Source organism: Mus musculus, chromosome 7 (assembly GCF_000001635.26).
Source record: "Mus musculus strain C57BL/6J chromosome 7, GRCm38.p6 C57BL/6J".
Classification (NCBI taxonomy): Eukaryota; Metazoa; Chordata; class Mammalia; order Rodentia; family Muridae; genus Mus; species Mus musculus.
Window position 1 is genome coordinate 8,200,590 of NC_000073.6, and position 61,812 is coordinate 8,262,401.

Below are 61,812 nucleotides of genomic sequence, written 5' to 3' on the forward strand. Positions count from 1 at the left end.
ATTATTCACAGTAAGACATCCAGTAATATCAAAACTGGAGCTACTGAGGACACACAGGACATTTTATTACACAGTCCAAGTCATACAGAGGCAGACTCATGTTTACAGTCAGTTAGATCCATAGACCATGTACAGTGTGTACTATGTTAAAGAAGTGATGGAAATATCTAAACAAGACCTGTGCTTCCATTATCTTGAGAATTTATAAACAGATCAAATCCCAAGTATAGGTAATTGAGCTCTATCTAAAATCATACATTTCTTCACATATCCACAGTTAATTTACATGGTAAAGATTGAGTTTTAAAGGCTCAACAAGACCCAGAAAATAAGCCATGCTTTGTTCTTTATTTCCAATAAAATAAAAAGTCACCCCATTTTCCAAAAATTAATTAGTAATGAAAAAAATCACGTTAATATTTGAGTTCCAAACCATTATCTTCCTCCCACGTGCTCAATTTTTTTCAACTTAATATCCTAGGCTGATGCATCTATTCTACATTATATATTTTTCCTACATTGTTTTTGGTCATTTTACATTGAGGTAGTGGCTGTTAAAGAATCTTATTTACAAATACCTCTTTAATATCTTAGAAACAAAAAGTGACTGTGAAATAGCACTGTGTTTCAATGTGTAAACTTTTCCTATACATTCTCTCTACCCATGTACATTTGATTGCAGTCTAGAGTCAACAGTAACAATCTGAGAGATTACTGAATATTGTACACTCATGAACCTGTTTCATTGGGTTTGGACTGGAAACAAGCAGAGGATATACAGGCAGTTCATCAGTTTGGGCGATGATATGCTCCATTTTATGTTTGAGAGACACAAACAAGTTTAGTGTTTTGCATTGTATATTTCTGCATTATGTAAAAGTCACTGTTTTTCGTGTGTATGTCTGCTGAATCTCTGATAAATTCAGAGTACAGAGACTTTTTATCTAGAGGAATGATAATGGAGCAGTCTTTCATAAGAATACAGAGGAAATTTGTTTTTCATGTGTGCAAATGAAATTTTCAGTAGTTCAATTTTGTTAATTCCTTTCTGTTTAATAATTATTATTTCCTGTTCATTACCATACATTATGGAGGGTTTAATTGTGGCACATTGACACAAATGTAGCATGTACTTTGCTGGTATCTGCACCTCCATGACCCATGTCTGTCACCCATCTTGCCGCTGACTCATTCCTCAGTTCAATCCAGCTTCTTCTCCCTTTAGACATTCTGTGTCATGCTCAAATTGCATTTCAAGAATAATATTTTTCTTTCAATTTTGTGACATAAGCTTCATATTTCCTTTATTACTTTATGCTTTCCCAATTCCTTTATGCCTTTTTAGGCAAATAATTTCTCACTTTCTTCAGTTTTTTACTTTTAGATATATTCATTTATTTTATTTCTATGTATATGCATGTTTTATTAATGATTATTGCTTATTGTATATCTTTGCATTTCAAATGCTATCCTCATTCCAAGTTTCCCCTTCAAATCCCCACAGCACAATCCCCTCCCTCCTGATTTTATGAGGGTGTATGCCCACCCATGCACCCACTCCCACCTTACTGCTCTAACTTTTTCTTAAGGAATGGCATCAAGATTTCACAGAACTTAGTTCCTCCCCTCAAATTGATGCCAGATAAGCCCCCCCCCCTGTTAAATATGCAGCTGGCGCCATGGTTCTCTCCATGTGTATTCTTTGGTTTGTGTTTTAGTTCCTGGGAGTTCTGGGGTGTCTAGTTGATTGATATCATTCCTCTTCCTAAAGGGTTGCAAACCCCTTCATCTACTTTGGTATTTCTTCAACTCCCCCACTGGGGTTCATGTACTCATCCAATGGTTGCCTGCAAACATTTGCAATTGTATCTGTCAGGTTCTCATTGTGTCTTTCAGGAGACATCCATAACTGTTTCCTGTGAGCAAGCAATTCTTGACATCAGCAATAGTGACTGGGATTGTTGACTGCATATGGAATGGATCCCCAGGTCGGACAGTTTCTGGATGGCCTTTCCTTCAGTTTCTGCTCTACTCTTATCCCTGCATTTCCTTTAGACAGAAGAATTTCTGGGCTAAATTTTGAGAAGGGGTGGGGGTCGATCCAACCCTCAACTGCTGGCCATTCCTAACCTCTGGATATGGTCTCTACTGCTCTCTCCCTTTGGTTGGGCATTTCAGCTAATGTCATCCCAGTTGTGTCCTGAGAGCCGGTTGCTTTCCTGGCATCAGGGACTTTCTGTTGGCTACCCCCAGTTTCCGACCTCCCATTGCTACACACCTGTCTTTAATTTATTGACCCTTTGTATATCTCCCCCATCTCCCCTCACACTTGATCCTGCCCCTTTTTCTTCTCCTCTTCTCTCTTTCTCCCAAATCCTTTTCACCCTGTACCTCTTGTGATTATTTTGCTCCACTACTAAATAGGTGTAAAGAAACCACACTTGGTCTTCCTATTTCTTCAGCTTTGCGTGGTCTGTAAGTTGTATCATGGGTATTTCAATCGTTTTACCTAATACCTAGTTATCAGTGAGTATATGCCATATGTGTTCTTTTGTGACTGTGTTACCTCATTCGGGATGACATTTTCTTTTCGTTTTTCTTTCTTTCTTTCTTTTTTTTTTTTTTAGTCCCTCTTTATGAAGCCTTCTTATTTTTATTTTTTAATATTTTTATCACGCATTTTTCTCAATTACATTTCCAATGCTATCCCAAAAGTCCCCCGTACCCTCTCCCCACAATTCTCTACCCACCCATTCCCATATTTTTGACCCTGGCGTTCCCCTGTAATGGGGCATATAAAGTTTGCGTGTCCAATGGGCCTCTCTTTCCAGTGATGGCCGACTAGGCCATCTTTTGATACATATGCAGCTAGAGTCAAGAGCTCCAGGGTACTGGATAGTTCATAATGTTGTTACACCTATAGGGTTGCAGATCCCTTTAGCTCCTTGGGTACTTTCTCTAGCTCCTCCATTGGGAGCCCTGTGATCCATCCAATATCTGACTGTGAGCATCCACTTCTGTGTTTGTTAGTCCCCGGCATATTCACACAAGAGACAGCTATATCTCGGTCCTTTCAGGAAATTCTTTCTTGTGTATGCAATGGTGTCAGCATTTGGAAGCTGATTATGGGATGGATCCCTGGATATGGCGGTCTCTAGATGATCCATCCATTTGTCACAGCTCTAAACTTTGTCTCTGTAACTCCTTCAATGGGTGTTTTGTTCCCAATTCTAAGAAGGGGCACAGTGTCCACCCTTTGGTCTTCATTCTTCTTGAGTTTCATGCATTTAGCAAATTGTATCTTATATCTTGGGTATCCTAAGTTTTGGGCTAATATCCACTTATCAGTGAGTACATATTGTGTGAGTTCCTTTGTGATTGTGTTACCTCACTCAGGATGATGCCCTCCAGATCCATCCATTTGCCTAGGAATTTCATAAATTCATTCTTTTTAATGGCTGTGTAGTACAGCATTGGATAAATGTACCACATTTCCTGTATCCATTCCTCTGTTGAGGGGCATCTGTGTTCTTTCCAGCTTCTGGTTATTATAAATAAGGCTGCTATGAACATAGTGGAGCATGTGTCCTTCTTACCGGTTGGGACATCTTCTAGATATATGCCGAGGAGAGGTATTTCTGGATCTTCCGGTAGTACTATGTCCAATTTTCTTAGGAACGACCAGATTGATTTCCAGAGTGGTTGTACAAGCTTGCAATCCGAACAGAAATGGAAGAGTGTTCCTCTTTCTCCACATCCTTGCCAGAATCTGCTGTCACTTGTCTTTTTGTTCTTAGCCATTCTGACTGGTGGGAGGTGGAATCTCAGGGTTGTTTTGATTTGCATTTCCCTGATGATTAAGGACGTTTAACATTTTTTCGGGTGCTTCTCTGCCATTCGGTATTCCTCAGGTGAGAATTCTTTGTTCAGTTCTGAGCCCCATTTTTTAATGGGGTTATTTGATTTTCTGGAGTCCACCTTCTTGTGTTCTTTATATATATTGGATATTAGTCCCCTATCTGATTTAGGATAGGTAAAGATCTTTTCCCAATCTGTTGGTGGTCTTTTTGTCTTATTGATGGTGTCTTTTGCCTTGCAGAAGTTTTGCAGTTTCATGAGGTCCCATTTGTCAATTCTAGATCTTATAGCACAAGCCATTGCTGTTCTATTCAGGAATTTCTCTCCTGTGCCCATATCTAAAAGGTTTTTCCCCACTTTCTCCTCTAAAAGTTTCAGTGTCTCTGGTTTTATGTGAAGTTCCTTGATCCACTTCGATTTGACCTTAGTACAAGGAGATAGGAATGGATCAATTTGTATTCTTCTACATGATAACAACCAGTTGTGCCAGCACTATTTGTTGAAAATGCTGTCTTTCTTCCACTGGATGGTTTTAGCTCCCTTGTCAAAGATCAAGTGACCATAGGTGTGTGGGTTCATTTCTGGGTCTTCAATTCTATTCCATTGATCTACTTGTCTGTCACTATACCAGTACCATGCAGTTTTTATCACAATTGCTCAGTAGCAAAGCTTTAGGTCAGGCATGGTGATTCCACCAGAGGATCTTTTATCCTTGAGAAGAGTTTTTGCTATCCTAGGTTTTTTGTTATTCCAGATGAATTTGCAGATGGCTCTTTCTAATTCGTTGAAGAATTGAGTTGGAATTTTGATGGGGATTGCATTGAATCTGTAGATTGCTTTTGGCAAGATAGCCATATTTACAATGTTGATCCTGTCAATCCATGAGCATGGGAGATCTTTCCATCTTCTGAGTTCTTCTTTAATTTCTTTCTTCAGAGACTTGAAGTTTTTATCATACAGATCTTTAACTTCCTTAGTTAGAGTCACACCAAGATATTTTATATTATTTGTGACTATTGAGTAGGGTGTTGATTCACTAATTTCTTTCTCAGCCTGTTTATTCTTTGCGTAGAGAAAGGGCTCTGACTTGTTTGAGTTAATTTTATATCCAGCAACTTCACCGAAGCTGTTTTTCAGGTTTAGAAGTACTCTGGTGGAATGTTTAGGGTCACTTATATATACTATCATATCATCTGCAAAAAGTGATATTTTGACTTAATCTTTTCCAACATTTTTCCCCTTGATCTCCTTTTGTTGTCAAATTCTCTGGCTCAGACTTCAAGTACAATGTTGAATAGGTATGGAGAGAGTGGACAGCCTTGTCTAGTCCCTGATTTTAGTGGGATTGCTTCAACCTTCTCACCATTTACTCTGATGTTGGCTACTGGTGTGCTGTAGATTGCTTTTATCATGATTAGGTATGGGCCTTGAATTCCTGATCTTTCCAAGACTTTTATCATGAATGGGTGTTGGATCTTGTCGAATGCCTTTTCCACATCTAACGAGATGATCATGTGGTTTTTGTCTTTGAGTTTGTTTATATAATGTATTATTTTGATGGATTTCTATATATTAATCCATCCCTGCATCCATGGAATAAAACCTACTTGGTCAGGATTGATGATTGCTTTAATGTGTTCTTGGATTCGGTTAGCGAGGATTTTATTGAGGAGTTTTGCATCTATATTCATAAGGGAAATTGGTCTGAAGTTCTCTATTTTTTGTTGTATCTTTTTGTGGTTTAGGTATCAGAGTAATTGTGGCTTCATAAAATGAGTTGGGTAGAGTACCTTCTACTTCTACTTACTCAAAGAATCAACTTCGAGTTTGGTTAATTCTTTGAATAGTTCTTGTTTCCACTTGGTTGATTTCACCCCTGAGTTTGATTATTTCCTGCCATCTACTCCTCTTGGGTGAATTTGCTTCGTTTTTCTAGAGCATTTAGATGTGTTTTCAAGCTGCTAGTGTGTGCTCTCTCCAGTTTCTTTTTGGAGGCACTCAGAGCTATGAGTTTACCTCTTAGAAATGCTTTCATTTTGTCCCATAAGTTTGGGTATGTTGTGGCTAAATTTTCATTAAACTCTAAAAAGTCTTTAATTTTTCTCTTTATTCCTTCCTTGATCAAGGTATCATTGAGAAGAGTGTTGTTCAATTTCCAAGTGAATGTTGGCTTTCCATTATTTATGGTGTTAATGAAGATCAGCCTTTTTCCATGGTGGTCTCATAGGTTGCACGGGCAAATTTCAATATTCTTGTTTCTGTTGAGGCCTGTTTTGTGTCCAACTATATGGTCAATTTTGGAGTAGGTCCCGTGAGGTGCTGAAAAGAAGGCATATCCTTTTGTTTTAGGATAAAATTATCTGTAGATATCTCTTAAGTCCATTTGTTTCATAATTTCTGTTAGTTTCACTGTGTCCCTGTTTAGTTTCTATTTCCAAGATCTGTCCATTAATGAAAGTGGTGTGTTGAAGTCTCCGACTATTATTATGTAAGGTGCAATGTGTGCTTTGAGCTTTACTAAAGTGTCTTTAATGAATGTGGCTGCCCTTGCATTTGGAGCATAGATATTCAGAATTGAGAGTTCCTCTTGGAGGATTTTTACCTTTGATGAGTATGAAGTGTCCATACTTGTCTTTTTTGGTAAGTTTGGGCTGGAAATCGATTTTATTCGATATTAGAATGGCTACTCCAGCTTATTTCTTCAGACCATTTGCTTGGAAAATTGTTTTCCAGCTTTTCACTCTGAGGTAGTGTCTGTCTTTTCCCCTGAGATGGGTTTCCTGTAAGCAGCAAAATTTTGGGTCCTGTTTGTTTTTGAGTCTGTTAGTCTATGTCTTTTTATTGAGAAGTTTTGAGTCCATTGATATTAAGAGATATTAAGGAAAAGTAATTTTTGCTTCCTATTTTTTTGTTGTTAAAGTTGGCATTATATTCTTTTGGCTGTCTTCTTTTAGGTTACTTGAAGGATTACTTTCTTGTTTTTTCTAGGGTGTGGTTTCCGTCCTTATATTATTTTTTTTCTGTTATTATCCTTTGAAGGTCTGGATTCGTGGAAAGATAATGTGTGAATTTGGTTTTGTCATGGAATAATTTGGTTTCTCCATCTACAGTAATTGAAAGTTTGGCTGGGTATAGTATCCTGGGCTGGTATTTGTGTTCTCTTAGTGTCTGTATTACATCTGTCCAGGATCTTCTGGCTTTCATAGTCTCTGGTGAGAAATCTGGTGTAATTCTGATAGGCCTGCCTTTATATGTTAATGACCTTTTCCCCTGACTGCCCTGAATATTCTATCTTTATATAGTGCATTTGTTGTTCTGATTATTATATATCTGGAGGAATTTCTTTTCGGGTCCAGTCTATTTCGAGTTCTGTAGGCTTCTTGTATGTTCATGGGCATCTCTTTCTTTAGGTTTGGTAAGTTTTATTCTATAATTTTGTTGAAGATATTTGCTGCTCCTTTGAGTTGAGAGTCTTCGTTCTGATCTGCTCATATTATCCGCTGGATTGGTCTTCTCACTGTGTACTGGATTTCCTGGATGTTTTGAGTTATGATCTTTTGGCATTGTGTATTTTCTTTGATTGTTGTGGCAATGTTCTCTATGGAATCTTTTGCACCTGAGATTCTCTCTTCCATCTCTTGTATTCTGTTGCTGATGCTCACATCTATGTTTACAGTTTTCTTTCCTAGGGTTTCTATCTTCAGTGTTGCCTAACTTTGGTGTTTCTTTATTGTGTCTACTTCCCTTTTTAGGTTTAGTATTGTTTTGTTCATTTCCATCACCTGTTTGGATGTGTTTTCCTGTTTTTCTATAATGACTTGCAACTCTTTAGGAGTGTTCTCCTGTATTTCTTTAAGTGAGTTATTAAAGACCTCCTTGATGTCTTCTACCATCATCATGAGATATGCCTTTAAATCCGGTTCTGGGTTTTCGGGTGTGTTGGGGTGCTCTGGACTGGCTGAGGTGGGAGTCATGGTTTCTGATGATGGTGAGTCGTCTTTTTTTATTATTATGTATTTTTCTCAATTACATTTAGAATGCTATCCCAAAATTCCCCCATACACCCCCCACTTCTCTACCCACCCATTCCCATTTTTTGTCCCTGACATTCCCCTCTACTGGGGCATATAAAGTTTGCATATCCAATGGGCCTCTCTTTCCAGTAATGGCCGACTAGGCCATCTTTTGATACATATTCAGCTAGAGTCAAGAGCTCCAGTGTACTGGTTAGTTCATAAAGTTGTTGCACCTACAGGGTTGCAGATCTCTTTAGCTTCTTGGATACTTTCTTTAGCTCCTCAATTGGGGGCCCTGTGCTCTATCATATACCTGACTGTGAGCATCTGCTTATGTGATTGCTAGGCCCAAGGCTAGTCTCACAAGAGACAGCTATATAAGGTCCTTTCAGCCAAGATTCTTTCGTCTGCCTTTCGACATCTGGTAAATTCTGGAGTCAGTTGTTATAGTTGTCTCTGGTGAGAGCTTGTTCCTCTCATGATTCTGCTATTCTCTACCAGCATACCAGGGAGTCTAGCTCTCTCCTGAGTTTCAGTGGTCAGAGCACTCTCTGCAGGCAGGCTCTCCTCTTTCAGGGAAGATGCACAGATATCTGTTGTTCACACTTGACTCCTTTCAGAAGATGAAGGCCTGAAACAGGACCTGTCCCAGAAGCTGTTAGCTTCTGTAGTCCATACTCTCACATGTGCAGAGTAGTCTCGGTGGAGTCCAGAATGCAAGATGTCTCCAGCAAATGCTGAGGCAAAGCCCTCCTGGGCTGCTCAGACACCTATCCTCTGTGCAGTGTAGTTTTGGTGGAGTCTGGGATCTAAGATGTCTCCCACAGATGCTCAGGAAAAGCCCTCCTGGGCCGGGTGGACACCTATTCTCTGTGCAGAGTAGTCTAGGTGGAGTCCAGAATCCATGATGTCTCCCGCAGACACTCCAAATCCTTTATATCTTAAGATGTGGTGTATAGTATTACTCCCCAGAGGTCCTCAATATTTATTTCGTTGGCATCGATGGTTCAACTTAGTATCTTGGAAGTTTCTAGTTTCCTCATGATTTAGGAAAATTAGATTAGTGTATATGGTCGCTTGAATGAAAGTGACTCCCTAACCTGGTATGTTTGTATTCTTGGTCCACAGATTGGAGACATGTTTGGTAAGGTAGAAGAGAACTGATGTTGTTGGAAATGATCTGCCACTGCACTGAGATTTGAGGTATTACATACTTATACCTAAATTTGCCAGTTTTTTCCATTGTATTTGTGGTCCAAAAGGAGAACTCTCAGATGTTCCATCTCTTCTGCATGTACTCTAACCCACTGACACTGTAAACCAAAATAAAGGCTTTCTTTGATAAATCAAATTATTCGTTGGATTTTATCACAGTAATATGAAAGGGATTAGTACATGATTTCATATGTAGCTTATAGAAGAAGTGATATCATGTACTGTATATTATCTTAAAATATGCATTCAGCAGATCTACTTGTTATTCAATTCTCTGTTGCTAATGCTGAGGGAATACAAAAAATTTCTGGATCTTGTTATTTGAGAAATTTGTACTGTAAAGCCCAGGGTGGCCTGGAATACAATATGTAGTCCAGGGTTGTCTCTATCTCAATGTATCTGCCTGCCTGTGCTTCCAAAGTGTTGGAATAAAGTGCCTCTCAATCTGTGGGCTGTAACCCCTTTGGGGTTGCATATCAGTTATATACAAAATGATTCATAACAGAGGCAAAATTATAGTTGTGAAGTAAAAACAGAATATTTTTTTGTTGGGGATCACCACTATATGAAGCTTACAGTTTTAGAAATATTGAAAGAACCACTTGATTACAAGCTTGTGAAGTATATCCATCTGTTTCATAGGTTCTTTATGTACAAAGCCATTCTTTGTAACGCACAATAAATACCTAATAAAACCTACCATTTATTTAAAAGGAAACATTCAGATATGCAGCAGAATCTTCATGTGGGACCCCTACCAGCTGGAGTAGTAGTTGACTTTGACTCTGCTGCCTGTTCTTGGATTCCTTTCCCATAATTGGGCTGGCTTGTCTGGACTCAGTAGGAGAAAATTTACCTTGTCTTACTGCAACTTGATATGCCAATGTGGATTGATATCAATGAGAGGCCTCCCATTTACTGAGGAGAAAGTGAAGTGGAGTAGACAGTGGAGGGGATGAAATGAGAGGACTGAAAGGAGGAAAGTGAGGAGAGGCTGCAATTTGGATGTAAAGTAAATAAATAAAATAAGGCAATTACTACTACTATTACTACTACTAATAATAAATAGTAATAATACAGGGCTAATTTCTAACAAAACAATGTGATGGAAAATAAAATCAGGAGGAACACAGTGAGATGGTTTGAATTCTTAGCCCTAGGGAGTGGTGCTATTTGGAGTTGTGCCCTTATTTGAGACCTTTTTGGATGAAGTATGTCACTGCATAGGTGGACTTTGAATCCTTCGATATGTAAGCTTTGATTAGTGTAGAAGAGACCATCTTCCTGGCTACCTGAAGAAGACAGTTTCCTTCTGGTTACTTACCTTAAGAAAGCTGTAGACTCTTGATTTCTAGAGTACCTAGTCTGCCAGAATGTTGCCACACTTCCACCATGATCATAATGGACTAAATTTTTGAAGCAGTAAGCCAGCTCCAATTAAACACTGTCTTTAAAAAAGTTGCTTTGGTTATGGTGTCATTTCACTCAATTTACACAATAGAGTACTACTCAGCTATTAAAAACAATGACTTCAAGAACCGGGTCACCTTAGGTGCAGAGTCAGCGGACACCACCAAGGTAGCTTAGAGGACTCTCCACGCCATCTTAGGACCACCTGTGTGTGGAAACCACCTGCTGCTCCAATCCAATCATTCAGGACCTGGGACAGCATTAGTGAAGCCGAAAAGCCAGCCTGACCAGGGACACAAATCCTTTCTGGTCAGCGCCAGCAACAGGTCACCTAGGGGAGTAATCGGCAGACACCCCCAAGGTCCCTAAAGTACAGCTTCTAAGGCAGACCGCATTTTGGGCTCCAGACATCTGGGCTCCTTCCCTGCCAGCTGAGAGGTGTCTGTGCTACCCAGGAGGGCTTTGCCGGAGTACCTGGGGTTTGCTATCTTGGTTCCCGGATGCCTGAGACTTGTCTGTGTAGGTGAGAGTGTGGACTACAGAAGCTAACAGGTTATCCGACAGGCCCTGTTTCGGACCTTCATCTTCTGCCAGAAGGGAGGTCCGAATACCAGATATCTGTGCACCTTCCCTGTATGAGGAGAGCTTTCCTGCAGAGAGTGCTCTGACCACTGAAACTCAGATGAGAGATCCTAGTCTCCCAGGCCTGCTGATAGAGGCTAACAGAATCACTAGAGGAACAAGCTCTAACCAGAGACAACTATAACAACTAACTCTAAAGATTACCGGATGGCGAAAGCACACAAAAGTATCTTACTAACAGAAACCAAGACCACTCACATTCATCAGAACACAGCACTCCTACCTCGCCCATTCCTGGCCACCCCAACACACTCAAAAAGCTAGACCTGGATTTAAAAGCATATCTCATGATGATGGTAGAGGACATCAAGATGGACTTTAATGAGACATTTGGGCACCTTCTCTATCAGAGGAGAGGCATCGTCCCGGCCCAGGAAGCTATTGACTGACCATCTGCCAGAGACATCTTGGTTCCCAGATTCTGCCAAGACAGGTCTGCAGAGGTGAGAGTGTGGACAACAGAAGCTAAAAGCTTCTGGGTCAGGCAGGAGCCACAGAGCTTCTGTGGTAGACGCTGTTTCATGCTCTAGCCATCCAGGCACCTTCCTTGCCAGAAGAGAGGTGTTCACCCCGCCCAGAAGGGCTTTTGCCTTAGCATCTGCGGGAGCCATCTTCCTTCCCAGATTCCACCAAGATTAGTCTGCTCAGGTGAGTGTGTGGACTACGGAAGCTAACAGCTTCTGTGACAGGCCCTGTTTCAGGTATTCATCTTCTGCCAGGAGGCAAATCTGAACAACAGATAGCTCTACACCTTCTCTACAAGAAAGTGATTGCCTGCAGAGAGTTCTCTAACCACTGAAACTCAGAAGAGAGCTAGTTTCCCAGGTCTGCTGGTAGAGGCTAACAGAATCACGAAAGGAAAAAGCTATAACCAGAGACAACTATAACAACTGACTCCAGAGATTACCAGATGGTGAAAGGCAGATGAAAGAATCTTACTAACAGAAAACACATCACTCAACATCATTAGAACCCAGCACTCCCACCTCAGCCAGTCCTGGGTACCCCGACACACCCGAAATCTAGACCCCGATTTAAAGGCATATCTTGTGATGATGGTAGAGGACATCAAGAAGGACTTTAACAACTCACTTAAAGAAACACAAGAACACAAGAACACAAGAACAGAATGCCAACTTTAACAACAAAAATAATGACAAGCAACAATTATTTTTCCTTAATATCTCTTAATATTAATGGACTCAACTCCCCAATAAAAAGACATAGACTAACAGACTGGCTACACAAACAGGATCCAACGTTTTGCTGCTTACAAGAAATCCATCTCAGGGGAAAAAGACAGACACCACCTCAGAATGAAAGGCTGGAAAACAATTTTCCAAGAAAATGGTCTGAAGAAACAAGGTAGAGTAGCCATTCTAATATCTAATAAAATCGACTTCCAACCCAAAGTCATCAAAAAAGACATACTCCTCAAAGGTAAAATCTTCCAAGAGGAACTTTTAATTCTGAATATCTATGCTCCAAATACAAGGGCAGCCACATTCATTAAAGAAACTTTAGCAAAGCTCAAAGCACACATGTAAACTCACACAATAATAGTGGGAGACTTCAACACACCACTTTCATCAATGGGCAGATCATGGAAATAGAAAGTAAACAGGAACACAGTGAAACTCACAGAAGATACCAAACAAATGGATCTATCAGATATCTACAGAACATTTTATCCTAAAGCAAAAGGATACACCTTCTTCTCAGCACCTCATGGTACCTTCTCCAAAATTGACCATATAATGGTTCACAAAACAGTCCCCAACAGATACAAAAATATTCAAATTTCCCCATGCATCCTATCAGATCACTGTGGATTAAGGTTGATCTTCAGTAACAACATAAATAATAGAAAGCCTATATTCTCATGGAAACTGAACAACACACTTCTGAATGATACCTTGGTCAAGGAAGGAATAAAGAAAGAAATTTAGGACTTTTTGTAGTTTAATGAAAATGAAGCCACAACATACCCAAACTTATGGGACACAAAGAAAGCATTTCTAAGAGGAAAGCTCATAGCTTTGAGTGCCTCCAAAAAGAAACTAGAGAGAGCACACACTAGCAGCTTGCCAGCACACCTAAAAGCCGTAGAACAAAAGGAAGCAAATTAATCCAAGAGGAGTAGAAGGCAGGAAATAATCACACTCAGGGGTGAAATCAACCAAGTGGAAACAAGAAGAACTATTCAAAGAATCAAGGAAGGATGAGCTGGTTCTTTGAGAAAATCAAGAAGATAGATAATATCTTAGCCAGACACAGTAGAGGGCACAGGGACATCATCCTAATTAACAAAATCAGAAATGAAAAGGGAGACATAACAACAGATCCTGAAGAAAACCAAAACACCATCAGATCCTTCTAAAAAATGCTATACTCAACAAAAGTGCAGAACCTGGATGAAATGGACAAGTTTCTAGACAGATATCAGGTACCAAAGTAAAATCAGGATCAGGTTAATGATCTAAACAGTCCTATATTCCCTAAAGAAATAGAAGCAGTCATTAATAGTTTCCCAATCAAAAAAAAGCCCAGGAACAGATAGGTTTACTATAGAGTTCTATCAGACCTTCAAAGAAGATCTAATTCGAGTTCTTCACAAACTATTCCACAAAATAGAAGCAGAAGGTACTCTACCCACCTCATTCTATGAAGCCACAATTACTGTGATACCTAATCCACAGAAACACCCAACAGAGGTAGAGAAATTCAGACCAATTTCCCTTATGAATATCGATGCAAAAATCCTAAATAAAATTCTCCCTAACCGAATCCAAGAACACATCAAAACAATCATCCATCCTGACCAAGTAGGCTTCATTCCTGGGATTCAGGGATGGTTTAATATATGGAAATCCATCAATGTAATCCATTACATAAACAAACTCAAAAAAAAAACACATGAACATCTCCTTAGACTTGGAGAAATCATTTGACATAGTCCAACACCCATTCATGATATAAGCCTTGGAAATATCAGGAATTTGAGGACCATACATAAACATGATAAAAGCAATCTACAGCAAACCAGTAGCCAACATCAAAGTCAATAGTGAGAAGGTGGAAGCAATCCCACTAAAATCAGGGACTAGACAAGGCTGCACAATTTCTCCCCACACAAAATTTATATGCTCAAGTACAGGGAAACTCCAGGGCCAGAAAAATGGGAATGGATGGGTAGGGAATTGTGGGGGAGGGTATGGGGGACTTTTGGGATAGCATTGGAAATGTAATTGAGGAAAATACGTAATTAAAAAAAGAAACAAAAGAATAGTAAAAAGTTACTTTGAAAAAAAAAGAGTTACATTTACAGTGCACACCATCACAATACAGGAACAGCTGTGTTCCACAGGGTTGCAAGGCAACAGGCAAAACATTCAAGACTGACACCCAAGGGACAGTTCTTGTTCAGAATTAATACCTTCAAACATCCAAAACCACCACACTCTATGTACCTATAACATACCTGGAGTCAGGAATCTCAATGCCAGCACAGAGGGCTCTCTCCAAGACTCCAGCTGAGCCATCTCATGGATCCCAGAAAGTATAATCCTAAAGGACACGATACAAAAAAAAGAGAGTTCTGTACTAAGTGATGCCTCAAATCCAGGTGACCAGAATAAAGCCTAGTGAGAGTAATCCTGTTAAGGGTGTCTTGTAAAAATAAAATAGAATAAAATAAATAAAATAAAATAAAATAAACTGAACTTACCAGTGCCAAATTCCTATTACATTCAAACATAAGGCATGTCACCAGAAGTACTTGAGTCACAAACATCCCAAATATTTAGAGTGTCATCAGGTCACAGGGAATCTGACAGTGTTAAGTCTCCTGACCCCAGGCCAGATGTGTTTGTTTAGTCCATTAATTGCAACTCTCAAAAGACAGAGGAAGAAGACCTTGGCAAGTCAGAGGACAGCCTGGTCTACATAGCACATCTAGCACAGCTAAGATTCTAAAGATAGACCGATGTCTCAAACTACACCCAAAAAATTTCTAACCACAAATTGATCCCTGTGTGCCTTTGCTGTAATTGAGACAAAGAGAGCTGTTGTGAAACTTGACTTTGTTTTTAAACTGTACTTTATACTCCAAGACTGTGGCAGAATGATTTGGTATTCATAGGCCAGCTGTGAGAAAGATACAACTCTCTATAAAAAACAAACAGAAAAACAAATAAAACCAAAACCAAACCAAACCAAACCAAACCAAACCAAACCAAAACAAAACAAAACAAAACAAAACAAACAAACCAACAAACAAAAAAAACAAAGAAAAGCAGAGACATGCTCTGAAATGATGGTAGGGTCTTTCCCATCAAAGACATGAGTGTTCAGATCTTTGACATATCAGTCTGGTTCATGATCCTTTGAAAGTCATCAAGCAGTGTTCATCCCTCCCAGGAGAAGTACACAGTCACATCCTCAAAGGATAAACAGTCCTGAACAGTAGAGAAAGTTGAATTTATATAAATTGTCCTTGCCAGGTATTTCTGGTATCCTTAAGTCATTCCCACTTAGCTTCCTACCTCAGAGGGTACCAGGCTGTCAACTTATTCACAGATAGCTAGTCTGTCCTTGAGGTCCCACCGACTACTGTGCTGATCACTCAGCAACAACAGTTGACATAGTGGCTTAATTATTTTTCTATTACTGTGAAGAGACACCATGACAAAGGCAACTTGTAATTACAATGAGTTTATTGGGGCTTACAATGCAGAGGGTCAATCTGTAACCACCATGGCAAGGAGGATGGAAACAGGCACACACAGCACTGGAACCATTGCTGAGAGCTTACATCCTGATCATCCTTACATCCTGGTACAGTACCAGGCAGAGAGAGTTTACTGGGAATGGCAAGAGACTTACTAGCCCACCTTCAGTTATACACCTCCTCCAACAAGGCTGTACATCATTATTATCTCTAAAGTGTTCCACCAATAAGGAACAAGAATGCAAGTGTATGACTATCTGGAGGGTGAGTTCATTGAAACCATCATAGTGGAGTCATTCCAAGCTAGAAGAATGTCCCTCGTTTCAATCTGAGAATTCACATGGACTCCTTCCAACCAGACACTAACATGGATTCATCCCAATCATCTGTTTCAAACAGACTACATTTGGGACACTGTTGTCCACTCTGTCCCTGGCACAAAGGCCAGGAAACCATGTGTACATGACCTCAGGACACACACTTCAGTTTTCACACTGAGCTTCCATTCAATCTCAGTATGCAGACTTAGCCCTCAACTGTTGTGCTACCACAATTCCTACCTTCCACTAAAGCCAGCTGACCTCATGCATGCCTGAGCATTTCTAATCATCCCCAACCGATCTCACTTTCAGGCTTGGTCTAATGTCATCACTGGAGCTTTAAGACCTTTGAATCTTTAGACAATGGTTACCATAAAGGGAAGCCTGTCCATGTAATCCCTGCTGTGGACGTGGGGACCTTTCATTCTGAGCATTTGCCAGGGAAATCCAAAGGAAGGACAGAGACAATTCCAGCACAGAGTACCAGGACACCACAGTTCCAGAGGTCACTTGTGTGTTAAGTGAGGATTGTGATTCCTGGGTACCCTCCACTTACTTCTTTCTGGTTGGAAGTTTTCACTGAATACTAGGAAACCTGTAGAAAAACAAGGTTGGGAGTAATATGCAAGAGTGTTGGTATCCCAAAAGTTCATTCAAGTCCCCTCTCATACATGCTGTCAGGTACCCACTGCGTTCCATCCTTTAATGGTGTCTCTTACTGGGTGACCTTGGACAAAGAATCAATCTCTTCTGTTTATTACCTGAGGATAAAATTTAATGTTTTATTGCCATGAAGAGACACCATGGCCAAGGAAATTCTTACAATTAAAAGAAAGCATTTAACTGGGTGCTAACTAACAGTTTCAGAGTGTTCATCTAGGATTAGCTTGGTGGGGAGAAGAGAGGTGTGGGACCAGGGCAATATCTGAAGACTTTATGTTCTGATCTACAGGCAGCAGCCACACACACACACACACACACACACACACACACACACACACTAGCACTGGATTAGGTGTGGGCTTCTGATACCTCAACGTTCACTACTAGCCACACCATTCCTCAGGAGCTAAGTAGCCAAGGAGCTAAAGGGATCTGCAACCCTATAGGCAGAACAACATTATGAACTAACCAGTACCCCGGAGCTCTTGACTCTAGCTGCATATGTATCAAAAGATGGCCTAGTCGGCCATCACTGGAAAGAGAGGCCCATTGGACACGCAAACTTTATATGCCCCAGTACAGGGGAACACCAGGGCCAAAAAGGGGGAGTGTGTGGGTAGGGGATTGGGGGTGGGTGGGTATGGGGGACTTTTGGTACAGCATTGGAAATGTAAATGAGCTAAATACCTAACAAAAAATGGAAAAAAAAAAAATAAAATGAGGCTGGTCTAGTCCTGGGCAAATCTGTCCATCATCCACGGCTCCTGTCTTAGGTTGATCCTCTAGTATCACAGCCTTACCCGTCATAGGGTTACCCTATCACCTTCAAGCCCTTTGCCTTAGGTTGGTCTGTGCACGAGGAAAGTTGCCCGTCTCTGGATACTATGGATCTGTGTGACTACAACTGCCAAATGACCTAGGGCAAACTCTTAATTTTTTTAAAGAGGCCAACTAAATACTGGGAGATGTGTCATCTTCAATTGCCAACAAAGCTTGATAGACCACTGCTTTATGCTGAGCATGCTCTCTTTTTAGTCGACACAATAGCCAGATGCAGAAGACACACCCCAGGAGGACCACTGCTCCACAGGCCAACATTCCTGCCCACTCCTTAAAAGAGGAGAAGGCATTGGTGATCCAGGAGGTGAAGTCACCCAGGGTGACAGGGTCGAGTCAAGTGCCATTGAGTTTGACAATCTGGAGTAGCAACTTTCAGGAAAGCTGCTCTGTCTTGGCTGACCAATTTCCTTTAAGATAAGGAAATTTCGTGTCAGCCTTTCTGGTTCCCAAATCCGATGTTCTTTATCCTGTGGAAAAACACAAACAGCTCCCCTAGTTCTGAAATAATGGGATCTGGGCCATGTCATTTACCACTTAAGACATCCTTCCATTTTACATCATGCTGAATTATAGGTGAAATCATGGCATGCCTGTCTGCAGCCGAGCTACCATGATCATTCAAAATTAAAAAAAAAAAAATAAGGTAAATAAAGCTAAAGATAATTTTTCTTTGGGTGCTCATCCATAGGCAATTCCCTCTTTTTGTTTTTGTAACAGTTCTTTCAAGGTGTGATATGCTCTTTCCACAATACCTTGGCCTTGTGGGTTATAGGGAAGGGCGGTGGTATGACTAACTTGCATAGTTTCGCAGAAGACTTGGAAGGATGTTGATGTATATGCAGGTCCATTATTCGTTTTTAAATTATCTGGTTTTCCCCAAGCTGCCCATGCGTCTAAGCAATGGCTAATACCATTACAGATTTTTCACCAGACATAGGGGAGGCATACATGATACCTGAACGGGTGTCAATAGAAACATGGACATATTTAGTTTTTCAATAGCTGGAACAAGTGTAACATCCATTTGCCATATTTTTAGAGGGATCAATCCACGAGGGTTAATCCCAACATGGGGAGGGTGATGAAATTGTGGGAATTGCAATACAACAGTTCGGGATAAGGCCCGGGAAATATCAAAAGTTTGCTGCAATGTGGCAGAGGGGACATGATACAATTGATGAAAACCTTTTGCAAACTCTAATGGAGTAACATGAAAAATGAATTTTATATGAGTACTTGCTTCTACCAGGGAATTCCTTTCAGTCATAGGGCCTGGCAGAGTAGAATGAACCCGAATATGCTGAATAAAAAATTTACTTTTCCTATTCCAAATCAAGTTTTGTAATTGTAATAAGATGGTGCACACAGGCCTTGTGGGTCTAATGGGTCCCTCAACTTCTAATGCACACACTGCATTTACTACATAAGCCAAATCAGAGACTAGATTAAAAGATTCCTTAAAAGCTTTGAATACTTCCAACACAATTTTACATTCAGTAAGTTGCGGGGTGCCAGGATTGTTTTGAAAAAGAATGGGTTTTTGAGAATTAACTACATAGGCACCAACACTTGTTTTAGAACCATCTCTATAAATATCCAATGCAACTGGTATGGGTTTAGATGCCGTAACCTTTGGAAAAATCACTGAATGTTCAATAAAAACTTGTAATAAAGGATCTTTAGGATAATGATTATCTAATTCCCCATCATAACTACAACGCATCAGAGCCCGTTCATCAACTAAAGAGCCCGGGGTCTGTATTTGGTTAGCATTATATGGTGTAATAAATTTTTGAGCAGGGGGGGGGGCTCCAAAATGTTGAATGCATGATTTAATGCCCAAGATTGCTAAATGGGCTACAGTGCTGGGATAATATTGAAGAGTTTTATTAGGAGACACATGAGGATAAATCCACAATAGTTGACCTGATTGCCACAATAGTCCGGTCGGTTGGTGAAACGTCTTCAGGACACACAAATGTATGTCCTCTCCTTCTTTCCATCTACATAATTTAGCTTTTTCTAAGTACCTCTCTACCTTTCCTAAGGCAACTCGGGCCTCAGAAGTGAGGGCACGGGTGGATGACAATTGAGGGTCAACTTTCATCATATCAAAGAGTAGAGTTAATTCAGAATTGGGTAGTCTCATATATGGGTGAATCCAATTTATATCACCTAGCAATTTCTGGTAATCACTTAATGTTTTTAAATGATCTTTGTGCAACTCCCCCTTTTGAGGTGTGATGGAATGTGGAGTAACTCGGGTGCCCAAGAATTCTCCTAATTTTCCCATTTGAACTTTATCAGGTGCTACAAACAATTGTTTCTTTTCTTATTCTTTCACTAATTCTATATAAGCTTTATCTAACCTTTCTTTATTATTAGAAGCCAGGAGGATATAATCCATATAATGCACTATCCTCAATTTTGGAAATGTGTCACAGACAGGTTGTAATGCTTCTCCTACAAAAAGTTGACACATAGTAGAATTATTGCTCATGCCTTGATGTAAAATGGCCCATTGATACCATTTATCAGGCCCTTCATTATTTACAGGAGAGAGAGTAAAAGGAAAGTGCTCGCTATCACACAATGCAAGGGGAAGAGAAAAAAAATCAATCCTGAATATCAATTATTATTATAGGCCAATCAGCAGGCAGGCTAGAGAGCAGGGGCAGACCTCTTTGTATTGGGCCCATAATTTGCATTTGATTATTAATAGCTCTAAGATCATGTAAAAGCCTCCATTTTCCTGATCTTTTCTTGATTACAAATATAGAGGCATTCCATGGTGACTGGGAGGGTTTAATATGTCCTAATTCCAATTGTTCCCTTACTAATTCCCTGGCTGCTGCCAATTTTTCAGAGAAAAGAGGCCATTGAGGAACCCATACAGGTTCCTCTGTTTTCCAATTAATGGGTATTCTTCCCTCAACGACCCCTAGGATAAAACCAGTCCTTTTTTATCTACTTTAAACTTGATTGGTACTAGCATAGTACTGCCTTGTAATGCCTTTCCCAATCCTTTACCTGGAGTATAGCCCATGTTAGACATTATCTCCCGAGCTTGTGGGGAATATTCATTAATTAATCTAAGATCCATCTTGGTTAAGACATCCCTGCCTTATAGGGTCACGGGAATATTCACAATACAAGGAATCCATTTTCCTGACTTACCTTCCTCATTTCTCCAGGTTAATTCCTTAGTACTGACAAGAGGAGCAGTCTCGTAACCCAGACCACTCAGGCTTTGAGATGATGTCTGCAAGGGCCACTTTGATGGCCAATCATGAGTGGAGATAATACTGCAATCTGCACCAGTGTCTAATAATCCTAAAAAGGATCTTCCTTCAACCTCTAAAGTTAACATGGGGCAATCTCCTAATTCCATTGATAAGAAAGTGAACCAAGAACCTGTAGAACCTAGTCCACTCTCTCCTCTTATTTTATTATTTGCTGGGAAATATTTATGTAAACTGGGTAATAGCAACAATTGAGCAATTCTATCTCCTGGGGTGATAGCTGAGTTGCCTGCAGGGGTGGCTACCAAAAACTTTATTACTCCAGTATAGTCAGGATCAATCACTCCAGGGGTTATCTGTAATCCTTTTAAAGCAGATGAGTGGCCAAGCAATAGTCCTATAGTATCTTTGGGAAGGGGGCCTTTAAAATCTGTACCTATGGGCTGTACCCCCATCTGTGGTGTTTATACGAGTCTGGTGTTGGAGTGGAGGTCCAAACCTGAGGAGCCAGTAGTGGCTCTCTGTGGTCTCTTGGATGATGGAGAGATGGCCAAGGTTTCTTCTGGTCTTTCTGAAGAGCCCCATATATTTGAGGGCCCTGGGGACGTGGGACCTGCTGTCCGTTTTTTGGCCTTGTGCCACCATATCCTGTTTGTAATGGTTGACCTTCTATATCCTTTGTAGATCTGCATTTATTAGCCCATTGTTTTCCCTTCCTACATTTATGGCATAAGCCTGGCTGTCTAGGTTTATCTAATGTGGTCTGGTTTTCATTTTCAGGGCAGTTTTTTCTAAAATGTCCTCTTTGGCCACACTTGTAACAAGTATCATTATTAGATCTACTCAATTGCAGTACAGCTACCGCCAGGCCTGCATTGGTTAATGGGCTTCCTAGTTCTCTGCAAACCCTCATCCATACTTCTAAACCTTTATGTTTATAGGGTGTAATGGCTGCTCTGCATTCCTTAGTGCATTGCTCATATACTAGCTGTTGGACTAAAGGCATAGCTGTATCAGGGTCTCCAAAGATTCTAGTAGCTGCCACAATGAGGCATGCTATAAAGTCTGAGAATGGTTCTGTGGGTCCCTGCAAAATTTTGGTAAGGTTGCCCAAGACTGTACCTCTGTTTGGCAACACTTTCCAGAATTTGGTGGCTACTTCATTTATATGGGCATAGACTGCTTCAGGATAATTTGTTTGATCTAAAGCAAAATGTCCTAAACCCAGAAGCATGTCTGCATCCCAATGTCTCTGAGGATCTTGTCGTGTGGCTAAATTTGCTGCTGCCTGACTATTTGCATATTCATAAGTCAAGGACTTCCAATCTAAATATTGCCCAGATGACAAGCAAGACCGAGCCACCTTATTCCAGTCCCCAGGGTTGAGGTAATATCTGGCAAGCACCTCAATTTGTGCAACCACAAAAGCTGCACCCACCCCATAAGTACAGACTGATTCTGCCAGTTGCCTAATAGTTTTGAAATCCACTGGCTCATGATACCGTTGCCCTTGACCATCATCAAAATCAGGGAAACTTAGACCAACTTATTTCCAAACCTCTGAACAGAATGAGGTACCTGGTTTAGCATCCCCTGGCGGGCTCCTTTTTTTGTGTGTAATTAGGATTGAAAGGTGGAGCTCTCTGCACTTTCGGTTTTATTGTTTTTTTTCGCCGATACTCCCTTTTTCAGTGAGTTGGCTCTATCTGGCCAATCCGGATCATACCTATTCCTCTCATACTGAGCTGCCTCTTCTTCTGGGTCAGCTTCATCATCCTCACTCAACTCTGAGCCACTGGAGTCAGAACTTGACAGACTTAGCGATAAGTCTTTTAAAGAGGGATCTATTTTTGCTATTTCCTTTTATCACTGTTTCTTTTTCCTTTTTCTTTATCACTATTTCCTTTTCCTTCTGTATTTATCTTTTCTCCCTTCTCTTTTCCTTTTTGCCCCTTTTCCTTCCTTTGCTCATACGTTCCTTATCTTCCTCTGACATGCTTTCTTGTAGTTCTGTAAGAGTTTTCTGATCTGCCTTAACTGCTTCTATCAAACAAAAGCAGAGGCCTTAAATTACAAAAAAATGAAACAACAATGATAAGAGCTACCCACACTGGGTCCACGGGAAAGAAAAACATTTCCCCCCTTTTAATCGGGGATCAATTTGGGAGACTTACAGGTACCGATGTTCCCCACCTGAAGAGTTCTGAATCCACGAATTCCTCGGGTCCCCATATGGGCCACCAGTTTGTCGCGCCCCCCTCAGCTTGCAAGGAAGACTCATTACAGTCAGATTCTTCTCAACAGCCTTTATTGCAGGAATGCCTCAATGCTGCAATGGGGAATGGGGACCCAGGGAAGACAGCTTATATGCACCCCAGCACAGTAGAAGGCTCCGTGGCCCCCTGGGATTTGTCAGTCGGCCAGCACCTAATTTGCATGCACCTGCTCGGGAGGGGTTGTCGTCAGATTCGGGCTAGTGCCTGCACAGTGATGTTGTTTACCACAAAGGCACACTGGAAACTGGCACCATCTTAGATTTGGCTTCAAACAATCTACAACTCCTCCATGCCTTCTACACCTTGCATTCCAACTCAAACATTAGTGCAAAGGGTTTACCAAGGATTCACAGGTCCCTGCCTACACCCAAAGTACCCCCACACCACCCTTGGAAAACTGACTAGATTGAATCGCTCATCGGTTCAAATCTTCTTGGCTACCAAAGTCTCTGTATACAAAAGTCAGGTCCTTAGGTGCACTGAGCCCTTTCCCTCATCTAATGCCAGTAGAGGTCATCCCAGGGCTCTCTCTCCAAGCACATGCCTGCCCACAAGCCTTAGGAGGTACAGTCTACCAGACCCTGTGTGTCAGAGGGGATGGCTCTAGTGATTGAGCACACAGATGTCAAAAAATATATATTTTTTCCACAGGTGTCATACAGTCAGGGACATGGGAGTTTACCCTGTTGTCTCCTGACCCAGAACTCAGGGAGGTGGGCGATCACTAGGCACTCACCGAGGGCAGGGCTCCACCCACAGCCTTCACAATCACCACCGGGCTCCACTGGCCTGCCAGGCTCTGGAGCATGGTCATCCCCCATGGAAGCCTGGATCAGATCACAAGGGTTGTAGAAAACCTCAGTTCCACGTCCATTATGGAGGAAAAACACTTTAACTCTCCCATTTTCATTACATGTCCAATACTGATAAAACTAGTTTTCTGTGACTGACAGATACAAAAAGTTTCAAAGAACCTCCTGCACACCAACCCATCATTTTGTCTTCACCAAAATGCCTATTTTTTCTGGCTATTCTTGGAGCAATGTCTTCTGTACAATGTAGTTCAGACATTATCAAGCGCCAAGAAGTAGACACACCTCCCCAGATGGAGCCATACACTCAAACTGTTAGGGAGAATGTTGTGATTATAGATGTGTCAATATTTCCTTGAGCTACAAAGGCCGGGCTTGCTGAAACACTCCTAAATTACAGGACTACTGGCAGAGGAAAGTTGATGTTTGGGATTAGAAACTAGCTTGTCACAGTGATTTCCAGACCAGAAAGGAAACCTCTTGGAGAGTTACAGAGTGAACATGACCCTTAGCTGGGCCATGTGAGGAGAGGAGATCTGAAAAGAGAAAGAGGGTTCGCCAACCAAGAGGGACCGCCTGAGCCAAGAGACTAGCATGGTTAAAGTGGCTGAGTTATATAGGTGTCAGAAGAGCTAGAAGGAGGAAAGCAAGGGGATCTCTTGCTCTAGAGAGTTTGGGGGTGCTGGGGTGGGGAGGCATTCCAGGCAGGAGGGACATATCATAGAGACAGGGATGCTGAGAGAAACTGGAGGCTACTGTCCAGTTTGATATGTTATTGGATACTAGTTCAACATTTTTGCCCTGGATTTAAGTCCCAACAGGTTGTAGGCCTTTGTGTGAATGATACATGACAGGTCTTTTTGCAAAAAAAAAAAAAAAAAAAAAAAAACCTCAGGAAATTACCATAGAGGAAGAAAGAAAGGACATATTTGGAATCAAGTATTATTTCACCACTGATCTCAAGAATTCAAACTCTTCTCAGTTATACACATCAGACAGGAGATCATCACGAATAACTTTTCTATTGTGCATCACCATGCTAAGAGAAATTTGGGGATGCATAACGGAATTCAGCTCAGAAAATGACTTTGGTGTGGCACTGAGAATGCACTTCACTTCAGAAGGAAAGACTCTAGCAGCAGCTTCCTGGGGAAAGGGAACACTGGAGTATATGTAACTGTGATCTAGTCTGCAGGGAGTCCTGTTACCTCCATAACACTGCTTCTCCACTGTCCATCTCTGCAACTGCCCAGTATCCATGCAGAAGCTGTCTGAAGTACGTTAACCAGAACCCACTGTGTTCAGAAAGGCAGGAAATGTTGCAGGAGGTGTTAGTGCATACATATAATCCTAGTGGATATCTGAGTTTGTGGCTAGCTTGATCTACCATCTAGTGCAGCCAAAGCTACAAAGAGAAACTCTGACTTAAAGGAAAGAAAGAAAGAAGATGAGGAGATAGAGAGGGAGAAGGAGAGGAAGAGAGAGAGAGAGAGCAGGGGAGGGGGAGGGTGAGGGAGGGGGCAAGGGAAGGGCGAGGGAGAGAGAGAAAAGGCTTTCCCCTATAGCCCAGAGAGGTCTGAATTATGCCCCACCAAGGTATCCTTGGTCTAAGCCTTGGGTAGAATCGCCCCTATACATGTGCCCCTCTGGATATCCCTTTCTGCTGGCCTGGGGATACTGGATGGGGTGGCAGAGAATCCTTAGCTTATCTGATTGTTGCATCACCATGGTGTGTGAGTCCTAAGCCCAGGCAGAGCTCTGATGTCCCTGATAGTGACCAGTCTTACAGTCCCATGGTATTTATTAATTTTACTCTTATAAAGATGGTGTTTGCGGCCATGTGGCAATGGCACACATGGCAGACAGTTGATGGAGTTTAAGGTCAGCTTGGACTACAGAGTGAGTATCAGGACAGGCAGAGCTACATACACAGTGAAACCCTTTCTCAAAAAGCAAGCAAGCAAACAAACAAAAAAACCAAACCAGAGCAACAGAGTGACAGAGAGAGACAGAGAGACAGATGGAGACAGAGATGTAGCAAACACCAATGCGCAGTGATCTAGTTCTATGCTGATTTTGTAATGAAGACAATAAATTCATGAGTTCTTCCTCACCTAAAAAGAAGGGTGTGAGTGTGTATGTCCCTACACTCATGCAAGTCAGAGTGCAATTAGCAAAAGTCACTTTTTTCACCTACCATGTCAGATGATTACATTTATGTAGCTGCTTTCCCCCTTATCATATAACTTATGCTGAATTTCCACTTTAGGCAACCATGTGCAAGAGCAGTGGTGCTCAGCCTTTCTAATCCTAAGACCCTTTATCACAGTTCCTCTAGTTATGGTGATCCCCAGCCATAAATTATCATTTCTACTTCATAACTGTAGTTTCACTACAGTCATGAATCGTAGTGTAAATATCTGTGTTTCCTGATGGTCTTACATATCCCCTAAGAGATCATGACCCACAGGTTGAGAACCAAAGTGCTAGAGTGTTATGTCTTCTGACCATCATTGTATTTTTGTTTGAAGTTGTGTTGTTTTGTTGTTGTTTGAGGCCGGATCTCTCCATGTAGCCCTCCCTGGCTGTCCATGTAGCTCTGTCTGTAGACCCAGTTAGCATTGAATTCAGACCTGGTGGGGTTTAGTTTTTTGACATTTGATTAGAATTGTGTGTGTGTGTCTGTGTGTGTGTGTGTGTGTGTGTGTGTGTGTGTGTGTGTGTGTGTGTATGTGTGTGTGATTCCAAGGTGCTATTGATATGGAAGTGAGTTGCCACACCTAGCTTAGGTGCTTGTGGTAGAGAGGTGAGCTGCCACACCTAGCTTAGGTATTAGTGTTAATGAGGTAAGCTGCCACATCGAGCTTAGTCATTTCATTTCTTTTTTTTTTCCTTTTTGCCACTGCCTTAATAATGCTGGAATTAAAGGTGTTCACCACCACATCCAAAGCCAGTTGCACTGGCTGCTCTTCCAGAGGACCCAGGTTCAGTTTCCCCTTGTGGCACACACCATTTGTCACTCTTATTCCATGGCATCTGATGCCTTTTTCTGTCCTCCATAAATACTCCATGTATTTGATGCTTATGCATATATGCAAGCTGACACTCATTTATATAAAATAAAATTAAATTGTAAAATACAAATTGTGTTTGTTTATTTTAGTTGGGCTTTGATTATTTGTCCTTTTGAATTTGTTTAATATTTATACCCATAAAGACACAGGAGTCAGGAGCTGAAGTTAAATACCTGCAAGCTCAGTAAGGTAACTTTATTTTCTTAACTATAACCAAAATATCCATTTTAAAGCCTCATTTTTTAATTAAACTTCTAGCTCTTTAAAAATATCATTCTATCTATATCATTCTATCCAGCTAGTCTACCGTTCTCTTGAGCTACTCCAAACCCAAGAGGACACCTTAGCTCTCTTTCCTAGAATACTGTCTCACCTGTGTCCTCCCAGCTGCTTCTCTTTGGTTCCTGCAAGCCCAGAGAGAGAACGCCTATGTTTTACTTGGATTCCAGGCCAAAATAGAGTGCAAGAGAGCTCCCAAAAGTCCAATTGTTAGCAAAGTCTCCAGCTCCTGCTCTCCACACTTTGGCAGGCTGAACCATGTTACCTTCCTAGTGGGGGCTACAAGCCAAGTCAGTAGCATCAAACACTTTCACCTTCAAGCCCATCCAGCTGACTTTGGCTTGAGTCATAAGCAAAGAACATATGACCCCTCCAAAACAATTTCCATTCTTTAGCATTTTTATCTATTGAGGCGTTTAGAGGCTCAATTAAACTTCATCTCTTCAGGACACACCTTACTGCACCTGACATCTATTAAAGCCTTCTATATTTTGTGAACAAGAAGGTTTTCTGTGTCCAGTAATCAAATGTCCTGTAACAGGGCTTGAGAGAAATGGAGTGAGAGAAAAGGACTTCTTCCACTGGTGTGGACTCCTGTGCTCTGTATTTCTGACTGGTGGATTCAGGAGTGACTATTTCTAGGAGACCTAGCTATTGGTGGTATGGTAGTCCTTCATGGTCATCGCTGTGGAAAAAAGGAAGATAAGCCAAGCAGTTAGAGAGCTTATTTGTGTCTTCTCAGCCTACAGAGAGGAAGAATGACCTCCTTCCCCTATGGAGGGACCCTGCTGCTCAGGGTTATATTCACACAGCTCTCTCCCAGATGTGTCTGCCTCTGGCTATTCTCTCCCTCATATCTACAATAAACCTTTCCCTCCACCATATCTAACAACAGTCATGCCCTTTTCTTTTTATTTATCTTTTTCTATCACTTACCAAGTTCATGACAGAAAAGAATGAGTTCGACACATAAATACTAGTTTTAGTGGAGGGGTAACATTTTTTAATCTCTATATTCCAGAGGATATCCTGGAAGAGTTTGATGCCTTGTTTGAAAGCACACAGTGCCTCACTGAGGATTGAGGACAATATAACAGCTATATCAGCCTGCACATATGAGGGAGGGCCTGGGTAGTCATTGGTTATTCAGAGCCTTGTTTTACCATAGGTTCCTTTAAATGCAAAGACACTATAATGGTTTGAATAGGTTTGAGCCCCCATATACTTATGTGTTTGAATGCTTAGTCCCCAGTGAGGGACACTATTCGGAGTCATGTACTTGTTACAATAGGTGTGGTCTTGTTGGCAAAAATGTGTCACTGTGGAGTCTGGCACTGAGAGCCTGTGCTCAATCTACACTAAAGTGCAGGAGAGACCCTCTTTTAGCTTCCTGAAAATGAGACTATCTTGATGCTGCCTTGGCATCAAATTGTGGAGCTCTCAGACCTTATTATAGCTCCATGACTGCCTGGATGCTGCCATGCTCCCCACCATAATGATAATGGACTCAACCTATGAAAGTGTGAGCCAGCCAGGATTTACTGTTTCCTATTTATAAGACTTCCCTTTTTCATGAGGTCTCTTTGGAGGAATGGGAATCCTAAGACAGAAAGCCTCATGTAATTTAGCTGGCTGAGAGGAAAACTCTATGTTCAACATCAAGCTTTGACAAAGTCCATCTGTCCACTTTCTTTTTGCTGCTCTGTGCCAAACACAATGGTCAGTGGGACCTTAAGCAAAAAGAATATCAATTGTCCCAGGGCGTAGAAGTTATGGAAGTAGAAAACCATTAGTGTCTATTTAGGAACCATGATGCTTAGAATTTGAATTCCAGCACCCACATAACATTCTTGGCTTCATCCAAACCTTTGTTACTCCAGACCTGAAGAATATGATACCTTCTGATATCTCCCATTATGCACATACAAATGCAGACCTATCCCATCCTCTCAAATCTACCTCTTTTCCAACCTGCTCCTTCCACCAGGGCAGATCATCAGCTTGTCTCTTCCCCTGAAGAGCACACAGTTCTAAGGCCTCCTGGGAGATCTGCTACAGCCAGCCAACAGACCACATGGTCTGAAGGCCTAAAAGGAAATCTGCTGTAGCCAGGGCCACAGGTCTCCCAGGAGACCTGAAGCAAGCAGAGACACAGGAGGTAAGCTCCAGACATTCATGCCCAGGCCAGTTAACAGCAGATATAACGAGATGGCGAGAGGCGAGCACAAGACTACCGCAGACCCTCTGGTTCCCTGTGTCTGAGTGGAACAGGTCTCTCGGGCAGGTGGGCAATGCATCGGATGAATTGACAAACAGATGCACACAGGAGAGGTGTTGAATCTGAATGTATTGTCAGGTTGAGCATCAGACTTTTTTATATTACACAGAATACCAGGGGTTGCAAGATCCATCAGGCAAGGTTCATTGAAATTTACCAGATACAATGGAATGACTGCGAAAGGAATTGCAGGAACCAAATAAATGTTTACAATAGAGATTAGCAGTCCTGCCTAGGATCAGCCTAGTGACAGGCAAGAATTTCACACTTTAGTGTTAATAGCACCAGGGGGGTTTACTCTTGGCAGGCCTCAAGAATAACATAGTTTCATGGACCCCTAAATTTCTAGGCCTTGCTAATTCTTATCTTGTCTGGAGAATCTCCATTTGTCAGGAGATTATATCAACTTGCTATAGGTATGGAATGTAGCCTGTACTAAAGATTTCTATCACAGTGAGATTCCCAGGCTCTTTCTGCAGACCAGTTGAGCCACTCGCCCCGTCTATTATAATGCTTAATTAGTTACTGAATAAGTTAAACTTCCTTGCTGCTTTCTGGGATCTTGGAACACTGGGTTTAGCTATGTCAGAATTCAATCTTAAAAGGCACTTATAATAGGGTATTACTAATAGAGAGCACGTGAATCCATACACTAGACTAACTCGGGAATGGAAAATTAATGTATGGGTTAGAGGGAATGCCAGACTCCAGGAGGAGAGCTTCCGTGAAACTTTTTTTCCTCATGAGCAGCTTTTAGGCATCCCTGCCTGACAGGTTGACTCGACCAGAGTGTCGTGGCACAAGGCCATAAGCAATAGAAGCCAATAAAATTTGGTACCATTAGAACCTAGTTCTCCCATCACAGCAAGGTTTGAATATCTCAACACACCTCAAAACCATGAAGCAGACCTAAAATTCTATCTCATAAAGAAAATAGAGTCCTTTCAGGAGGGTATAAATAAGTCACTGAAAGAGGTACAGGTAAACAGGTAGAAACTATTAAAGAAGGAACAAATAAATTCTCTAAAGACAGGAATACACATTAAAATAGTTGAAGGAATTGAATAAAATCAAACAAAATAAAAAAAACATATGTACAATGTTGAAAATGATTTTTGTTAAAATTTTATTTTATTTATCTTCCAAATAGGTGTGATTCTTATTTGTTTTATTAGAAATTATTTTATGCCTTCTGGTTGGCACCAGAACCAGGCCACCTTGGGCCCAGTCTCAGCAGACTGCCCCACAGTCTCCAGAGGACTCTCCACTCCCCCAGAGGCCCTAGCATGCCAAGGATCTTAGAATCACTGGTGAGTGGAACACAACATCTGTTCCAATAGAACCAAGGGTGCCTGGGGTCAGCTGGAGCACAAACACAGGAACCCTGCCCAACCAGTTGCTAGGGTTCCTTCCTGTGTGTGCTGGTCACCCTTGGTTTCAAACTCAGCAGACAGTCCCATGGTCTAGTCCCCAGAGGATGTACCACTTCCAGGCACTCTAACATTCCCAGGATCTTAAGATCCCAGGATGTTGGATACACCAGGATCTCAGGGTATCAGAGGAAGCTGGACTGCCAAGAACTCTGACACACCCAGAATCTCAGCATCACTGGATCGCAGAATCACAAAATTACCATAAAACCTGGATTCTGCGAAGTTCTGACTTAACTGGGATTACAGGAAGGATTTGCACCAATCATATATATCCAGAACATGGAGCACCTGAGATAATCAGATGGAAGGAGGCAAGCATAATAATAGAAGTAACAGAAACCAAGGTTAGTTGGCATCATCAGAACCCAACACTCCCACCATAGCAAGTCCTGGAAAAACCATCACAGCGGAAAAGCCAGATATGGATCTAAAGTCACTTTTCATGGTGATGATGGAGGGCTATAAGAAGGACGTAAAAAACTCCCTTAAAGAAATACAAGAGAATACATTCAAATGGGTGAAAGAATTGAACAAAATCATCCAGGATCTAAACATGAAAGTAAAAACAATAAAGAAATCATAAAGGGTGACAACTCTGGAAATAGAAAATAAGAAAATAATTCAGGAGCCATAGATGCAAGGAAAACAGAATACAAGAGATAGAAGAGAGAACCTCAGGTACAGAAGATACCATAGAAAACATTGACATGACAATCTAATAAAATGAGAAAAGCAAAAAGGTCCTAACCCAAAACATCCAGGAAATCCAGGACACAATGAGAAGACTAACCCTAAGGATAATAGGTATAGATGAGAAGGAAGATTTCCAACTTAAAGGGCCAGTAAATATCTTCAACAAAATTATGAAACAAAACTTCCCCAAAATAAAGGAAGAGATCCTATTAACATACAAGAAGCCTACAGAACACCAAATAGAATGGACCCAAAAAGAAATTCCTCTTGTCACATAATAATCAAAACACCAAGTGCACAAAACAAAGAAAGAATATTAAAAGCAGTAAGGTAAAAAGGTCAACATATAAGAGAGACCATTCAGAATTACACCTGACTTCTCCCCTGAAATTATTAAAGCTAGAAGTTCCTGGGCAGCTTTCACATAGAACCTAAGGGAGCACAAATGCCAGCCCCAGGTTACTATGACCAGCAAAACTCTCAACTATCATAGATGAAGAAACCAAGGCATTCCATGACCAAAAAAAAAAAAATTACACAATATTTTCCCACAAATCCAACCTTTCAAAGGACATTAAAGGGAAAATCCCAACACAAGAAGGGAAACTATGCTCTAGAAAAAGCAAGAAAATAATCTTTCAACAAACCTAAAAGAAAACAGCCACAAGAACAGAATCTCAAGTTTAACAACAATAAAAACAGGAAGGAACAATGACTTTGCCTCTATATCTCTTAATATCAATGGACTCAATTCCCTAATAAAAAGATGTAGACTAACAGACTGGTTAAGTCAACAGGACCAAACATTTTGCTGCATACAGGAAATCTTCCTCAGTGACAAAGACAGACACTACCTCAGAGTGAAAGGCTGGAAACTATTTTCCATGCAAGTGGTCTGAAGAAACAAGCTTGAGTATCCACTCTAATATTAAATAAAGTGGACTTTCAACCTAAAGTCATGAAAAGAGATAAGGAGGGACACTTCATACACATCAAACGTAATACTTACCAAGATGAACTCTCAATTTTGAACATCTGTGCTCCAAATGCAAGGGCATCCATATTCATTAAAGAAACATTGGTAAAGCTCAAAATACACATTGCACCACACACAATACTGGGAGATTTCAATACCCACTCTCATCAATGAATAGATTCTGGAAACAGAAACTAAACAGAGCTACAGTGAAACTAACAGAAGTTATGAAACAAATGGATTTAACTGATATCTATAGAACATTTTACCCTAAAACAAAAGGAAATAACTATTTCTCAGCACCTCATGGTACTTTCTGCAACACTGACCATACATATAATCAGTCACCAAACCGGCCTCAATATATAAAAAATATTGAAATAATCCCATGCATCCTATCAGATCACTATAGACAAAGGCTGATCTGCAATAACACCATAAATAATAGAAATCCCACATCCTCATGGAAGCTGAACAACACTCTACTCAATGATAACGTGGTCAAGGAATAAAGTAAGAAATTAATTTTTTTAGAGTCTAATGGAAAAGGAAGCCACAACATATCCAAACTTATCAGACACAATGAAAGAAGTCCTAAGAGAAAAACTAATAGCTCTGAGTGCTGGGAAAAAAAAATACTGGAGAAAGCAAAAAAGAACACCTAAAAGCTCTAGAACAAAAGGAAGCAAATTCACCCAAGAGGAGCAGACATCAGAAAACAATCAAAATCAGGCTGAAATCAACTCAATAGAAAGTAGAAGAACAATGCACAGAATCAACAAACCAGAAGATAATTATTTGAGAAAATCAACAATATACATAAACCATTAGCTAGACTAACTAGAGGGCACAGGACAGTATCCTAATTGAGAAAATCAGAAATGAAAAGGGAGACATAACAACAGAATCTGAGGAAATTAAAAAAAATCATCAGATTCTTCTACAAAATACTATATTCAACAATACTGGAAAACTTGGATAAAATGGACAATTTTCTAGATACACACCAGATACCAAAGTTAAATGAGGATCAAATTAACAACATAAATATTCCCATTTCCCCAAAAGAAATAGAAACACTCATTAATAGTCTCCCAAAGTAAAACAGCCCAGGACCTGATGGGTTTAGTGCAGAGTTGTATCATACCTTCAAAAAGGACCTAATTTCAAGGAACTCCATCCTATTCATTCTATGAAGCCACAATTACTTTGATACCTAAACCACACAGAGACAAAACAAATAAAGGGAACATCACACCAATTTTCCATATGAATATCAATGCAAAATTACTCAAAATTCTTGAAAATAGAATCCAAGAACACATCAAAATGATCATCCATCATGATCAAGTAGGCTTCATCCCAGTGATGCAGGGATGGTTCAATATACAGAAATCCATCAGTGTATCCCACTATATAAACAAACTCAAAGTCAAAAATGACATGATCATCTCATTAGATGCTGAGATGCATTTGACAAAATCCAACACACATTCATGATAAAAGTCTTGGAAATATCAGGAAGTCAACGCCCATACCTAAATGTAATAAAAGTAATATAGAGCAAACCAGTAGTCAACATCAAACTAAATGGAGAGAAACTTGAAGCGATCCCACTAAAATCATTCACTAGACAAGGCTGTCTACTCTCTCCTTACCTATGCAATATAGCACTTGAAGTCAAGGCCAGAGCAATTGGACAACAAAAGGATATTACAGGGGTACAATTTGGAAAGGAGTAAGTCAAAATATCACTGTTTGCATATGATATAATCACATTTATAAGTGACCCCCATAAAATGAGTTGGGTAGAGTACCTTCTACTTCTATTTTGTGAAATAGTTTGTGCAGAACTGGAATTAGATCTTCTTTGAAGGTCTGATAGAACTCTGCACTAAACCCGTCTGGTCCTGGGCTTTTTTTGGCTGGGAGACTATTGATAACTGCTTCTATTTCTTTAGATGATATGGGACTGTTTAGATGGTCAACTTGATCCTGATTCAACTTTGGTACCTGGTATCTGTCCAGAAATTTGTCCATTTCATCCAGGTTTTCCAGTTTTATTGAGTATAGCCTTTTGTAGAAGGATCTGATGGTGTTTTGGATTTCTTCAGGATCTGTGGTTATGTCTCCCTTTTCATTTCCGATTTTGTTAATTAGAATTTTGTCCCTGTGCCCTTTAGTGAGTACTCTGATACCTAAACCACAAAAAGACACAACAAAGATAGAGAACTTCAGACCAATTTCTCTTATGAATATCGATGCAAAAATCCTCAATAAAATTCTCGCTAACCGAATCCAAGAACATATTAAAGCAATCATCCATCCTAACCAAGAAGGTTTTATTCCAGGGATACAGGGATGGTTTAATATACGAAAATCCATCACTGTAATCCATTATATAAACAAACTCAAAGACAAAAACCACATGATCATCTCGTTAGATGCAGAAAAAGCATTTGACAAGATCCAACACCCATTCATGATAAAAGTGTTGGAAAGATCAGGAATTCAAGGCCCATACCTAAACATGATAAAAGCAATCTACAGCCAACCAGTAGCCAACATCAAAGTAAATGGAGAGAAGCTGGAAGCAATCCCACTAAAATCAGGGACTAGACAAGGCTGCCCACTTTCTCCCTACCTTTTCAACATAGTACTTGAAGTATTAGCCAGAGCAATTCGACAACAAAAGGAGATCAAGGGGATACAAATTGGAAAAGAGGAAGTCAAAATATCACTTTTTGCAGATGATATGATAGTATATATAAGTGACCCTAAAAATTCTACCAGAGAATTCCTAAACCTGATAAACAGCTTCGGTGAAGTAGCTGGATATAAAATAAACTCAAACAAGTCAATGGTCTTTCTCTATACAAAGAATAAACAGGCTGAGAAAGAAATTAGGGAAACAACACCCTTCTCAATAGTCACAAATAATATAAAATATCTTGGTGTGACTCTAACTAAGGAAGTGAAAGATCTATATGATAAAAACTTCAAATCTCTGAAGAAAGAAATTAAAGAAGATCTCAGAAGATGGAAAGATCTCCCATGCTCATGGATTGGCAGGATCAACATTGTAAAAATGGCTATCTTGCCAAAAAGCAATCTACAGATTCAATGCAATCCCCATCAAAATTCCAACTCAATTCTTCAATGAATTAGAAGGAGCAATTTGCAAATTCATCTGGAATAACAAAAAACCTAGGATAGCAAAAAGTCTTCTCAAGGATAAAAGAACCTCTGGTGGAATCACCATGCCTGACCTAAAGCTTTACTACAGAGCAATTGTGATAAAAACTGCATGGTACTGCAATAGAGACAGACCAGTAGACCAATGGAATAGAATTGAAGACCCAGAAATGAACCCACACACCTATGGTCACTTGATCTTCGACAAGGGAGCTAAAACCATCCAGTGGAAGAAAGACAGCATTTTCAACAATTGGTGCTGGCACAACTGGTTGTTATCATATAGAAGAATGCGCATTGATCCATACTTATCTCCTTGTACTAAGGTCAAATCTAAGTGGATCAAGGAACTTCACATAAAACCAGAGACACTGAATCTCATAGAGGAGAAAGTGGGGAAAAGCCTTGAAGATATGGGCACAGGGGAAAAATTCCTGAACAGAACAGCAATGGCTTGTGCTGTAAGATCGAGAATTGACAAATGGGACCTAATGAAACTCCAAAGTTTCTGCAAGGCAAAAGACACCGTCAATAAGACAAAAAGACCACCAACAGATTGGGAAAGGATCTTTACCTATCCTAAATCAAATAGGGGACTAATATCCAACATATATAAAGAACTCAAGAAGGTGGACTTCAGAAAATCAAATAACCCCATTAAAAAATGGGGCTCAGAACTGAACAAAGAATTCTCACCTGAGGAATACCGAATGGCAGAGAAGCACCTGAAAAAATGTTCAACATCCTTAATCATCAGGGAAATGCAAATCAAAACAACCCTGAGATTCCACCTCACACCAGTCTGAATGTCTAAGATCAAAAATTCAGGTGACAGCAGATGCTGGCGTGGATGTGGAGAAAGAGGAACACTCCTCCATTGTTGGTGGGATTGCAGGCTTGTACAACCACTCTGGAAATCCGTTTGGCGGTTCCTCAGGAAATTGGACATAGTACTCACAAAATATGTACTCACTGATAAGTGGATATTAGCCCAAAACCTAGGATACCCAAGATATAAGATACAATTTCCTAAACACATGAAACTCAAGAAAAATGAAGACTGAAGTGTGGACACTATGCCCCTCCTTAGAAGTGTGAACAATACACCCTTGGAAGGAGTTACAGAGACAAAGTTTGGAGCTGAGATGAAAGGATGGTCCATGTAGAGACTTCCATATCCAGGGATCCACCCCATAATCAGCATCCAAACGCTGACACCATTGCATACACTAGCAAGATTTTATCGAAAGGACCCAGATGTAGCTGTCTCTTGTGAGACTATGCCGGGGCCTAGCAAACACTGAAGTGGATGCTCACAGTCAGCTAATGGATGGATCACAGGGCTCCCAATGGAGGAGCTAGAGAAAGTAGCCAAGGTGCTAAAGGGATCTGCAACCCTATAGGCGGAACAACATTATGAACTAACCAGTACCCCGGAGCTCTTGACTCTAGCTACATATGTATCAAAAGATGGCCTAGTCGGCCATCACTGGAAAGAGAGGCCCATTGGACATGCATACTTTATATGCCCCAGTACAGGGGAACGCCAGGGCCAAAAAGGGGGAGTGGGTGGTTATGGGGGACTTTTGGTATAGCATTGGAAATGTAAATGAGCTAAATACCTAATAAAAAATGGAAAAAAAAGGTGGTGTGAGACACTCAGTGTGGGTGTTGGAAACCAAACTCAGGTCCTCTACAAGGGCAGTATATCTTCTTAACCACTGTGCCACCTCTCTAGCCCCAGTACTTCTTTAAATCAATGGATTCTTTCACAAACTACGAAGTCACTAAGAGTACCAATAATGAAGAAACGTTGGGAATCTCTACCACTACTATTTGTACATTCAAAACAATAAAAATGGATCATTTCTGAATAAAAAAAAAATAAGTGACCCCCAAAATTCAACTGGAGAACTCCTAAAGCTGATAAACTATTTCACTGAAGTAAACAGACCTAAAATTAACTCAAATAAATCAGTAGCCTTTTTCTACACAAAAGATAAATAGGCTGAGAAACAAAGTAGGGAAACAACACCCTTCAAAATAGTCACAAATAATATAAAATACCTTTCTGTGACTCTACTTAAGGAACTCAAGATCTGCATGATAAGAACTTCAAGTCTGTGAAGAAGGGAATTGAAGATGATCTCAGAAGATGGAGATCTTCCATGTTCATGAAATGGCAGGATTAATATACTAAAAATGGCCATCTTGTCAATAGCAATTTACAGATTCAATGCAATTCACATCAAGTTCCAACTCAATTCTTCAATGTTAGAAAGGACAATTGCAAATTCATCTGGAATAACAAAAACAAAACAAAAAACAACCAAACAAACAACCAAAAAATGAGGATAGAAAAAACTATTTTCAACTATAAAAGAACCTGTGGTAGAATCACCATGAGTGACCTCAAGCTGTACTACAGAGCAATTGTGATTAAAAACTGCATGGTACTGGTACAACAACAGACAGGTAGATCCATGGAATAGAATTGAAGACACAGAAATGAACTCAACATCTATGGTTACTTAATCTTTAACAAAGGAGCTACGATCATCCAGTGGAAATAAGACAGCATTTTGAACAAATGGCACTGGTACAACCAGAAGTTGTCATGTAGAAGAATGTGAATTAATCCATTTTTATATGTTTGTACAAAGATGAAGTCTAAGTGGATCAAGGAACTACACATAAAATCAGAGACAATGACCTTCTAGAGGAGAAAGTAGGGAAGAGTCTCAAAGATATTGGCTCAGGTGGAAAATCCTCAACAACACAAATGGCTTGTGCTGTAAGGTCGAGAATTGACATATGAGACCTCATAAAATTGCAAAGATTCTGTTAGGCAAAGTATGTCAGTAAGACAAAACAGCAACAAACAAATTGGGAAAAGATCTTTACCAACCCTAAATCTGATAGGGGACTAATATCCAATATATATAAAGAATTCTAGAAGCTGTACTCCAGAAAACCAAATAACCTCATTAAAAATTGCAGAACAGACAGAGCTAAACAAAGTATTCTCATCTGAGGAATACCGAATGTCTGAGAAGCACATAAAAAAATGTTCAACATCCTTAATCACCAGGGAAATGCAAATCAAAATAACCCTGAGATTCCACCTCACACCAGTCAGAATGGCTAAGATCAAAAATTCAGGTCATAGAAGATACTGGCGAGAATGTAGTAAAAGAGGAACAGTCCTCCATTGCTGATGGGATTGCGAGCTGGTAAAACCACTCTGGAAATCAGTCTGGTAGTTCCTCAGAAAATTGGCAGACATCATACTACCAGAGGATCCATCAATACCTCACCTGGGCATATACCTAGAAGATGTTCCAACTTGTAATAAGGACGCATGCTCCACTATGTTCATAGCAGCCTTATTTATAATAGCCAGAAAATTGAAAGAACCCGGATGCCCCTCAACAGAAGAATGGATAAAGAAAATGTGGTACATTTACATAAAGGAGTACAACTCAGCTATTAAAAACAATGAATTCATAAAATTCTCAGACAAATGGATGGCTCTGGAGGATATCTTCCTCAGTGAGGTAACCAAATCTCAAAAAAACTCATTTGATATGAACTCACTGATAAGTGGCTATTTTCCCAGAAATTCACAATACCCAAGATACAATTTGCAAAACATGAAATTCAGGAAGAAGGAAGACCAAAGGGTGGGTACATTGATCCTTCTTAGAAGGTGGAACAAAATACCCATGGGAGGAGTTACAGAGACATAGTTTGAATCAGATATCATCCAGATACTGCCCCACCCGGGGATCTATCCCATAAACAACCACCTATGCCAGACACTATGGCAGATTCCAACAAGTGCTTGCTGACAGGAGCCTGATATAGCTGTCCTCTGAGAGGCTCTCCCAGTGCCTGACTGATACAGAATGGGTGTTCACAGTCTTCCATTAGACAGAGCAAAGGATTCATAATGAAGGAGCCAGAGTTAGTACCCAAGGAGCTGAAGAGGTTTACAGCTCCCTAAAAGGAACAACAATATGAACTAACCAGTAACCCCATTGCTCCCTGGGACTAAACAACCAACCAAAGAAAACACAGGGAAGGATTCGTGTGTGCATGTGTAGCAGAGGTTGACCTAATCAGTCATCCATGGGAGGAGTCTCATGGTCCTGTGAAGGTTCTTTGCCCTAGTATAGGGGAATGACTGGGCCAGGAAGCATGGGTGGGTGGGATGGGAAGCAGGGGGAGGGAGGAGTGTATAAGGGATTTTTGGAGTGTAAACTATGATAGGGATAATATTTGAAATGTAAAAAAGAAAATATCTAGTAAAAACGTAATAATTTTATAATAGTTGTATAATAACCCAAGGAAAAACTCAGTTCATCAAAGTTAATGTTAAGGGATTTAACTCCTTATCTATCATACTGCCCACAAATGTCCTTTAAAGACATTGATTTCCTTACAAATGATTATAGGCTAAATCTATCAGTCTCTCATTTATATGTAGCCAAAGGTAAACAAAAATCTTTATGGTAATGTTGGTTTTGTAGTTTACAACACAATTTGAATAACTGTGCAATAATGTTTTCACCCATTACAATGCAGCATAATAAACTGGATGTGTTTATTAATCCCAAATACAGCATTCATCATATTCTACATGTCATGTATCAAAAATTATCCCCAAAATTTAGATATCAAGTCATGTGAATTTTAGAAATGGAGGTGTCTAGATCATGAATGAAGTCTTAAGTAACTTCCTTAGCTGGATTCTTTTAATGTAACAAGTCATCATTTGTCCTCTTCATTAATCTAACACAGGTTTCAAACCTTGATTTACCTATCCAACTCATACGCTCCTGTTGACCTTTGCCATTCTCTGTTCTCCACTGGATCCTACACTTACAAGGTGACTAGAAAATATACAGGGGCATATACTTAAATGTAAAAGAGAATAAGTAAATATTATTAAAATTCAAGATTGGAATTTAGAATAAATGTTATTTTAGAGGAGATCAGTTATTAGAATAAATTTTCTGTATCCATTCCTCTATTGAGGGTCATCCAGGTTCTTTCAATTTTCTGGCTATTATAAATAAGGCTGCTATGAACACAGTGGAGCATGTGTCCATATTACAAGTTGGAATGTCTTCTGGATATATGCACAGGGGAGGGATTGATGGATCCTCCGGTAGTACTATTTCTGCCAATTTTCTGAGGAACTACCAGACTGATTTCCAGAGTGGTTGTACCAGCTCGCAATCCCATCAGCAATGGAGGAGTGTTCCTCTTTTACCACATCCTTGCCAGCATCTGCTAGCACCTGAATTTTTGATCTTAGCCATTCTGACTGGTGTGAGGTTGAATCTCACGGTTGTTTTGATTTGCATTTCCCTGGTGATTAAGGATGTTGAACATTCTTTTATGTGCTTTTCATCCATTTGGTATTCCTCAGTCAAGAATTCTTTGTTTAGTTTTGTCTGTACTCCATTTTTAAATGGGGTTATTTGCTTGTCTGGAGTACAGCTTCTTGAATTCTTTATATATATTGGATATTAATCCCCTATCAGATATAGGATTGGCAAAGATCTTTTCCCAATCTGTTTGTTGCTGTTTTGTCTTACTAACATACTATGCCTAACAGAAGCTTTCCAATTTTATGAGGTCTCATTTGTCAATTCTTGATTTTACAGCACAAGCCACTGCTGTTCTGTTCAGGAATTTTTCCTTTGGAAAATATCTTCGGGGTTTTTCCCCACATTCTCCACTACAAGTTCTAGTGTTTTTTACGTTTTTATAAGACACTATTTATTATATATATATAAACATATATTTATATATTTACATTATATATTAATATTATATATTTATATTATTTCTTTATTATACTTTATATAGGTTGTATGTTATATATTATAGTTATATAATTATATATTCATATTATTTTTATATTAAATGTATATATATATTGTAAATAAGACTTTGGTATATATATTATATATATATTGTATATGACTTTATATTTATATATATTTTATATTATACATTTATATTATTTGTATCTTATAATTTTCTATATATTATAATTACATAATTATAGAAGTATATATTGATATAATTTCTATATTAAATATTTATATATATCATATAAGACAGTAAGTTTTTATAAATTTTTATAAGACACTATTGCCTATGATAGCAACGGTTTCTGACAGAACCCTGATATACCTGTCTCTTGTGAGGCTCTGACAGTGCGTGGCTAATCCGGAAGTGGATGCTCAGTGTCATCTACTGGATGGAACATAGAGCCTCCAATGGAGGAGCTAGAGAATGTACCCAAGGAACTAATGGTTTCTGCAACCGTATAGGAGTAACGATATGAACTATCCAGTACCCGCAGAGCTCATGTCTTTAGCTGCATATTTAGCAGAAGATGGCCTACTCGACCATCATTTGGAGGAGAGGCTCTTGGTCTTATGAAGATTATATTCCCTAGTAGAGGGGAATGCCAGGGTCAGGAAGCAGGAGTGGGTGGGTTGGGGAGCAGGGCAGGGGGAGTGTAGAGGGGACTTTTGGGATAGCATTTGAAATGCAAATAATGAAAATATCTAATTAAAAGATAAATAAAAAAGAATAAATGTGCGTAGAATTCCATTAAACTGTAGTGTGAATATCAAATCTTTCTTTGAAACAATGCCATCTTCCACGAATTTTCAATGAGTAAAATGTGGATGTTAATGAAGAATGTTTTTCTTAAAGGGACAGTGCTAATGATCATATTTCCATGAAGATTGACTCTGGGAAGGGGTTAGTTTTGTTAATGCATTTTAGACCCATTTGGTTCCCTTTATGGGAAGAGAATTGATAAATGTGAAATATTTAGTGTACCCATAAACATTCAATTGTCTTTTCGGAAATGTCATTTTCTAGAAAGCAGCGTAATTAAAGCATCTGTTTCAAATTCTGTTTTCCAGAATTGTCTGAGTCCAGGACCTCAATTAGAACTGCACACAGAGGGCAATCTCTGAAAGAAATTAGGTTCATGCAAATGTCAGTAGGTTTACCTATCCCTTTCATAACTACAATATAAATAGCATGTTGACATATCTACAAACTTATTTTATTTCATTTTTTATTTTTTATCTTTTTTTTAACAGTCTAGTAGTTATCCCCCTCCTGCTCTGCTCCCCTGACTCTTCCACATCTAACATCTCCTCCCCCATCTCCAAGATGATATCCCTACATCCCCAATGCCCAGCACTTCCCAATCCCTGGGGACTTAATTCTGTCTAGGGTTAGGTGTGTCTCTCCCACTGATGCTAGACCAGGCAGCCTTATGCTGCATATTTGTTGGGGGCTTCACATCAGCTGTATGATCTCATTCACATAGTCTATGAACTCTGGTTAGATGCTCAATGTCTGAGAGATCTTGCTTGTCCAGGTTTGTTGAGACTGCTGATGTTTCTATGAGTTGCCCTCCTACTCTGCTTCTTGCAACTATTCCCAATTCTTCCACAGGGGCCCCTGGCTTCTGTCCATTGTTGGATATAATATATTTGTACTTGACAGCAGAAAAGGAACACTTCCTCCTTAGACAATTGGCCAATCGCTTGAAGAACAGCTGAAAAAAAAAGGCAGTATTTTGTTATGTGTGTGCTCCTACTGGAAATCAGAAAATATTTTCTGATTTCATCCTTGCTGATTATTTAGTTAGTCTGTGTTTCTGATTGATTATTTGATTTGGTAGATTGTTTCCATATCTAACCCTGTCTGACCTGTATCTCATTTTTCTACACAAAGTGATGGATTCAACTGCCTTATCAACTTTTTTTTTTGGAAGTTACCATGGGGAAATCTCCATGAGAGCAAAATGATTAATAAGATTGTAATAATTAGAGAGTTTAATTCTGTGAGAGGAAATGAAGCAAGTGAATGAGTTCAAGATTTGTGGACTCTATATAGAAGTTCAGTAGATATGATACTTCATGACATCACTAGAGCAACCAGTGAGAGTGATTCTAAAACTGGACACATTCACTATAACCCAATATTTGGTGGATATGTACCAAATTTACATTTTACATAATTCCTGAATTATTCATTCAGGAATTTGATTTTTCTTTGATCTTTTGGGTAGAATTACTCTCTTTGATGTTTTGGGTAGAATTTCTTTCTGGTCTCATTAAAATGATATAAATCTTGGGTGCAAAAATACATCCAAGCATCCCTGCACTGGATGCCAAGATGGAGAAGATCTCCACAGCAACCATGACCTTGCCCTTGGTGCTATGGTAGACAGGGAGGAAGGTGACCCAGACACTGAAGAACACTAGCATGCTGAAGGTCAAGAACTTGGCTTCATTGAATGTGTCAGGCAGATTCTTGGCCAAGAAAGCCACAATGAAGCTTCCAAGTGCCAGGCAGGCCAAGTATCCAAGAACACAGTAGAATGCAGTAACTGAGCCCTTGTTGCACACAATGATGATGTGGCCATGCTGAGAGTGTTCATCAATATCAACAAAGGGAGGAGAAACTGCTAGCCAGATTGCACACAGAACACATTGAAATAGGGAACATATGGGAATAATGTAGTTGGGTGTCCCTGATACAAGGAAGTGTCTCAATCTTCTCCCTGGGTCTGTGACTTTGAAGGCGAGAACCACAGTGACTGTTTTCGCCAGAACTGTGGAAACAGCCACAGTGAATACAATTCCAAATGTGATTTGTTGTAAGACACAGGTGGCTCTGTTAGGATGGCCAATGAAGAAAAAGGAACACAGAAAACAGGACATGAGTGATAGCAATAATATGTAGCTGAGGATTCTGTTATTGGCCTTCACAATAGGTGTGTCATGGTGCTTCACAAAGACACAAAGTACCACAGCTGTGAATGCAGAGAAACAGAAGGCCATTAAGGCAAGTACCATCCCCAAGGGGTCTTCATAGCTTAGAAAGGTGACACCTTTTTTAATACATTTGTTCTGTTCTGTGTTGGCATATTGGTATTCTGGACAATTCACACATTGATCCATATCTGATTTCCAAAGGAAAACTTAGTTAGGTCTGCTTAAGAAATATTATTGTCAATGTTTTTCAAGTAAGGGTAATGAAAGAAGTCTTGCAATGCTGCCTTTGATGCTGAGAATGTAATGTGAAGGAAATTGCTGCTGAGCATTGCTTTCAATTCATAATGTCCATAAAAATTTAAAGGAAAGAAAACCAAGCAATTTTTTTCTTAGTCTAGTTAACGTTTTGTATCACTTATGATGTTATTAGAAAGGGGTTTGTGGAGTGTGTCGGTGACAGGGGAACCAAGCCCTGAGGACCAGCAAAAGGAATATAAACAGGTAACCTCAAGTAATAGGAGGGTGGGTGGACCCACCAAAATGCACCAGAGTCTTGGGATGTCCCAGACCTTAGATGAAATGTACTACATTAGATAGAGGGAACTTAAAGAGCCCACCTCCAGCGGGAAGACAAGACATCAAGTGAGTGATGGGGTTCCCATCCCATAGTCACATCTCTGACCCATAATTGTTCCTGTCTGAATGCAAGGATGAAATGGAGAGGAGCCTGAGGAAAAGAAGGTCCAATGACAGGCCCAAAGTGGGATCTAGGTCAAGAGGAGGTCCTATGGCCTCACATTTTACTGAGGCTCTGGAGCACTCACAAAAAGGATCTATCATGACTGCCCTCCTAAATAGTTATTTGCACCCAAACAATGGTCAGAAGCAACTATCCCTTGAATTAGGGAAGGCTTAAAGCAGCTCAGGGGAAAGGATATCTTTCAGAAAGACCAGCACTCTAAATTAATCTGGACCCCAGAGATCTCTCAGACACTGGATAATCAAACAGAGAGCATACACCAGTTGATATGGGTCCCTCAATTCATATACAGGAGAGGACTACCATGTCTTTGATCATACAGAAATGATGCACTTAACACTCAAAAGCCTGGAGGCCATAAGGAATTTAGAGGTCAGGTGTGGGGGAGGATGGGGGGATCAACATGAAGACAGTTGGGGTGGGGAGAATGTGTGGAATGTGAAGTATTGGATGGTGTATGTGGGCGCAGGGAATGGAATATGAAATGTAAAATAAAAAATAATGTTATAGAACGCAAAAATGTCCTTAGCCATTTTTTTGTTCTATGTTGATATCAAGTAGATTATTTAAATCAGTGAAAATACATTCATAAACCACAATGTTGTTTGGTCTATTTTATAACTACAAAACACTACACTTACTGTTTTCTGAGATCACTGACTATTTTATGAATTTATTCCCTGTGACACATTGAGTCTCTGTCCTCTACTGGGACAAGAAGTATAAGAGCTACTCAAGAATTCACTAGCTCAAACTCCTTGATATAGAAACAACACTAAATTAAACAGATCTGCTGTGTGTATGTGTAAATATTGATATGTGTGTGCACATGCCAAAGTAGCACTTGCATTATTGAATTTAAGTGATTCCTGTAACAAATGATATGAAGAAGTTTGAATATGAGAGAAAATATAATGCTTATGTTTGAATAGCAGGAAATGTTAATGAAATAAGCCCTAAGAAGTATCCTCCTCTGGCAATAATTAATCAAAAGTTCTGGTTATTGTTCATGAGATGCACTAATTTTAGCACTGAAGGAAAAAATTATCTCTGTAGATACTTTGTGCTAAAAGATCCTTCATGGTCCTCTTAATAGTGCATACTTAGCATTTTCTCATATATTTGTATTTTTTTGTCTTCTATATTAATCTTACAGAGAACATAGATTTTGCACCTAGCAGTCTCATGAGCTAATCCAGCAGATTAGAGGTTATATTCAGTTCTTCATGGGCTCCTATTGTGACTGAAATCTAATGTAAACGTAGTTTTACGATAGATTATTTATTTGGAAATTCTTGGGCAGAATTCTTGCAAATTGCAGTTATATTTTCTAAAGTATTTCTTTATGAAATATAATCTTCCATGAATTTGCAATAAGTCAAGATGAGGGTTAAGTCACAGGATATGTTGTTTGTTTTTGCAAGACTTTTTTTAAAGGATTTTTGTATCTACAACTAGTAAATTTGATAAGTAATATATTTTATATCTGCAGTTTCCTTTGAGTTGACTTCATCATCCCAGTGTGGACCAAGAGAAATCCATATTTGTAATATTTATCAGAGCAGCAAACACTCACTTGTCTCATTAGAAATTTCATTTTCAGGGCAGGGCCTGCAAACAAAACAGCAGGCTGCCATTCCCTCCTTCCACAATCTTCTGAATCCAGGACTACATTCCGCACTGCACACAGAGGATGGCATCTGAGAAAAAATTAGACATATGCTGATAACGAGTTTCATATATTTCGTTTATGTTTTATATTAGCACTTTAAGATTTCAATAAGCTCATTTTTGCACACTATCTGATTGAAATTTCCCTATGTCCATTATTTAGTGGCCAGATATGAATATTGGAAATGCATTGAGGAAATGTTGTATAGTTTCTAAGTGTCTAGTAATTCAGGAAAAACAGCTGATTTTTGAGCTGTGTGTAAAAACTACAGAAGTTTCAACCTGTTGCTTTTCAGTTAATTATGTTCAACTTGGTACTAAGTACTGTGAACAAACAGAGGAAACTTAGCAGATATTCTCTCAGCCAACATTAGCCTGTCCTCATCTTTGAAGATTTTCTTAATTGGTAATTGATATAGGAGTGCCCATCTCACTGTGGGCAGTTGGGCCAGTAAGTAGTCTTCTTTTAAGATCTATTCTTTAGTTCCAGTTTCCAGATATCCACACTTGTCTTTCTAGGACTATAGGCCATATCTCAAATCACACCTTCGTTCTCACTTTGCTGATTATCAAAGTTTGACTAAAGCAACAGAGAAGCAAGTTAGTATTTGAAATATTTGAAACAGGAAAAACATGTCCTTAAGTCACAGATAACTATGGCATCAAATAAATTACTATTGCAAAGCATGAGAAACTGTATATAAAAAACAGTGGACTATGCAGACACTGGTTTAATATGGTTGGAAATGATATGTTAATGTGTAGTGACTTTGAATATGGAGTGTTCCATGACATCAAAATGCTCTACATTGGCTTCAAATGCTGGAAAAAGGCTAGATACAAATTAGATTGTTAAAATTTAATTGAAGATGTGAAGCATTCTTTCTATGTTTTTGGTTTTGTTGAAACAGGATCTTACCATGAAGTACACTAACATTACCAATGAAGATGAAAGTATATTTTCTCTTTTCTCCCATCATTTTCTTTAAATGTATGTCAACCCTTTGTAATATTTGAAAGACTATTTTGAGTTAGAGTAAGGAAACTGGGCATACCTTTGTACTTTATGTTAATTTATTTTAAGGTAGTGTTTCCATATCACACATGGCTGGTTTGTACTCACAATATAGGGCAGACTGTCAAGAAACAGACAGAGATTTCCAGATTTCTGCCTCTAAAGTGCTTGGATAAAACATGAAACCACAAAAACAACCTGACATTATTTCTGATTTTCATGGATAATAACTTTCTCTTCATGTATTATAGTATTGTCCTTAGTTTTGTGAAAGAAATTGTTTTATATCAATAAGTGTTCCTTCTGTTCTATCACTATTTTTGTTTCTTTATCTCTAAATGAATTTTGGACTTGGTTAAGAGTCATTTCTGAAGGTTTTTGTAAAATAATGTAATTCCATATTTTGTGGTGTACTACATTTAATGGATCTACAGATATTGAACTATACTTGCATCCCTGGAATAAATTCTCCCTGGAGAAAGAGAATAGTGGAAGGGGAAAAATAAGAGAAGAATCAGGTATGAGAGGAGGTGGAAGATATGTACAAAGGTCAGGAAATTGAACAGAGGTGTGTAGCAACTAGGGACAGGGAACTGTTTGTAGCAACCAGAAAGTCCCAGATGCCAGGAAATCAAGAGCATTCCAGGACCTACAGCGATGATATTAGCTGAAATATCCCAGAATCAGGAAGGAGAATCGGTCGAGTCAATAGCCAGAGGTTAGGCATGGCCCCCATTTGAGGGATAGGGCCACCCACACACCTACAAAATTTTAACTCAGAATTGTTCCTATCTATTGGAAATAATGGGACAAAGAGAAGATCAGAGACTGAATTAAAGGCCACACACAGCCTGCCCCACCTGAAGATCCATCACAAATGCAGATACCAAACCCAGACACTATTGTGGATGGCAAGAAGTGCTTGTGGAAAGGAGACTGATACAGCTGTCTCCTAGGAGGCTCTGCCAGATCCTGACCAATACAGATGTGGATGCTCACAGTCAACCATTAGACTGAGCACAGGGACTCAATGGAGGTGTTAGGGGAAGGACTGAAGTAGTTAAAGCTTCCTATCTGTCATCAATGGAAGGGGAGTCCCTTGGTCCTGTGAAGGCTTGATTCCCCAGTGTAGAGGAATGCTTGGGTGCTGAAGCAGGAGTAGGTAGGTGGGTAGGGGAGCACCTTCACAGAAGCAGGGTAAGGGGGGATGTTATAGTGGATTTGCAGAGGGGAAACAGTGAAAGGGGACAAAATTTGAAATGTAAACAAATGAAATCTCCAATTTATAAAATTGAAAAAATCCACAAATACAAAATCACCATAAAAATGGGAGTATATTTCATGGGTAGCTTCTAGCCTAACACATAGTAGGTTCAATCTTCAACCCTAATAATGTAATAAACAACTGTAATATAAAAGCAGTTTTATTTAGTAAGGCTTTACATGTCATACTTCTATTAAGCTAAAGGCAGCTGGGCAGTGATGGTGCATGCCTTTAATTGAAGCTTTTGGGAAGAAGAGGCAGGCAGATTTCTGAGTTTATGGCCAGCATGGTCTACAGAGTGAGTTCCAGGACAGCCAGGACTATACAGAGAAATACTGTCTCAAAAATAGTAAAACAAAAAATCAAAACAAAATAAAACCCAAAACAGAAACCAAAAAACAAAGCAAAAGGCATTAATGTTTTTTAAGAGCCAAACAATAATCAGTTTATATGCTCTTATAAACATGTTAGTTTATAGTATTATGTTCAGACTATTGTCATGCTTATTGAAAATTGTTAACCTAATTTTACATCATGAATAGAGCTATAAAATACTAATTTTTATAACTTTCTTATTTAAACATGAATCTTAATGTATTCATTTGCTGACAATTAACATAGAAGTTTGTAACAAAAATCAAGATAACTATTCTTTAGAGCACCACTCTACTATAATGAGACCTTGAAGGGAAAAAGTCCAATAGGGAAGTAAAAATCAAGCATAAACCACCACTTAAGACGACCTGATGAAAACTTTGCGATGCTTCAGGTAGAGAAAGCTCAGAATAAGAGCTCACTCAGAATGTCTGGAGAAAGAATGTATGTCAAAAGATAATTCCTCATTCCTACATTCCTGTAGTAGGTCATGCAATTATGTTTTAAATGTGAGAAATAAAGAAAGATTTAGGATATACAACTTGAAAATTAACCCTGATAATAAAACTAGGTTTGTTTTTGTCTTTAGCCTCTTTTAAAAAGTATACCAGTTGAATGTTAGGAATATAATTGCATTTTTTTTTACAAAAGCCCTACTATATATCAGTTACAAAGGTAAAAATAATATATATATATATATATATATATATATATATATATATATATATATATATATATATATATAAACTTGCTGTTTACTCACTGTTTCTCCATATAAAATATTTAAGTATACTGTGATAAATGAGGCTTATATGTCCATGCAGTGTGCCACATGGACACATATAAGGGATATCTAACTCTCATTTATGGTCAAGTAGTACTTCCTAAATATGTTATAAGAAGCACAACTCCAAAAATGATTATTTTCTGAGTTAATGATAGGAAGTTGACAAAAATCCAAAGTAGGGAAAAGAATGAGCAATCCAGGAGTATCAGTAGTTTTTGAGGAATATTTACTCAAATATATTAGCAAGCATAACTGAGAATTGATCTCATCCCAGAAACCTCAAAAATCCTGTCTACAATAGATGGAATAGTCAAGTGGAAACAATGAGTTGGTCTCATTTGGATCAAATGTCAATGTGATTGTATTATAACTCTTATGCTCCCAAGGCCTGAGGACATTCAGTTTACATAAGATTAATTTCCAGCTAGAGGAACAGCATTTGTGAGTCACAAAAATTTTCTTATTGTCCCTTGTATTTGGGAATTGTGTTATGTTTAATCAGTGATAAAAGAAGATACCAACAGAGTTTGACTACCAGATTTTTGTGTTTTGGCTGGCAAGGACAATCTATTTCAGGGTTTTTATGTAGAATTCTCATTGACATATAACTTGATTTTGTCCAAGGAATTCCGTTTGGAGTTTGACATTAATAGTTTATAGGATCATCTTATTATGTTTATCACATGTAAATATGGAATAAATAACTGGCATTAATAATTCCATATGTTCTGATTATAGAATTTACAATTTAAAGTATAGTGTTCTTAGTACTAAACCTGGAATAAATATCACTGAATTGTCTATCACTAACTCATGCTTTACTCACTACTATTCATATGAGGTATGAGGTCGGATTTCCTGGTCTTTTCACCTAGCATCGTTTCAAACAACTACTTACCATAATGTATATGCAAATTTTGTCCTATTATGATGGCTTAGATTTTGTTTAATCTTGTTTTATTTTAGTATTCTCCTATAGAATCCTGTTATTTTCTAATGAGTGACAGAAAGTGGATCTGATGGAAAAGGCAGTTGGGAAGTAAATAGGAATATTAACTAAGATATATTTGCCAGCAAAGCTGACAGTTGGTCACATTCCAATAGAAGGGAGTGAAACTGTAATTAGGATATATTATGTGAGGATAACAATTTTTTTTCAAAAAATAAAACAATCACAATTTCAAAAAAATTCTCTCTGTTCTCAGAGAATGATCTTTCTGTTGTGTGTTGTGTTCTTTTGTTACGTGTTTTTGTCAAGTATTATTCCATACATATGTATCAAATTCTTGAATTACCTTTTTCCCCCTTATTAAACATTATAATGTTTTTCTCCAGTTTTTTAAGAAAGAAAAGTTCTTCTCTTGTATATGAATGTGCCTTCCTACCCTCTGCAGGCAACTTAGGAATGCCTTAAAAAATAAATCAGCCTCGTTGACCTTGATTTCATTTAGAGAACATTAACAAAATTGTTCAGTTATAACAGAAAATTATTTGTTGCTTTTGCTTAGTTGCTGTTTTTTCTGTATTTGAGGTGTGTTAATAGTCATTTGTTTGTTTGTTGCTCTAGTGCTGTCTATAGGCTCCTTTGACCTTCTGTTCATCTTACTTAAAAGTGTGAAGGGATTCTTCCATATTATTAAAAAGTGCTGTTCTTGAGAATATGAATTTCTATAGTTGTGTTCATTAGTGATTGTGGTGAGTGTCCTCTTAATACATGGGAAACAATTTTGGATAAAATGACAAGAGTTAGCTATTATGACTGTTGTTATTTCATAACTTTAATATTAGACTCTATCATATGAATATCTGTTCCAGAGGTTTAATTAAGGGAGGAGATTACATTGTCAAAAGAGCAATTATATGAGGAAAAATATGTTAAAGGAAAGAATATCAAACAGTGGTGAAGAACAGTTTTTTATTTATTAAATGTCAGATAATGGTTCTGATATAACAAAGGTATATTTTATGCATGTTTGAAATCTTCAAATTGGTAAAAATGTCAAAAATAAAAAAAATTATACAGGAGACTAGAAATTGGTTTCTGGTGTGACATAATTGTTCATTTCAATATGTTGCCATGAATCCACTTGACACTGTTTACTGCTGTATATAACAAACCAGTAAGTTAGTATACACTCACCTTTCTACTTCCTGTGGCCACCTCAAGCATGTCTACATATAAGTGAAAGTTTCGACCATGTGAAAAATATGGGCTGAACTTTCCTAACTTCACCTTAATCCCAAGGTGTTGTGAGAGATTCTCAAAATGAAAAATGTCATAGTCTTCCTGCATTATTACTCTTTGTTTCATAATCACTTTGTCCCCAACAGGATTAGTGAAGTGGATCTTTCTAAGAAAGGAGTTTACCTAAAATACAAGCATTACCCTATTATGTATATAAAATTCCTTCAAGTCATAAAATGCATTCTGATTTTATAGCAAAGGCAACTATGTTTAAAGAAAGACAGAAAGAGAGAAATCACAACAAAGCAATTGGATAAATAAAATTATCATAATATTACAAGAATTTCAATTCTCTCAGTGAAGAATACCAAACACAGAAAAAAAGAAAAATCAAACACAGGTATGCAACACATACACATTAACACTGAGAGAGGCTCACATCTTTTCTAAGTCACGCATATAAAATACAGTTATATATTTATTTAAAAACAAATATACATACATGTTGAGAAACATGTGTAAATATTCAGGACCATAAAAGACAAACATATTCACTCAAAAAAAAAAACACAGACATGAACTCACAAAAAAGAATACACTGGCACAATACAACCACACACACACACACACACACACACACACACACACTGACATCAAACACTGGGAGAGGCATAAATATATAAGCACCAGCCATGAATGATATTGACACACAGAGAAATTTATACTCAAACCTAAATACAAAAAGGCAGGCAAAGTCCATGCCAAATACAAAGAAATAGGCAGACTCATACAGAGTAAAGCAGGTACAAATCTGTATAAGTACATATAAACACTCACAAAATACATACAATGTAAACAAAGAAACCTACTCTGACAAAACCACAAAGAAACATATGCACATATATGAACAAACACTTATAGAAAGAAATTCATACATAGAAAAAATTGTTGCTTACTTCCACTTTCATATAGACATAAACATGTATGTTGAAAGTATCAGAAATATAAACAAAGATACACAGAAAGAGTAGAAAATATACATATACACAGTGAGAAACATACATTCACACATATAAACATTTTTCTACAGACAGAACTAAATACCAACACTATTTCTTGTTTAGTTACTCTCAGAAAACACAGATGTTCTCCAGAGCCTATACCTTTGGCAGAATCACTGGAGACCACTCCTTAAAATGATTTCCATATGACTGAAAAATATAGATAAATAATCATCTTCTCATCACGGAGAAAATTAATGAGTAAGGACAGTTTATATCCAATATTGGAAGGGGTATGCTAATGGATATTCACATGCTCTGTATAAAACCACCCATTTTCATTTCTAGTCTATGAATTCTTTTTCCATTCACATTCATAATAATCTCTAGATTGCCTTTCTTTAAGGAAAAATATTCAGAAACCTATTATTTTGGAAAATATTTCCTATTTCTTTAAATCTGGGCATCTGAGAGACTCTAAACATTTCTGCAATTGAAGACACCAAACCTCGCCCAATAGAAGAAACTTTACCTTCAAGCAGTGAGAACTGGCTCCTTTCCCATTGTCTACTGCCTGATTATCAACCTGCTGCAAATTCATCTCATGGAGTGCATGGGCTACGACATACACAGCATTGTATATGTTATGACTACTCTCACTAAAGGCCATGTCAAATTTCTGTTCCATTAGCCAATCAAATGAGGCATTGGATGAATTGCTCTTCAGCATTTTACAGTTAGATGCTAAGGATTCATATTTAAAGTATTTCCACTCTGGCATTACTAGATATAAATCTTTGCTTCTGAGATGGAACCAAGTCTGTACAAAATTTTTAAAGCCAGAAATCCCACCACGGTGGGGTAGGAAAGTAAGTGATCCATAGAATGTGCCATGAGTTATGTCTCTCTTACTGGTAGGGAAATTCCATTGCTTTGTGGTGATCCATATTCTCCGTAAAACTGGAGGTTCCCACATTCTGAAGATCAAATCAATGAAATTGATTGTTTCCTCATAAATGATGATAACATTTGAGGATGACATCACAATTTGTTGGTAGTACATTTCAGTTTTTTGTTCTAATAAAATGTCATCAACAGAGATCATTTTCACAAAGGCAAAGCAAATTTTCTTGTTTCCACTCTGTTTTTTCAACTCTAAAAGAAATTGGTTTCCTTGATCATCATCTGGGATGAGAAGGCCAATCCAATTCCAGTTGAAGTAATGTATGAAGGAGACCATTGCCAATGCTAGAGATGTGTCCTTTGGGGCCATCTGATAGAGATAGGGATATTGTTCATCATCACTGAAGGTAGAATGGAAAGGTCCATAGGTAAGCTGAAGGATCTACAACACAGAGAGCACCATGAGGTGTAGTGCAATTTGTAATCATATTTACCTGCAAACTGTTGATTACCTGTGAAGTTTTATCTCTAATTCAAATGTGCAAACATTGGAAGCCTGGCACATCCACTTCTAATGGGAACAGCAAGCATAGCTGTTTGACAAGAAGTAAAAAATGTATTTGCATGTTATAATATCTTCCTTTATATCTTTCAGTTTTAATCTTGATATCTATGTTTTCAATGTTTGAAGGGATTTTGATACTTTTACAATTTGGGGATATTTGATTAATATTTTTTTAAAGAAGGTGTTTATGCTATAATCCAGGATTCCTTCTATGATTGAGCAGGAGAGTCCTGTACATAATACTGATTTAGCATTTTGAAGAGATATTCTTATATTGCCCTACTTGAAGGTAATATTGTACACTACAGTTTTGATTCACATAAAAATGCCAGAGATCTCTTATTTAGACTAAGGTTCTGAAATATTCTGGCAATGTCTGCCTCTGTGCCTCTTCATGAGACAGATAATAGGATCAAAGAAAGTGTAAAAATTTAAACAAGATTTGGCACCCTAAAAGTGTTAGCAGCAAATCAGATTAGAAAAAAACTCATACCCAGGTAATTATAGGGCAAAATAAATCAGACTATAAGTTGTACCTCTTGACGAAAATATACAGAAATAAAGTTAGTTTGGATGAAGTTATCTCCTATATCCAAAGTGTCTTATAATGATGGATAAACAATAGTGCAGAAAAATATGAAAGGATTATGTATCAGCTCCACATAACCCCTATTTCTTAGAGAAGTTCACTTGTGAAGTTCTAATCTTGTATTTTATGGCATGGAAACAACAGAAAATAAAAAAAACCACTATATAAGACATAGCAATAAATTTCACAGAGATATAGAATTATTATATTATTGAAGAAAAGGACTTACTATATCTACAACACTATGGGCCTGAATTCTTTGCCAGAGATCTAATGCCAATTTAAATTCTGACTCTAAATAGTTATACACTCACAGGTAGTCAAATGGCGAACTCCACATACTGGATTGGAGTTTTTCATCCTTTCTCATTGCTAAAATGTCATGAATAGCCAGGCTAAGAATGGTATTTCAAGCCTTTGCAAAAAAAAAAAAAAAAAAAAAAAAAAAACTCCAGATATTTAAATGCTGGGTTATAGAGACATGTTGATAAAATTTATTTCTGTTTCTTCACAGTTTATCTCTGATGACAAAATTTATATCACTACCATGTTTGTAAATAATAATGCTGTTATTTCAGTTTACCAATGATAATTTAAAATTGTGACCAAGATGAAGATCACACCTATCTGGGGACAGAAATAATATGCTCTATATCTTGGAACAGCAGGAACAAATCTCTGCTTGTTGAGCTTGGTATAAATAATGAAACACTCTGACTGATAGTCAGTCAAGGCTGTAAGATTCTCTCTTCCACCATGCCCGACTTAATTCTACATGGCCTTCTCTATTCCTCCTTGAAGGTATCTGTCAACTTCTGGTGGTAGTCCCTAGTTGAAAGCCTATCATATTTCTGAATAGTAAGTATCCTGGAACTACCTAGATTGACATAACCATAAGTCTAACCACATCCATTAACTTTCTTAATAGCTATCAAAGTCCCCCAAAGAGACATGATGTTAAGAATTCCTGGACGATGATAACTCATACGTGGAGATAAGAAGCTGTCCAGGAAGTTCCAGAAACTTAAAGATACCTCCCAATTGGGTCCTGTAAGCAGAAACGAACACATACTCTCTTCATTACAGAAATAGTTTGGGATAGGGCTTTGTTTTTTTTTATGTAATAAATATGGTGTAGGTATTCCAGTTTTTCCATCACAACGGCCCAAAGTGTATCTTATGATCAAAGACATATTTGGTAAAAGATCAGGATTCCTGTTGATTTCATCCATTGAAAAGACCAATGCCAAAGCATATTTGTGGTTTTTAGTTGTTTTTCTGTAAAAGAGTACAGTGTTTATTATGGACAGATGATTATACGTGAATATTTGTAGTCAGTGGAAGCTCTATGCTATACTGGAAATTTCTGCATCTGACATCTAAAGACTGGAACAAATGACTTTGTTGTGAGATTGGATTGACAGAAGAACCTGGAATATAGAAAGCACTTTAAAAGTTCATGATGTTGTTGGTCCCATAAGTAAGAGATGGTATTGACCTCATCCACAGAGATAATTTCCATTTTTGTTTTTGAGTGCTTGATCAGAAGGTAAAGAGAAAACCACAGATATTGACAAAACAGTAATTTTGATCATGTCTTCGTTTTGAAATTATTGAGCAATATAAAAAACTTGTTATTTGAGCCACTGAGTTTATATTTTCTTGTGAAATTAACTGAATTTGTTAAGGAAGTAAAAACATGATTTATCAATGCCTAATGGTCTTTCTCCAGCAACATTTGATTTCTGTACTTACAATTACTTATAATTAGTGGTCAAAATTCTTGATGTGTCCCCTCATATCTATACTCATCTTGTTATTTTTTTTCAATCTTAATGGAAAGAAAATCTTTTAGAAAGATTTATTTTAAATAAATTCAAAAATCAAATATGAATTTGGTAATTGATACATGTCAATGATTAAGGTTGTATATATTTGAGCAAGGATTATTTAGGTTATAAGATTGCAATACATCTAAATGTTTTATAAGATACCGTGCTGTAGACTACCCTCAGTTCAAACGCACAGGTATGTAGTAGTCCAAGGTATTTAGTGCAGAGATTAAGGGCTTGTCCCACCACCAATGTATCTTCCTACTACTTTTTATTTACAAAATAATTGATGTATTCACTCTGAGTACTTCATTCAGTATAAATTAATTTATAGGAAATATATTTGACAACCTTTCCAGGTACAGTAAAACAATACTAGCATCCTATTGAGAACTAGGAAAATAAGGAATTTGCAGTATAATTTGTATATGCCGGTATTATATGCTTATAAAATGAAGAGATTTTGGTGTAAATTTCTAGAATATGTTCTTTTTTGTTAAAAGAAAAAAAGTGGGCCACTAGGCAATGGGAATGAAATAATACCATGTTGAGATTGTTGATGTTTATGTAGAGAAAAATATTTCCTGTTTCATCCTTGTCATTTCATATAATCTTATGAATAAACACTAAATATGCACCTACATATTTAATGAATGAAATGAAGTAAATTCAATTAGGTTTTCACTAAAAATTATACAACTATTGTGTTTTCATTCTATAACCAATAAAATGGGTCATGTTTGAATATTCTTTATTACCACACACACACACACAATGTCAATTAAAATTTTACTAATATAGAAAAGGAATTTGAGAGTAGACATTGTACAATTCTCAAACTACTTCCTACAAATAAACTTTAGGAAACATCAGTTACTTAAGCTGTCTGTGTAGCCTAGTAGTCTAAAGGGCTGTGTATTAAAGCAATGATCAGCAATCCACAAAAAATGGGTATTGATACAACATTGAGAACATGTGTATTAATATTTACTAAAATTATTGAAAGAAGTTTCACAAGATTTAAATGTTTTAAAAGTGTCAGAAATTTGCCAACTTAGACATGAAAATAGAGAAGATATTTCCCTTAATGACAAAAAAAAAAAAAAAAAAAACCTAATAGAAAGCTCCCGGTATTACTGTTCTCAAATGTTCCAACTATCCCACAATACAACTGTCAACCATGCCAGTGACAAGGGACATAAGCAGTAACCACTGTTATTGATACTCTGACTATTCAAAGAATGTAATCATATCACTGGATTCCATATGTTCCACGTATGATTTATTCTAAAGAGAGAGTCCTGAGCTGAACTTTATAAAACATAAAAGCCAGTAATTTTGCATGAACGGTGTGAAGCATGAAGCCACAGTGCTTTTAGATTTTATCTTTTAAAACAATTTGCTGTCTTAACTCCCAATGAGGTAAATATTCCTTGCTCATATACATACAAAATAATCAATCCAGGCATTGATACAAAATAGGAATTTCTGAGTGTAAAGATCTCTTTCTAAACCTGATGAAGCTTTCAAAATCAATAAGTGACCACACACAATAAATTTGAGAGAGTAAGTTTGTATGTATGTAAAGTTTTTGACAACTATATGTACCACGAATATTACTGGAACCAGCATCAGCATATGCTCTAGGAGCAACACACTTATGGAAAGACTGTCAGCACAGTTCATGAGCATTTATTTACATTAACTTGAGATAAAACATAATGCAATATTACAGGATCAATGTCAATGCCATCACTGTCTAGAGTGCAATATAAACTGTCAAAAGGCAGGCTATATGTTAAGGATCAATGTAGATATTCCTTTATTCCTAAGCTTCCAACCTTTAAATCAGAAGCCACCTGAAAGAAAACCAAAACCTGAACTGGATTCATTAAAAGGAGAAAATAGGATCGAAAATGTAAAGGAATTAAGGTTGGTTCTTGGTGTTCAGACTTAGCAACAGGACAGAAGTCTAAAGAATTTGACTAATATCCTCGGGGCACTCAAGAAGTACTGAAGTTGTCATTTCAATTTGAAACTCAAATTTACTTACAGGAAATTCAGAGTCTTGTTGAAATAATCTTTCTCAATAGGTTTCTGAACTGCTGCCAGGATGAAAGCACAAGTTAATCCCAAATATTCATCCTGAATTTCATTCAAATTTATTCTCCAAAAGCACCTGGGATCAATAAAGTTGGCCATGAAAAGTGGAATGTTAAGGAAGAAGAAGACTCCCATCAAAGTTAACATATTTTTCCTGCGTTAAATCTGGGCAGTGTAGATTGTGATGAGCCATGCATATCAGCACATCAAATTTCTGCTTGCATTTATTTCTTTGTGCAAAGGTGAGGTTTATTGCATATTCATGACTCATTCTATTTTCAGGTTTCTCCTCAGCCCTGGAAGAAACTTAAATACTTTCTTCCCTGGGGCTCTGCATCTGGTGTCCACAGCCCATTTAATAAACACATGTAGGTAAATACTTAGGAGGATAATTCATTCTCAGTCTCCATGATATCATTCATGTTTGTGAATCTGTGGAAGGAAACCCCCTGTGTTCAAATTTAGTCCTTGGAAAGTTTCAACAATCTGCTTATGTGAACACAGTTAGAAATGATGTCAGTGGATTGTATCACATTATTCACAGTGAGACATCCAGTAATAGCAAAACTGGACCTACTGAGAACACACAGGACACTTTATTACACAGTCCAAGTCATGCAGAGGCAGACTCATGTTTATAGTCACTGAGATCCACAGACCATGTACAGTGTGGACTATGTCACTAAGTGACAGAAATATATAAACAAGCCCTGTGCTTCCATTATCTTGAAAATCTATAAACAGATCAATTCTCAAGTATATGTAATCCAGCTTTATCTGAAATCATACATTCTTCACATATCCACCGTTAATTTACATGGTAAAGATTGAGTATTAAAGGCTCAACAAGACCCATTAAATATGCCATGCTTTTTTCTTTATTTCCAATAAAATAAAAGTCACTCCACGTTCCAAAAAATAGTTAGTAATGAAAAAAATCACGTTAATATTTGAGTTCCAAACCATTATCTTCCTCCCACGTGCTCAATTTTTTTTCTACTTAATATCCTAGGCTGACGCATCTATTCTACATTACATTTTTTTCCTACATTGCTTTTTGTCATTTTACATTGAGGGAGTGGCTGTTAAGGAATCTTATTTACAAATAGCTATTAAATATCTTAGAAACAAATAGTGACTGTGAAAGAGCACTGTGTTTCAATGTGTATAATTTTCCTCTACATTCTTTTTCCCCATGTATATTTGGTTGCAGTCTAGAGTCAACAGTGACAATCTGAGAGTTTACTGAATATTGTACACTCATGAACCTGTTACATTGGATTTGGACTTGAAACAAGCAGAGTATATATAGGCAGTTCATCAGTTTGGGCGATAATATAGTCCATTTTATGTCTGAGCGACACAAAAAAAGTTTAGTGTTTTGCATTGTATATTTCTGCATTATGTAAAAGTCACTGGTATTCCTGTATGACTGCTGAATCTGTGATAAATTCAGAGTGCAGAGACTTTTTATCTAGAGGAATGATAATGAAGCAGTCTTTCATAAGAATACAGAGGAAATTTGTTTTTTCAAGTGTGCAAATGAAATTTTCAGTAGTTCAATTTTGTTAAATTCTTTTTGTTTAATAATTATTATTTCCTGTAAATTACCATACATTATGGAGGGTTTAATTGTTGGGCATTGACACATATGTAGCATGTACTTTGCTGTATCTGCACCTGCATGGGCCTTGTCTGTCACCCATCTTGCCGCTGACTTTTTCCTCAGTTCAATCCACCTTCCTCTCCCTTCAAGACATTCTGTGTCATGCTCAATTTGCAACTCAAGAATGATATTTTTCTTTAAATTTTCTGACCATAGTCTTTGTATTTCCTTTATTCCTTTATGCCTTCCCAATTCCTTTATGCCTTTTTAGTCAAATAATTTCTCACTTTCTTCAGTTTTTTACTTTTAGATCTATTCATTTATTTTATTTCTATGTATATGCATGCTCTATTAATAATTATTGCTTATTTTATTTC

General features: G+C 38.4%; 1 protein-coding gene across 2 annotated transcripts; it reads right to left on the reverse strand.

Annotated features, from left to right (window-relative positions):
* Positions 1–43,758: 43,758 nt before the first annotated feature.
* On the reverse strand, positions 43,759–60,010 carry Vmn2r43 (vomeronasal 2, receptor 43). 2 transcript variants are annotated; one of them, XM_017322322.1, is made up of 7 exons: positions 59,780–59,976; positions 56,883–57,172; positions 56,516–56,517; positions 54,370–55,182; positions 52,792–53,019; positions 47,116–47,239; positions 44,036–44,967 (listed from the first exon to the last, which is right to left on the reverse strand). In XM_017322322.1, the coding sequence occupies exons 1-7, from the start codon at positions 59,974–59,976 to the stop codon at positions 44,036–44,038; spliced, it is 2,586 nt and encodes an 861-aa protein (XP_017177811.1). The 2 variants fall into 2 exon arrangements, with proteins under 2 accessions (NP_945199.1, XP_017177811.1); NM_198961.3 differs by lacking the exon at positions 56,516–56,517 and having other exon boundaries at positions 43,759–44,967; positions 56,929–57,172; positions 59,780–60,010.
* Positions 60,011–61,812: the final 1,802 nt, after the last annotated feature.

Bases quoted from the DNA above. Each gene is read 5' to 3' on its own strand.
- Vmn2r43 (XM_017322322.1), bottom strand. From the start codon at position 59,976: ATGTTAACTTTGATGGGAGTCTTCTTCTTCCTTAACATTCCACTTTTC. The intron at 47,240-52,791 runs GTGAGTGTATAC...ATTTTTTCTCAG, and splicing joins TGGCCACAGGAAGTAGAAAG to ATGCCATCCTCTGTGTGCAG. The intron at 44,968-47,115 runs GTGAGTGTTTGC...TTTGGAAATCAG, and splicing joins TGAAATTTCTAATGAGACAA to ATATGGATCAATGTGTGAAT.